General features: G+C 43.5%; 1 protein-coding gene across 1 annotated transcript; it reads left to right on the top strand.

Moving 5' to 3' along the window:
• Positions 1–27868: 27868 nt before the first annotated feature.
• On the top strand, positions 27869–41760 carry NPTX2 (neuronal pentraxin 2). The gene is made up of 5 exons (XM_050966749.1): positions 27869–28418; positions 31254–31470; positions 36867–37111; positions 38685–38864; positions 41036–41760. Exons 1-5 carry the CDS (start codon positions 27957–27959, stop codon positions 41261–41263), a joined length of 1332 nt encoding a protein of 443 aa, XP_050822706.1. The 5' UTR covers positions 27869–27956; the 3' UTR covers positions 41264–41760.
• The last annotated feature ends 30329 nt before the right edge of the window (positions 41761–72089 follow it).

Genomic DNA, 72089 nt, shown 5'->3' with positions numbered 1-72089 from the left:
TATTCAGGGTGTGGGTGTACCATGGATTTATATAGAGGCAATATGGTATTTCTGTCTTTTCCCTTTCTTGATGATTCCCAACATTCTGGTCGCTTTTTTGACTGCCGATGTACATTGAGTGGATGATTTCAGAGAACTATCCACAATGCCTCCAAGATCTCTTTCTTGAGTGGTAACAGCTAATTTAGACTCCATGATTATATACGTATAATTAGGATTATGTTTTCCAATGTGCATTACTTTGCATTTATCATCATTAAATTTCATCTACCATTTTGTTGCCCAGTCACCCAATTTTGTGAGATCCTTTTGTAGCTCTTCACAGTCTGCCTGGGACTTAAATATCCTGAGTAGTTTTGTATCATCTGCAAATTTTGCCACCTCATTGTTTACCCCTTTTTCCAGATCACTTATGAATATGTTGAATAGTACTGGTCCCAGAACAGACCCCTTGGGGACACCACTATTTACCTCTCTCCATTCTGAAAACTGACCATTTATTCCTACCCTTTGTTTCCTATCTTTTAACCAGTTACTAATTCATGAGAGAACCTTCCCTCTTATCCCGTGACTGCTTATTTTGCTTAAGAGCCTTTGGTGAGGGACCTTGTCAAAGGCTTTCTGAAAATCTAAATATACTATATCCACTAGATCTCCTTTGTCCGCATGCTTGTTGACCCCCTCAAAGAATTCTAGTAGATTGGTGAGGCATGATTTCCCTTTACAAAAACCATGTTGACTATTTCCCAACAAATTATGTTCATCTATGTATCTGAAAATTTTGTTCTTTACGACAGTTTCAACCAATTTGCCTGGTACTGAAGTGAAGCTTACTGGCTTGTAGCTGCCAGGGTCAGCTCTGGAGTCCTTTTTAAAAATTGGCGTCACATTAGCTATCCTCCAGTCATTTGGTACAGAAGCTGATTTAAATAATAGGTTACAGCTGACAGATAGTAGTCCTGCAATTTCACATTTCAGTTCCTTCAGAACTCTTGGATGAATACCATCAGGTCCTGGAGACTTATTACTGTTTAGTTTATCAATTTGTTCCAAAACCTCCTCTATTGACCTCAGTCTGGGACAGTTTCTCAGATTTGTCACCTTAAAAGAATGGCTCGGGTTTGGGAATCTCCCTCACACATCCTCTGCAGTGAAGACTAATGCAGAGAATTAATTTAGTTTCTCCGCAATTGTTTTATCTTTTCTGAGTGCTCTTTTAGCATCTCGATCGTCCAGTGGCCCAACTGGTTGTTTAGCAGGCTTTCTGCTTCTGATGTATTGAAAAAATTTTTTGCTATTACTTTTGGAGTCTTTGGCTAGTTGATCTTCAATTTTTTTTGGGGCTTTCTAATTATATTTTTACACTTCATTTGCCAGAGTTTATGCTCTTTTCTATTTTCCTTATTAGCATTTATCTTCTACTTTTTAAAGGATGCCTTTTTGTCTCTCACTGCTTCTTTTACTTTTTTGTTTAACCACTGTGGCTCTCTCTTGATTCTCTTACTATGTTTTTTAATTTGGGGTATACATTTAAGTTGAGCCTCTATTATGGTGTCTTTAAAAAGTTTCTACACAGCTTGCAGGGATTTTACTTTTGGTGCTGTACCTTTTAATTTCTGTTTCACTAACCTCCTCATTTTTGTGTAGCTCCCCTTCCTGAAATTAAATGCTATCGTGTTGGGCCACTGTGGAGTTTTCCCCACCACAGGGATGTTAGATTTAATTATATTATAGTCACTATTACCAAGCAGTCCAGCTATATTCACCTCTTGGACCTGATCCTGTGCTCCACTTAGGACTAAATCAAGAATTGCCTCTCTTCTTGTGGGTTCCAGGACCAGCTGCTGCAAGAAGCAGACATTTAAGGTGTCAAGAAACTTTATCTCAGCATCCTTTCCTGAGGTGATATGTACCCAGTCAATATGGGGATAGTTGAAATCCCTCAGTATTATTATTGAGTTTATTTTAATAGCCCCTCTAATCTCCCTGAGCATTTCAGAGTCACTAATACCATCCTGGTCAGGTGGTCTGTAATATAGCCTACTGCTATGTTCTTATTTTTCAAGCATGGAATTACTATCCATAGTGATTCTATAGTATAATTTAGTTCATTTAAGATTTTTACTTCATTTGATTCTGTGCTTTCTTTCACATATAGTGCCACCCCCACCCCATGACCTGTTCTGTCCTTCCAATATATTTTGTACCCTGGTATTACTGTGTTCCATTGATTATCCTCATTCCACCAGGTTTCTGCAATGCCTATTATATCAATATGCTCATTTAATACGAGGCACTCTAGTTCACCCATCTTATTATTTAGACTTCTCACATTGGTGTATAAGCATTTTAAAAACTTGTCATTTTTTGGCTGTCCCCTATTGCATGATGTAACTGAATGGGGCTTTTTTTCATTTGACTATTTCTCATCCGATCCTCCCTGTAATTTATCATTTTCCATCCTCTCCTCCTTATTAGGACATATGGAATCTCCATTTATAGATCCTCCCCTAAGGGATGTCCAAACCACATGTTCTTCTGCACCTGTCAGCTTTCCTCCAGTGCTGACTTTAAAAACTGTTCTATGACCTTTTTAATTTTAAATGCCAGCAATCTGGCTCCATTTTCGTTTAGGTGGAGCCCATCCTTCCTGTATAGGCTCTCCTCTCCCAAAAGCTTCCCCAGTTCTTAATAAATCTAAACCCCTCCTCCCTACACCATTGTCTCATGCATTATTTCCGCCCTCTGAAATTTAGCATGAAGTATGATTTCATTCCATACCAAAATGGTTTGGGATAGCTCAGTGGTTTGAGCGTTGGCCTGCTAAACCCAGGGCTGTGAGTTCAATCCGTGAGGGGGCTGTTTGGGAAGTGGGGATTGGTCCTGCTTTGAGCAGGGGGTTGGACTAGATGATCTCCTGAGGTCCCTTCCAACTCTAATAATCTGTGATTTCAGTGGAGTTGCTTTTCACTGACACCAGTATAACTGGGAGGAGGACCAGGTCTATTACAGTGATTATCATCTTAAATGCAGTTCATTCTACTGCTTGTAAATGACCAGAAATGTTTAAACATTCAGTCAATTTTGTTTTCTTCACTTGACATAGGGCTGGACTCAGAAAGCAACATGTTTCTGAAATCTGGAGTGTCACCTCGCTGAACTAGTGTCTCTAAGGACTTTCACGTTCCATTGAAGTTGCAAGAAAAAAATAATTTACCTAACCGTCATGTTCTACTAGTATCGAAGTACAGCTTAAGGTTAGTGCGGAGGAAATGTATGTGCCTCTTAATATGCGTGTCAAAAAAATGATACATTTTTGCTGCAGCCTTTACTGCTCGTTTGGATTAAATGGATGTAATTCCCTGCATGTATGTTAACATTACAACAATGTAATCAAGAATTAATGTCTAGGCAGAATTGGATTTCTTCAGCCAAATATATTTATTACAACTAGTTTAGACAGCTCAATTATACCTTATTTGGCTCCTTTGAGACTAGATCTTTGGAGCAGAGACAGTAAAATGAGCAGAGACTGGTACTATACAAACAATGAGTCTTAATACATTTAATGCTTGATCGAACACATAGTAACACAGGGAGTGCTGTTAAAACCTTAAAAGATAGGCTAGTTAGGTTGCTGAAAAACAGCATTCACACAGACGATGCTGCCATTACACCTTAACTTAGAAGCACATAAATATGGATGCATCCAAATTTGAAAAACTTCAGAACTCTGCAACTGGCTAATTAGCTAAAATGAAATAGTGGAGCTGGGCAAACCAACAACAAAAGTAGGGCTACTGTAAAAACTATCCCGTGATTATTTGTTTGAATTTTGAAATGAATTTACTTGAGCGGTGTTGGTGCCCCTTACATTTGCTTTCTAGAATTATTCTAGCCAACAACTTCACTGATGGGAATGTTCACAGAAAATACCGGAGGATATTTTGGAAAGCAGATGTTGCAATTGCAAACAATATCCACATTGGATAGACCTGGTTGTACAAGTTCTGGTCCTGCAATCTTGTATAAAAAACATACCATGTGACCCATGTGGCTAATCTAACCTAAGCAATCCATGTCAAACTTCAAACACCCAATGCCTGCAACAAAAATCTCACAAAAGAATTTACAGATCAAGAATTTTTTGCAGAAATTATTTGGCAAATGCAGTGGAAAAACACATTTGAAAAAATCTTGATCTTATGAGGTATGTCTACACTGCATCTGGAAACATGCCTCCCAGACAGCAGATGGACACGTGCTAGCTCTGCTTGAGCTAATAAACTAAAAATAGCAATGTGGCTGTTGCGGCATGGGCCAGCCACTCAAGTATATGCCCACCTGAGCCGTTGGGTCCACATTCAGGTGGCTAAGCCCATCCTGTAATGTCCACACTGCTGTTTTTAGCACCCTTGTTCAAGCAAATCTAGTGTGTGTCTGTCTACCCAGGCTGGGAGTCATGCTCCAAGCTGCAACGTAGATATACCCGTAATGCGAAATTCATGAACAAAAAGAGCCACAATATGTTGAATAAATTAATCATAACTTATTAATGTGGTTGTAGAAAAGAAATTAAATAGCTGCATATGAAGGGCTCTCTCTCAAACCATTAAAGAAACTGGTGCGATCAGCTGTCATGGGGCCAGTACACCATCACCCTAGCGTGGGGCAAGGGCATGGTAGCCCCACAGTTAAGTTAATAGAGTTGCGCTCAGCCTCAGAGCTGCATGGTCCAATGGCCTGAACCACTGGGGCTCCCCTCATCCGCAGGGAAATGCAGCTACCGGCCAGATTCAATAGGGCTCCCCTTGGCGGCAGGGAAGTGTGCCCCAAGGGCCAGAGTCAATAGAAGGGGATGTTTGGTGGGGAGGGGCTCCCTGCTCCACCAGGTCCCAGCTCAGGGCCCTGGAAGTGGTGAGAGGGTTTACCAAAAAGTCAGTGGGAAATCTGCTGGCAACACACCAACTGCTGCAGGGACACTGGCTAGTCCCTCCCTGGGCTGCTTCCTACTGTGACTCTTGTAGCTGAAGTTAAGGTGTCTGTGGAGTCTCAGGGTGCCTCCGGTGGTGACTGCAATATTCCTAGGGCATCCGTGGGTGCTTGGGTGCTTGCCTGGGTCTCAGCATCTCCTGCTCCCTCTGTACAGGATCCTGGCTGCTACTTGGCTGGAGCTGGCGAGGTGTATCCTTCCTCCTCAGCAGTCCGCCCACGTTGAACTAGGCTGCTCTTTTATGCTGCAGCAGCAGTTGGAGCATGCCCAGCAGGATCGAGGGGACCTGGCTTCTGCTGCTAAGAGCACTGCCTTAACCCCTTCTGCTCCAATGCGGGGCCAATACACACCAATCACACCAGCTCAGTGTAATCTCCGCATATTTATATTCCAAAATGTTTTATTATTATTATTATTATTTATTTTATTACCATACTGCCTAGGTGCCCTAGTCATGGATCCCATTGTATTAGCAGCTGTACAAAGACAGAACAAAAAGCTTAGAATCTAAGTATAAGTCACAAAACAGACGGATACAGACAGATGGCTGAAGTACAAGGAAACAATCATGCAATATTGGTCAACATGATAGCCAGTGGTCTCAGCATGCTAAAAGTCTAATGGTTCTCAAGTTTTTTTTCGCAGGAATCATGGCAAAGGAGAAGATGGGGTTTGAAGGAGAATAATGATGTGGCTTTGGAAATTTTATAGGGAGCTACTCATAAGCATGAGGGCTGGGGGTTGGCAGGGCAGACCATGCAATGGGAGACTGGGGACAAAGAGTTAAGCATGGAGGAGGGTGAAGCATGGAGAGAACAAATCAACAATCATATCAATGGAAAACAGGGAAAAGAAGGCAGACAGCAGACAAGATATCATCAGTACTGATGACTGGATGTCAAAGAGAAGCTGAGTGACAGAGTTATGTTAAAAGAGACTAGATGAAGGTTGGAGAAGAAAAAAACTCAGCAACAGAGGATGAATGACTGATAAGCATTTTGTTTGAAAGAGTTAACTAGGTTAAAAACGTGAAAAAGAAATGTCTTCCAAAATGTTTCCAGGCAAAGTATATAATACATTAATATGACAAATATTTGTTTTTAAATCTAAATGTTATGCCCTTTTAAGATAATGCCAGACATCTCATTCAATCCCATTTTTATGCTTATCTCCATGTATGGGGATGCTGACATCTCATAAAACATTTGTAATTACAGTATTATTAGCATTATAAACTCTAAAGGTCCCTGGAGTCATAAAGGCACTGACAGCAATTATCATGAAAGATTGCTTTGACAGCTAGTTTTCTGGTCTCAGCGAAGGGCCCAATCCTGAAAACACATCTTACAAGCATAGGGCTTGCTACTGAAGCTGGTTGGGAAATAACTAAACATTTTGTCATTGGAAAATGGCTTCTTGCTGAAAACAACTGGTCACAGGAAAGGGTCAGTTTTGACTAGTCCCCCGATTTGAAAAAAAAATTGAAAAAAGTTTTGAAATACTCAAAATATCCCATTTTGACAAATTTAGACTGAAAAAATCTCATTTTTTGGTTCAAAAGGACTTTTTTTTCAAAATTTTAGTTAATTTATACTTAAAAGGTCAAAAAGGTCAAGATCAAAATGAAATGTTTTGATTTCACCTGATCAAAAAAGTTTTTCAGATTATAGGTTCATGAAATTTTGAATTTTTTGTCCTGATCTGATGCCAGGAAATGTTTTTGAAATCTCAGATTCTGATGGGGGAATATCATTTTCCTCCCAGCTCAATTCTTACTATGCCTTAAGTCAATGAGACTACTCACAGTAGTAAGCATTATGCATGATAGGGTTTTAGGATTGGTTCCTATATGCAGAGATCATTTGGTGCCTCAATAGATTTCTCACACTCTTTCAGGAATAGCCCTTTCACTGGAAAACTTCTCCAGTCACTGCTTAGTTTGGCTAAGGAAACTTGGTCTGTTTTTTTTGTGTTTTACATAAATATACATCAGAGTTCCTATGGTACATCCTTACCATTGCAGCACATGACTGTTTCTGTGGCAAGGTTTCAGATGCTAGGGCTCAGCAGAGACACAGAACTATTCTGCTGATTTGCCCTGGAAGGCAGATCAAGTGAGTTGTGTTAAATCAGATCTAGGAGAATAAGGGGTTGAGAGTGTTTCTAAGGGAAGGGAGAAACAGGGATGAGGGCTAGAAGCAGCCAAGCTCAGTAGGAGGTTTGGGCTGAGATCTGTTTATTGAAGTTAATATTGAGGTCCAAGTCCAGGAAGGAGTATGTTTGGACCTGATGCAGTGCCCGAACTGCTTACAGTTTCCATTTCTCTTTGTGGTAGCTTTTTACATATTTGGGGGGGTGGCAGGGGACAGGGAGATTTTATTAAGTAGGGAGAGGTACAAACCAAAATCTTGTGCAACTCTCTGCACCCCTTTCCAATTTGGTGGGATCAAATGAAAACCATCTCCACATCACCCCTGGGTTTGAAAACCTGTGGAGATTTGCCATATCCATCACTTAATGTTGGGGTGCAACAGGGGGGTGAGAAAGTGAAGGGTGTGGAGTACGAGCATGTTTCCATGGTGCGGTTCAGAGACAGACTGGCTGCATGCAGCCAGCTTGGGTGAGGCCCACAGGGCCAGGGGTGGATGGGGAGCACCCTGCCGCAGGACCTGCTTGAGGAAAGCCTGAGAGGTGGATGGTAAGACTGCCCTCACCACCTGGAATATAAACTGGAGGATACGAGGGGTGGAGTGCCCCAGGTGCCAGCTGAGCACCAGGGGACTACCCTGTCCCTCAAGTTGTAGTCCAGAAAGTCTCCGATCCAGGTGGTACCAGCTAGGACCAACCTCTGGCATATTGAGTGGGACTGCACCACCTGTACAGATCGAGGTTTTGTAGCATGGGCTCCATGAGGAGATCTTCCCTCTCGGTGGCTGCTATGGACCTGGTCGCCGAGACCAGCTTCCAGGTTCTGAGGAGATCCTGGAAGAAGACCAGCAGCTTGAAGAGGTCTCATTGAAGATCCCTCAGATGGAGGTAGAAGAACTGCTAGTTGTATTGGAGCTCTCGGAGGTGGCAGAGGAAGGTGTGCACCAGCACGTTCCAGGCTGGCTACCTGCACTATGAAGGAGACTCTGCAGGGCCTGGAGGTGGAAGACATGGACCTGACTGCAGAGGCAAAGCAGGTTGGAGCACTTCCAAGGGACTGAAAGACACAGAGTTGGTGATTCAGTCATTGGCATTATGGTCTTTGAATCCCTTTTGACCCAATGTCTCAGCCTGGAAGTAGGGAGCATAATTCTGCTAGAGAGGGAGTTAAAAAAGAGCTCCTAGTTACCTATATTAATGATTCCATGGCACTTTTCATAAGAGTGTAAGTTTTTTAACTCCTATGCCCTGACCAAATTCCAACACGGGGAACTATATTCTGCCTACCTATCATCCCCTTTCTCTGCCGTTGTGCTTAGATGCTTTGGATGAAGTCCTGGCCCCAGTGACATCAATGAAAGTTTTGCCATTCTCTTCAATAGGCCCAGGATTTCATCTTTTATTTTTTTTCTTTTTCTTTCCTAAATTATTATGCAGCATGTTAAACAACATGCTACCCTAAAAACAGCTGCATTTCAGTGGTTGATGGAGTGAACTATATGGGATTCTGTCTTTAACTTAGAAGAGTAAGAGGAAGCTAAATTAATATTTGCAAAGCACTTTCAGAGTCTCTGGTGTGAAGTGCAAAGTGTGATTACTAATTTATTATTTAAGAAAACAATCCCTGCCAAAGGAAAAAGCCGGTGGGTATCACTGAAAAGAGGTAAAATTAGGTCAGCTTTCTGACTTCTTGGAAATGCTTTTGGAAAGAATATATTTTGAAAACGAATGCTCTGTCCTTGTTTCCAGCTTTTGAAATTTCAGATCTTTTCAGTCAACACCACCAGAGAGAGAGATTTGGACAGTCTGGTCAAGATTCTCCTCTGTTCTATGCTTATGAAAATTAGGGTTAGCGTCATTAAAGTCAATGGTGTTGTGTGGTATAAAATCCCACGTCAGAAAAGAATTTTTGTGATTGAAAAGATGAAAGGTGCTACCTCCAAATTATTGGTTAGATGAGCAATTCACACTGACATCTGTATTAATGGTGCTCAATGGATTAATTAGGGTCTGTCACTGCTGTACCTTCAGTACTTTCTTGCACATACTGAAATTGTTCTGGGCTCCATCAGCGTGCATCCCATAGAACACACTATTCCTAATTCATTTTCCCATGTGTGAGTTAAAAGAACACTTGAATTTTATAGCCCCTATTGGCAAAATGCTTTAAGACACTCCTGATGGCTCCAGACTAATTAGAGACCTCTTCCCTTGCCTAATTGAGCATGGAGCCATCCTTGTTTTCTTAGGATGCATATTTAAGTCCACTGAGTGCCTGGCAACAAATGTATGAGATGTATTGAATTATCATTGGGAGATATGAATACCTTTTGAACAAGAGGTAGCAGGGGAGAAATAAATATTGCGCTCATGCCCTGCTCAAGTGTGTCTACCCCTGAAAAAAACTGAACTTAAGATTTGCATCTTAAAATAGTTTCAGATATTACAGCTGGGAAGTGCACAAAAATTGTAATTGTCTGGTTATCTTAAAAAACAATGACAAGAAAATGAAAGGAAATTGATGGGGGAGGAGGGGGAAGGGGAGAGGACCTTGTAAAGTTGGCCTGAGACTTGCCAGGTGAAATGATAAATGGTTGTCAGCCAGCTCGCTATAACCATAGAGAAAAGCGTAGGCCCTTGCTATCGCAACTTATCCCACAGTCATATTAAGTTTTATAAATCGAGGTGGTTGTTCATGAGCATGCATGCTGAAAGAAAGAAACCATCATAGTATATGTCCCCTTAGAAGGTGGTCACTTGATGCAGTGTATATGAACTCCTTTTATTGTTTACACAGGATTTAATTTCACTACCCCCAAACCACCATGGCATTACCCATGTCCTTCTATCAAGTGTGTGTGAAATATCCTGTAAAAAAAACAATTCTGCATTGGCCAAGAGGTTACTTAATGGGTCCGTTCCATTTCTAGGATACCATAAATGAGAAAGCCAATCCAGCACCTCTGAGAGTCATTCAACTGGGAGTCACAGAAAAATGGCAATATTTATATATTAAAAAGGATAATGCTTATTAAAAGGAAGACTTACATTTAAACATTACCGTAACTTAGCTTTTTACATTAAGACTCTAAATATTTAGATGCTGTATTTGATGTGAAGAATTAGAGGGGGGAACAGTTATAATAATGGTTGACAGAAGAACTGTAAATAATGAGTTGGAGCAAGTGAAAGCTAATGGAAGATAAACACAGTTCAGAGATAACTACTTCTATTCCTCTCATTTTCATGATGTGCCTTGGGTACTCTAAGAATTAATGCCACAACTGGCAGTACTCAGGGATTTTCTCCATATTTATAATACTCTGCACATATCTACAAGAACTCTTAGATCAAGGAAAAAAATAACACAACAAAGTTCAAAACAAATAACTGCAGAATAATAAGGTCCAGTCAATGTCATGAAACATGAGAAAAGGAAGGAGTGACAGAAGTCCTAAGGAAAGCAGAGCCACAGCATTGCTGAAGGATGCACATTGGAAAGTTGGAAAATGAATCTCAGTACATGGAATGGTGACTGTGAGAGTCTGAAAATAACTGGCCCTGAAACTCACAAGCTTCGAGAAAACAATGGTAACTTTTGTCAGACTGAAGCTGGTGCAGCCAGAGGAAACATAAAAGATGTAAGTAAATCAAAACACAATTTAACTGAAAGGAGAGCAGGAAATGCAGCCAACAGCAGTATAAGTCATAACAGCACTATCAACAGCCTGGGCAGCAGATCTGGTTAACATTAAGGGAAGTGTAAGTAACACTTATTAAATGAAGACCTGTTTCAGAGGATGCTTACTTCCTCTGGACATCGTGTTCTTTTTCAATATACGTGTCCCTTTTTATGGCTAAGACTGCTTCTAGTCCCCTATGACACCAACATAAAATGATCCACCACTCCCAAGTGGCTAGCAGCAAAATCTTCTACCAAAAATGAGAGAGATCCACAGCAAAAAAGGCGCTGTGGCTCTCATCACCCTGTTATAAGGATATAGATTGATTGTGCAAGCTAGACAGATTCACAGGAAGATTCCTGAATCACTAGTGAAACTTGCCAAATGTGCCTTTTCACTTACGGAGGGCCCATTCTGGCAAAGTGCTGAGAACCCTCAAAGCCCACTAGAGCCAATCAGAGTTAAAGGTACCACACATGTCAAAGAATGGGACCACTCCCTACTGAGCAATTAGGTCCCTGACTATGCCAAGAATGAAACTCAGCCACTCTCACATATGGACCAATGTTTGTAGTTATAAGTTCCCAGGTGTGATTCTCCTCTCTCAGCACTGCATATCAAAAGTAACTATCACAGTGAATCAGTATGAATGGAGAATCAGGCCCCTAATGTTTAAGAGACTTTAAAACTTAGACTAAATTTTTAATGCTGTACCGTATTTTTCTTTTCTTTTTTTTTAGACAGTCACACAACTGTATCCACTTTCCTCAGCAGCCACAACCAGTTGTGCCATAAAGAAGACAAAGTACCAGCATGATGTCCTCAGAAGAATCCTTAGGGGCTAAAATGGCCTTTCAGCTGACGCTTATTAGCCCGCTCATTGTAATTTTGAGGATTTCTTGCTGCTTCCTTCAGCGTTTCCTGATTGCACTGATTACCTTTCATTTACAATGACTACAGTGACTTTTCTTTTCCTTCTTTTCTAAAGCACTGCAGTCAGTACTGATGAGCCCATATGGATCCTGCCATTTAATGACAGAAATCAGATGGAAGCTGTGAAAAAGATCAGAATGTGTCGTGAGCCTCATTAACAGCCGCTGAAGCTTAGGAGTTCCCAGTATTTGTGCCCCATGCAGTAGGGGCACTTGGACTTATTCTCATCCTTTGTTGCTTTTTCTCTCTTTAATCCTGAGCATTGTATTTATCAGTCATCAGATATCAGTTATCTTTACCAAGAGTTAATATCTGATTAAACTATATGTGCAAGCAAAAAACTTGGGACAGTGCCAAGAGCTGACTAGCCTTTTTGTCCCTTGAACTGCCTCACTCTTAAATCTCTGTGCTATTGCTAACAACATCTTTTTTTTTTTAATCAACAGGAGGGGTGACTGAGCCTTTTCCAGCTGTTAAATATGATACCTCTGAATCACTCTGTGCCTTCCAACCTGGAACATGAAAGAGCAGGTTTGGCAATTAAACCCCTTGTAATGCATTGTAGAGCACTACACAAAGTTCTTGCATAATGGCAATTATATAAGATTTTGAGACCTTACCCTACATAACTAGGACTTCTTACCCTCACACAATTGCTTTTGTGTAACTGTGACAAAAGAACATAAAATTTAAACTTTGCTCCCAAGTTAATAAATCTTACAACCGCCTAATTTTTCTGGTACAAATTGATCTTGAGCAATGCCTGCTGTCCCACAAAGGAAAACGTTTTAATATTATTGGTGAAAAAACCCAAAAACTATTTACTCTCTCTCCCTGAAAGATTCCAAGTCCTCATTCTGATTCTAAAAAGCTGAATTCCTTATCCAATCAGGGCACAAACCCAATACCATGTGACTTACGTGACCAATTGCAACTAACCAACATAGCTCATTTGAAGTCGTGAATAGTCCTACTGAATTATTTGTGATCAGTCCATAGAGTAAGGAAACAAACTTCCCCGCCCCACACACATACATACGCATGTTCCTTGAGTAAATTCAAGTAATAAAAAATTTGGAGGAAATCATGATCTGCTTCCAAGTAGGAAAAGGCTAAGAACATAAGAACGGCCGTACCGGGTCAGACCAAAGCTCCATCTAGCCCAGTATCTGTCTACCGACAGTGGCCAATGCCAGATGCCCCAGAGGGAGTGAACCTAACAGGCAATCATCAAGTGATCTCTCTCCTGCCATCCATCTCCATCCTCTGATGAACAGAGGCTAGGGACACCATTCTTTACCCTTCCTGGCTAATAGCCATTTATGGACTTAGCCACCATGAATTTATCCAGTTCCCTTTTAAACATTGTTATAGTCCCAGCCTTCACAACCTCCTCAGGTAAGGAGTTCCACAAGTTGACTGTGCGCTGTGTGAAGGAGAACTTCCTTTTATTTGTTTTAAACCTGCTACCGATAAATTTCATTTGGTGACCCCTAGTTCTTGTATTATGGGAATAAGTAAATAACTTTTCCTTATCCACTTTCTCCACATCACTCATGATTTTATATACCTCTATCATATCCCCCCTTAGTGTCCTCTTTTCCAAGCTGAAGAGGCCTGGCCTCTTTAATCTTTCCTCATATGGGACCCTCTCCAAACCCCTAATCATTTTAGTTGCCCTTTTCTGAACCTTTTCTAGTGCTAGAATATCTTTATAGTGCTACATTAATTAAATCAGGGGTAGGCAACCTATGGCACACGTGCCGAAGGCGGCACTTGAGCTGATTTTCAGTGGCACTCACACTGCCTAGGTCAGGGCCAGGGCCGGCTCCAGGGGTTTTGCTGCCCCAAGCAGCCAAACAAACAAACAAAAAAAAGCCACAATCACGATCTGTGGCAATTCAGCAGGAGGTCCTTTGCTCCGAGTGGGAGTGAGGGACCCTCCGTTGAATTGCCACTGAAAACCTAGATGTGCTGCCCCGCTCCGGAGTGGCCGCCCCAAGCACCTGCTTGCTAAGCTGGTGCCCGGAGCCGGCCCTGGTCCTGGCCAGCAGTCCGGGGGGCTCTGCATTTTAACTTAATTTTAAATGAAGCTTCTTAAACATTTTAAAAACCTTATTTACTTTCATACAACAATAGTTTAGTTATATATTATAGACTCAAAAAGAGACCTTCTAAAAATGTTAAAATGTATTACTGGCATGCGAAACCTTAAATTACAGTGAATAAATGAAGACTTGGCACACCACTTCTGAAAGGTTGCTGACCCCTGAATTAAATGATTCAGTCCCCCTCCTTACAACTTTAACTATAGAATCACTATGGTAGCTCCATAATCCCAGATGACAATGGGACTGGGTCACATTTAAACTCTCCAGTGCTAGTGAAATAAATAGATGACTAAGGATCTTTGCATTGTACAAACAGATCAAATTAATTGGATTTTAATGTACCGACATCTACTCAACTTAAAATTTCATAGCTAAGTGAACTGCCTTATCTCTATGCATCATTACTATAAATCTTTCAGATAGTTTTATGGGGGTTTAGACTTTGATTCTTTAATCCTGAGTTGTTATTAATTACTTCATTTGCCTTTGTCAGAACTGCTGTTAAATCTGAGAACTGTGAAAAGCATTCGTCAAAGCAGAGGTACAACATGTCTACTGTTAATATCTCCTTGGCCTTTAATCCTGTTTCTCTGGTTTGTGTGAGCACTGGTGGTTAACTCAGGTTTCAATCAAACCTAGCCAAGTAAGATTTTTTTTTTCTGCCCTCCAGACAGCTAGTCAGACAAACGATGATTTTTTTTTTCACACTCCTCACAAACTCATTTAGACCTTTGTCCAGACTGGATGAGGCACAGCAAGGACCAGAACATGCTGTTTCATAGTGCAAGATATTTTTCACAGACTGAAATGTGTGGATTGAGACATTATTTTTCAGTTCATTTGGAAATTGCATCAGATTAGTTTTCTGCACAATTTTATTGCTTTAAGAAATGAAAATATTCAACTCTGGTCTATTGAACAAATGAATATGCTAATATTTCATAATATTTAGAGTGGCATCAACCAATTTCAATCAAACACAAAACACCAAAAATTTGCAAGTTTAATTACTACAGGTCTATGTGTTCCTCCAGCAAATCTACATTAATCTAAGGAATAAATGTATTATCTGTTATGTCACTGTGTGTGCAAGGTACCTAAGAAACAACTGAAGCTGAATAGAACAATTAGTGATAGGATCAGATCTCATTGACCAGGAGCAAATCTAGAGTAATTCTATTATACAAATTATTAATTATCTATTTGTATTGCAGTCGTGCCTAGAGGACTCAATCAGGAATCGGGGCCTCATTGTGCTAGACATTGTACAAACCTAGTAAAAAGACAGTCATTTCCCCAAAGAGCTGACAATCTTGATAAATGACAAGACACAAGGGATGGATGAAACGTGGGTGGAGAGGAGGCGGCGGTAATGGTATTATGAGCATTGAGAAGTTCTTCTGGAGTCAAACCAGTGGAAATGAGATCACAATCTGTCCACCAGAGTGCAATCAAATACTTTTTGACAAATCTGATCTGAAAAAGGACAGACCATTTAACCCTTTGTCACACAGATGAGCATGTACTAGCTCAAATAGCCTGATGGAAGCTAATGAGTGAAATGCTGGCCCCATGGAAATCAATGGCAAAACTCCCATTGACATCAAGGGAACCAGGATTTCACCCAGCATGACTACTTGCATGAGTAAATATTCACCAGGGTAAGGGCTCCACCATCTGGCCTCAAGAAATTTAACTATAAAGTAGAACAAATCTTACGTACAGAATCCTTAGCTAAAATGTAAGAAATCCACTATCTGTAATTCTCCATTAATTTCTCTCCCTCATAAACCTGCTTCAATGTAGGTGCATCCTGGCAAGACTAGTGTCTCTTAAAAGGGCCTTCAACTGATGTGGACAATGACTTTTTCTCCCCTGCAAACTAAAAGACTCTTTTGTTGCACTCATTAGAAATAGAGATGAAGTCTATCGAGTCACTCTAACATCATTGCAGGATACCTGATGCTTTGGCATTTCAAATGTCATATGGGTCAAGACGTAATTTCTAATTGTTAGTCACAGAATGAGACATGGAAATAGTAAAAGGAGGAGAAAACCCTGCAGAGATAACTCAAGGTTATCATTGCACTTCTGAAAGAATGGAAAACCTAACTTCCCTACATGAAAGCTTCAGCTTCCATAGTAATGTTCTATAACTGAAAGGCATAAGAGGTTTTTTCTGCCTTTTCTCCTAGATTTCTAATTCTCATGTATTCTCTCCTTTCATCCTTTATATGACAGGATGGGGGCATAGTTTGAATAGCATTCTCATTTGTGGCTCCTAGACATAAATTCAACTGTATAGTTACGGAGGGAGGGGGATTTCAGTCATGAGTTTTTGGAGGTTTTTTTTAAACATGAACATGAGACCTGACAATGATTTAATGATCTATTTGTATTTGTCTGTCTGCACCCCCTGTACCCCAAATCCTTTGTCAATATGACAGTCCTAGTGCACGATCTACTCTGAGGACAAAATTCCACCATCTACAAAAGGGGAAACCTCAGAGGCTGCTTTAAGGCAGCTTTAAGTTGGGGGTAGCGAAAAGGACTTACCAAGGGTCAAGGCTCAGGGATTCTAGGGATGCCACTAAGGCAAGGCCACTGTGTGAGTCATAATAATTATACAGATGATAGTTAAATGTACTTGTAGCTGTAGTAGCCCAAGGCAATCCATTCTGTTCTCAGGCAAAGCAATGAGGCCCCTGAAATTAAAAGCAGATTTAATAATTATGTATCTATACACATATCACAGCTTCTACACTGCAAGCTATAATCCTTGCTATAATTCTGCTGCTGATGTTAACAATGAGAAGTAGATAAGAAGAGAGGAAGGAATTTTTCAATCTTGCAGTTGCATCTCAGCTGTAGTTATATACAGACTGAGAGCCATTAGGTCTTTTCCCAAAGGGAAATGCTTCACAGGACATATCTGTCTTGCTGTGAGTGGAGTAATAGGGACTGGGAGCTTTGAAAAAGGATTTATACAATATATGTCAAATTCTGAACTAATGAAGATGTGTGGCATGTTGCAGTATTTCATAATCTGTGTTTGAAGATTTTAAATGTATGTCACAAGATGGATTTTTCTACATCATGTGCCAAATCTTGAGTTTCATACTCCCTTTGGACTTAGGACTCCACTGACTACATGGGAATTTGCCTGACTAAGTGCCTCAGGATTTGGTCCCCATGAAAACTGGCCTAGTTCCCTACTGTATTTTGTAGATGTGGTATTTTTGGTTAAATATTTGGGCTGCATTAGGAAGGCAACAAGGTCTTGAATTGGCTGACCCAATCGTTCTCTGTTTCAGTGGCTTTCAGACTGCAGGTCACGACCCAGTACTGCGTCGTGGGATTAAAGCACGGGGTCATGGCAGCTCTGGTCAGCACTGCCGACTGGGCCTTTAAAAGTTTCTGGCCAGTGGGAGCTGGGGGGCAGTGCCTGCGGGCAAGAACTGCATGGACCCGCTTGGCAACTTCCAAGGCGCAGCGCGGTCCGCAGTGCCAGGACAAGCAGGAAGTCTTAGCATTGACTGGGAGCCACCTGAGTTAAGCCTGAGCCTCAGCCCTGAGCCCCCCTACATCCGTAGCCCCTTCCTGCAGCCCAAATCCTTCATCCCCGGCCCCAACCAAGAGCCTGCACTCTCAGCCCAGAGCCCTGACCCCCTCCTTCACCCAAATCCCCTGCCCCAGCCCTGCCCCCCAACACATAGCACCCTCCTGCACCAAAACCCCCTCATCCCCGGCTCCACCCCAGAGCCTGCACCCCCAGCCCAGAGCCCTGACCCCCTCCCACACCCCAACAGCCTGCCCCAGCCCTGAGCCCCGCTCACACCCCTAACCCCTCATCCCCAGCTCTGCTGGATCGTGGGCACCAACAAGTTTCTTCAACTGGGTAGCCAGAAAAAAAGTTTGAAAACCACTGGTCTATTTGGTGATTTGTGTTACTAGGTGTAAAAGCTGCTTTGAGTTCCAGACACAGTCTCTTGTTCCTATCAAGAGTCAATGGTAGGGTATAGGAACACTATAGGCAGCCAGATCATTTGTTGAATGTCTCATAGCCTTTGAATATGACCAACAGGATTCACATTGATTACACTGATTAGCTCTAAAGGAAGTCACATTTTGCCCTCCTTTGCTGGAAGAAAGTTCACTGTGATTCTGGGTCTTGAATGGTGAGATTCATTAACCAGGAAAAATGAGAGAAAAGTAATATGTATCCATGGATATCAGAAGAAATCCTGACCCTATTAAAATCAATGGCAAAACTCCCATTAATTTGAGTGGGACCAGGATTTTACCCACAGTTTTACAGATTAGACCAGTACTGGAAACAGAAATAATGAGAGATTCTCTCCCTTCTCTATTAGTCTCTTCTAATAATTCATCTTTATATTATCAATTAAAAAAAATCTAAAATAGAGATGGGCTGAAACCAAAGCCCATGTTTGAACATCCCTACATTTTGTGAATTTCAGACTCTGAACCCAAATCCAAGCTTCAGGGCAGGCGCCCTATCCGTAATAGAATGAACCAAAACCCTGGATCTGAAACACCTTCTCCATATGCTGCATGTAATTTGCAAGGTTCGAAATCCAGATTCTGAATTGAATTTTGTGGCTCAGGCACATCTCTAATCAGAAACCAAAGTCTTTTATTCAGTCTGAGGAATATATTCAAATTTAAGCAAGGATGCTGTTTATAGCTTTGATCATTTTAGTAAGCACATTATCAAGGACACTGAACTAAGTTCATATGTTAAGACTTTATCACTGGTGTGACTCCATTGACTTTGCTGGAGTTCCAACAGGGATGAATTTGGTCCTTGTCTTTTGTTGAAAAAAGAAATGCAAGAACTAAAGGAAAGATTTTGTTGTTTGTATTTTTCTTCCTGAGATTACTGGCTGCAACATGCAGAACTTTGCAATAAATATATCTTTACAATAATAACCTAAATTCTGCTTTTCTTTCCAATAAACGCATTGCAGCACTGTGGCTAACAATGTGGCTGTTTTAGAGAGAAAGGGCCAGATTTTCCAAAAAAATTCATCTCTCTTTCAGGGAGAAGTGAAATGGCTAGTTTTTCAAAAGCGTTCAACATTTAGCAGCAACCATGTCTGCTGGGATGCTGAGCAGTTTTGAAAATCTGTCCAATTGACAGAAATTCCTGAATCATTTTTGTGAAAAATACTCTTTTTCTAGCCATACGTTTCCAAACTCTGTGCCATTTATGATTCTAATAGTCTCTCCTTGCTTTGGACAAATTAAGATTCAATATCAAGCTTTCCTCTCTGTAAATCTTGACACTGAACTCAGGAGAATTCAATTTCTCATGATAATTATGTACGTGCTTTGGTTTGGCTAATCACATTCTAAAGATAGGTCTGGATTACATTAATTCTTAATAATAAACTGTCACTGGGGTCATCAGAAACCAAAGAGAAGGACATTTTGTATGCATAACCTCTAGCAGTTATCATCATTGGCCCAAGTAGGACCTTCTCAGATTCATATATTAAAGAACATAATAATTATTTATTTTAGAGTAGTGCCTAAAGGCATCAAATGAGATCAGGTCCCATTATGCTAGGTGATGTACAAATATATAGTAAGAGATAATCCCTGCCTAGGAGGGTTTACAATTTAAATAGGCAAGACAGACAAAGGGTTTTGTCACAGGATGACACTGGCCCTTTAAGGGTACATCTTCCTAGCTAGTGGCAGCCCGTGGCAATGAGTCTCACAGGCCGGGTCAACAGGCTCAGGCTATGGCTCTAAAAATAGCTATGTAGACTTTGCGCCTTGGGTTGGCGCTCAGGCTTTGAAGCCTCCACCTCCATAGGCTTTGGACCCTAAGCTTCACAGTCTGCACAGCTATTTTTATTGCTGGAGTGTGAGCCCCATGAGCGTGAGTCTATCAATCTAGCCCCTCAGACTCGCTGCCATGGGCTCCCACTCCCTGTGTGGATGTATCCTAAGAGGAAGCAGGGTCAGTGCACCAGTGATCATCAGCTGCCTCCCAACAGGGCTTAAAACAAGGATCTGGGCCATCAAGAGAGAGGCACCTGGTGAGAGAGGGTTACCTTTAGAGCATAGGCAGTCAGGACAGGTGAGAGCTGCCAGAGACCAGAGGAATGGTGGAAAGCCCTGGAAGGAAGCTGTGGTTGGTTCCTAGAAGAAGGCTGAAGACCAAAGAGCAGCAAGAGGGGCTTGTTGGCTGACTTCCCTGAGCCAGAGGGCCAGGTCTAGAGGGCTGAAGGCCAGAGAGCAGCAGAGGGCGTTCCTTGCTGACATCTAAGCTGGAGAGCCAAAGCCATGGGTCAAAAAAGGCAGAAAGCAGGGGAACAGCCTAGGGGCTTACCCATGAACACCTCCACACGGGAGAGTTGGAATGAGGGGAATAGGGAGAAGGCCAGGGGGACTGAGGGATGCTCCCCTTGTGAGGATGATCTTCCAGAAGAGAGGCTGTGGGAGTTTCTGCTGAGAAGATTGGAGTTCCTCTCTAGCTGGAATGGCTGGAGTGTCTGTCCTGGCAGAGGTACAGAAGAGGAGCAAACAGGAGCGTAGGTGTAGTGGAAGACATCAGAGTATGGTATGGAAGGACTCCCAGCAGTGAGGCTGCTGTGAGTGTCTGCAGAGAAGAGCAGAGTTCTCAATAAGGTCTGTTCTAGTGTAAGAAGAGCAGTGCCTAACTGGTGGGCTGTGGGAAATGGACTATGGTGGGGACTTCTTGTTGGGGATTATTTGATCTACATTTTGGTAATTAACAGGCCCCAGTGAAGGGCATCATTAAGGCAAGAGAGTTGTTGTGCGGTTACTGATGAATCTGGAAGGGAAAACTGAGGTGCCTACTGCAGGAGCTTCAGGTAGGGCTGCTCTATTCCAGCCCTCCGATCTCACAGGGCTTCTAGCACCGTAAGCCTGAGTCAACTGGCACGAGACATCCAGAGATTTTTAACTGCAGTGTAGACACACCGTAAGTACCTAAATCACTTTTGAAAATGGGACTTAGGCCTTGCAGTACTGAGCTCAGCAATGCTTAAATACCTTTAAAAATGTGGACCTAAATCTCATTGAAAGGCAATTGGACTTAGACTTCTAAGTGCCTAAATCACCTTTGAAAATGCTCATTTTGAAAATGTTACCTTTAGTGACTTGCCCAGGGTCACACAGGGAATCAATGCAAGAACGAGGAGTTGCAGCCACAGCTCCTGAATCTGAGTCCAATACCATAACCACAAAACCATCCTAATTCTTTTTAGAGTCCAACAGCATTTTAAAAACTTGTTAAAGTTCTGGTCCTAGATATTTTAAATTGTGTATCAAAGATAAAGAATGATAGCAGCCAGAATGCAAATGCTGTCCTGTATCTGAAGAGAATAAAGCCCTTTTGAAGGCAGGAGAAATGTCAAAGTTAAATAAAAAATTAAGAAGCCATTCGGTGGGCTGCAGAGAAGTTAGACTGTGAGACAGTCTTTAGGGTCAAGAAGTTTTAGAATAATTTTGACTGAAATAGTAATTTCTGCTTCCCCAGACAACACTTATCCGGTGGTGAAACATATAGCCATTGTGGTATGAACACCTGTACCTCTCATTTAAGAGCAGAAAAATATTTTTCCTCTCAACTGTCCTTAATAAAACAACTCCAGTGATTAACTATTGAACTTTCTTAAGCCTTATCATCTAATTACAAATCGGCAGCAAAGGCAGCAGATTATCTCTGTTTGGTTTTGCTTGTTTCCACGCCAATAAACAATTGATGTATATTAGTGACTCAAAATGAAGATTTATGTGCTCTTAAACATCAAAACAACCACTGTAGTTGCAAGTAGTGCATTTAATACATATTTATCTCACTTAAGGCCTTGGAATCTAGAAGATATGGGGTTATTTTAGTACTGAAATGCAAAACAGAAATATGGATAACATTAATGGAAGAATATGACTATTACTAGACTCCCTCTCTGCCTTCACCCTGCCTCCCTCCATGCTTGCATTCATGGAGCATGGTATCTGCCATTTCTCATTTTCTCTCTGTTAGGATTCTTTGCTATCTTATTGACCTTGCCTGTCAAAATGAAAGATACAGTACAGTTCTGTAATATGGGACAATGCTTTTGTTCTCATAACCAATCTACTGCCATATACTGTACAGTACTCTGGAAGTCAGACATGCAGTGCTTACTACTGTTGGTGGTATTATATCCCAACCTGCCTGATGAGCGATTATCTCTGTGCCAAAATCCAGTTACAATTAAAGAAGAACTGGAAACAAACCCCTACATCCAAACACTGCTGGACTTTTAGGAGGATTCAGTATTGCTATCTCTATCCCTGTCATGAGTCAAGCATAACCCTGGATGCAAACACCTGTCATCTTCAGAGCTGGGATTCAAAATCTGGATCTGAAATTTGAAAAGTTGGCCTATCATTAGTTGCAATGAAGTCATTCCATAAAGTACCACCAGCATTCCTATTAAGGAGTGAGGAACCAGTTGTAAAAAAGAAACCTGTACCTATCCTACAAAGCTCAGATTTAGTCAAACTCAAACTTACTTTCAGAGTGAAAAAGTTTGGTAAATTGTGTATGTATTGCTACACTTCTTTACTTTAGCTGGTCAAAAAAGATACAGATGAATGACATGATGATTTCAGGGTACTTATATGGCCCTCATCATCATAATATCTAAATGCTTATTCCGATCCCAGTCCAAACCAGGACAGCATGAGAGTCTATGTCCCCAGAAAAAAGGGATATTTTGAACAAGCATCTGAACTTTTGGATGTTACTTAGATAAATCCTGCAAACTTTCTCCTTGAATAAATAAGCTCAGAATCATATCTTTGTTGCATGACTTAAGGATGACCCTGGTTAGCTTTGACTAATGTAATTCTCAGTCAAATAAGATATTGCTAGAGGAATTCCTGACTTGGTTAATAACAGCAAGCAATTCTTCTGGACTTCATTCAGAAGTCAGATACAATCATATCGTTGTTCATGCACACTTCTTGAAACTCCATAACACATTCTAAAAACTCTAGCAATTCACACATTAATAAAACAGAACTAAAGATCTTTCACAGTACCTAGGCATTATCAAACATTTATTAGTTACACTGTTTACTGTAAACAAATGTTATTTTTTGTTCTGTGACAATGTCTTTTATTTTATATTTAAATATTTTAAAAATGAAATTGCTTTACAGTATGCATGTTAGAGGTACATTCTTACCTTGTGTTACAGAGCCAGGTAGAATAACCTGTATTCAGGCATAAAAATCTCTTTCTCAGTTTCACCATCTGCAAAATGAGGATAATATTTATCTATAACAGAACCACAGGAGATTTGCAATGATTAATTATTTGATGTTTGTACATGGCTTTGAAAATGTAAAATACTTTATCAATAAAAGTGCTAAGTATTGATGTAAATATTTTAAAAAATAGGCATCTAAATATACAGTCATCTTCCATTAGGCACCCAAGTTTAAAAATTTTGCCCAGTTAGATCATTTTAATATTATTTTAGTGAAAACGTTCTTGTACGTCTTCCCTCCTCCTCCCTCCCACCCCCAAATTGCTTGCAAATGTCAGTGCTAACATTGTGATAAAGTTATTAAAGTCATAACAGCATTTATGGGCCAAAATCATCTGTGGTGTATCTCCCCTTAACTCGTGGGTTGGGGGGGGAGGGCTAGCTCAGCGTGAAGGGAAGGATAGCTAAGTGGTTTGAGCATTGGTCTGCTAAACCCAAAGTTGTGAGCTCAATCCTTGAGGGGGCCACTTAGGGATCTGGGGCTAGAGCCGGCTCCAGACCCTAGCATGCCAAGCGCATGCTTGGGGCGGCATGCCAGGTGGGGGTTGCTCTGCCGGTTGCAGGGAGGGCGGCAGGGCTCTGATGGATCTCCCGCAGGCATCCCTGAGGAGGGTCCACTGGTCCCGCGGTTCTGGTGGAGCATCCAAAGGCATGCCTGCAGGAGGTCCGCGGGACTGGCGAGAGGCAGAGTGCCCCCCGCGGTGTGCCGCCGTGCTTGGGGCGGCAAAATGGCTAGAGCTGCCCCTGTCTGGGGCAAAAATCTGTCTGGGGATTAGTCCTCCTTTGAGCAGGAGGTTGGACTAGATGACCTCCTGAGGTCTCTTCCAACCCTGATATTCTGTGAAATCAGGGATAAATTTAGCTTGGTATAATTCAACATATAAGAGAAACTAACTTAAAGTTCAATAGGAAGGCACCACAAGACAGCTTAATACCACTGTCCAGAATTGCTGGCCACCTCCTACTGGTAGGTGGGTCACACACGTGACATCTCTGGAAGAACTTTGTTTTTGGAGGGCATTCAGGGAAGGATAAAAAAGGGTTATAGATGATCCTTGGGGCCCCCTTTGGGTGTGGACTGTTCATTCTCCATCATTGTACAACATTGTTTTCTCTCTTCAGGCTGATGATCTCCAACAGGGTTCCACAGTCTTGTGAATGTACTGAATGTTGTAGTTGTTTTTCAGATGATACTTCTTGGGTTTGTAGATGGAAAGGATATTCAGAGAATGAAGTGGATAGCTAGTCCCTGTTCCCAGATGGGAGAATGAGAAATTCTATGGATATAAGACTTTGCTATCATGCTTTATTTCTGTATAAACTGAGAATCTCTGTACCCAGTCCTTCAAGTTCTCACTAAAGAGAATGGTCCATTAAAACCAATGCAACTACTGTTTATGGTGCATTTGCAGGACCATTTCCTATGGTTGAAATTCATGGTCTTCTGCAAATCAGATAAATTCCCTCTTTCTTTTCTTAACATTTCAAAGATGAAGCTGTTTCCAATTTCAAGGACAAAATAATGTGAACAGTACGCACCTGTCAAGCTGCATAAGCAACTGTAGGAGGATAGATTGTGTATGTTGTGAAAGGACCATAAATGTTAAGATAGCTCTGCTACCTAATATGATACACTTTTTTTCCACAGACAATCTCATTTTAAGGCATAAATGGCTAGTCAGTTTTGAACAAATAAAATGAAACACTAATTTAAAGAGCTATGTTCAAACTGCAAAATTTGCTGCTGGGTGTTGGATCTGTTCCTGCATCTATGAAGTCAATGGGAGTTTTGCCATTCACTTCAATGGCAGCCAGATTAGGGCCATGGTGAAAAATGCTCTGACTTGAGATTGCCATTTGATAATGATAGCAGACTTAAATTTTGGACAACACATTCAGATGAAATGTGGCAATTTTGGTCTTGGATAAATATTCATTAAAGCTGCAATTGGAACTTAATAGTCAAATAATAGGAAAAATTTAACATTTCAGCTAATTATATTTGAGATATTTCTTTGATTGTCTGAATTTCATTTAACATGATTTTTTCTAGAGACTTCTGAATCAATTATTTTAAGGATATTGTATCCTATTTCTCTTTGCATGAGATATCTACTTATTTAAATTGCTCAGAAATTATTCAACTTGATCTTGCTAAATCATAAAAGAATTAAATGCAATCTACATCACTTGGATATAGTTATGAAGCACCATCCTTGCACATCACAGAATTAATATAATAAGCAGGCTGTCCAATCAATTGTATGTGCATTCAGTTTTATATCCTCATAATAATTTCATTTAACGTTAATGAAATTCTTTGCCAAAATAAATTTTTGTTTGCTGGCTTTGTCATAGAACTGTCAAATCTATTTATACAAAGTATTAGAGATAACAAGACTTATTGCTCTTGAACAGTATTCCTTAAAAATAAGGGGCAAATAAGTGTGTATCTGGTATAATGCACTGCAATGGTTGTGAATGTTGTGTCTGTGTTGTGATGCCAACTTAAAGCTCACTGAAATACCAAACATTCCTCTGTCCTGTGCCATTGCACTTACAGATGCATAGTACCTCACAAACATCCTTCAGATCCTTAGTATGTATTTTTATATTCATGCATTTAAATAAATGAATATAAAATGAATACTCCTTAATAGTTTACATCTTCAAAGTATAATACGGACATTAACCAATTACTCTTTATCTAGTCTGACAATATGACATTATTGACTAAAACAGTGGTTCTCAACCAGGGGTATGTGTATCCCTGGGGGTATGCAGATGTGTTCCGGGGGTTACATCAACTGATCTATATATTTGCCTCGTTTTACAGCAGGCTACATAAAAAGCACTAGTGAAGCCAGTACAAATGAAAATTTCATATAGTGATTTGTTTATCCTGCTTTGTATACTATACACTGAAATGTAAGTACAGTATTCATATTCCAATTGATTTCTTTTATAATTATATGGTAAAAAGGAGAAAGTAAGCAATATTTCAGTAATAGTGTGCTGTGACAATTTTGTATTTTTATGTCTAATTTTGGAAACAAGTAGTTTTCAAGTGAGATGAAACTTGGGGTACACAACACAAATCAGATTCCTGAAAGGGGTACAGTACTGTGGAAAGGTTGAGAGCCATTGCCTCAGAAATCTTAATATTCTGTATGAAATACCTGATCTGAAGCCCACTGAAGTCAGGGGAAAGACTTAGGATACGTCTTCACTACTGGCCGTATCGGAGGGTAGCAATTGATTTCTCGGGGATCAATATATTGCGTCTCATATAGACACGATATATTGATCCCCGAATACCATCCTGTCAACTCCGGAACTCCACCAATGCGAACGGCGGTAGCGGAGTTGACAGGGGGAGCCGCGGACGTCGATCCCGCGCCGTGAGGACGGTAGGTAACTCGATCTAAGATACTTCGACTTCAGCTACGTTATTCACGTAGCTGAAGTTGCGTATCTTAGATCGGTCCCCTCCGCTAGTGTAGACCAGCCCTTAGTTTTTATGGACTTTGGATCAGGCCTAAGACATTGATTCAGGAGAGACTCCCAATTCAGGAAGGGCACTTAAGCATGTCCTACTGAAGCCAATGCTTTCCTGAATGGGATTATCTTAAGTAAGTGCTTTTCTGAATTGGGTCCTAAGGTTTCCTTCCACCTTGAAGAAGAGATACTTAAGAAATGCCTCCCTAGGCAGTGGGTGATCGATAGTCCTGAACTGAGGATGGGGAGTAGATAGCTGATGCCTACACACACTGAAATGCAAGTAGTTGCATGCTTGAATTCAGTTCTGTCTGAAAATGCACTGCACTGAACACAAACACAACACAAAATTGACTGGAGAAAGGGGCAGTATCACTTCAAAGTTATAGTGTCTTTCTATTTGGAATATCTCAACACAGGCTTTAGCACTGAATACCTACCACCTCCTCGGGGGTTATGAGCCTTTTAGCACTTCTGAAAAACCAAAAATCAAAAATCAAAGGCTGAGCAACCCTAAATCAAAATTGTGGCCTCAGTAATTTACCCCCACCAGATAGATGGCATAAAGTAGGGAAGTAGCAGGATGTCCATGGTAGCAATGGTAAACTGAGGCAGATCGAGACAGTGACTTGGAGACAGGACAAGAACCCAGTTGTGGATCCGGTGCTTTCACCATGTGGCTGTCTTTTCCCCAGCAGGTTATTGCTGTAGAGTCCAGCATGGATCCAGCTGAGGCTCTGCCAGCCCCCACGCCGTCCGGTACTCATCACCGCAACTCGCCCCCCGAACTACCGTCAGCTGTGCCGCCTGCGTGTCCCCGGCCGCGGGCTAATGACTCAGGCGGCGAGGCTCCCCCCTGACTTGCCTGGGGCCCGGCTGAACTGGCTCACGCGTCTCCCCGTCCTGACGAGCAGCCAATGGGAAGTCTCCCTGGCCTCCCACACCCACTCCAGCGCCTCAGTGCGCTGGGGACCGCGTGGCGTCAGCCCGGGCCCCAACCAACCAGCGCCCGCCGCACCCAGCGCCCGCCGCCCGCTCCCCCACCGCCCTGCCTTTAAAAACCCGCGAGCCGGAGCCGAGCGCAGCAGCTAGGGCGGCGTAGCTACTGGAGCGGGCTCTGCTCCGAGCTGTCCGGGGCCGCCAATCGGGAGTGGGCAGCGCCGGGTCCCTTGTCCCAGCCGCACCACGGTCCCCCAAGCAATCTCCCCATCCCCTTCCTAGCAGCGTTAAGGGCTCGTTCCCCGTTGCCCTCGGGGCTCCGTGAGCCGGCATGCTGGCTCTCCTGGCTGGGCTGCTGTTCTCCCTCGCCTCCGGGGCCAGCTGGCGGGGAGTGAGGGGCCAGGAGAGCCCCTCGGGGAGCCGTTTCGTGTGCACCTCCCTGCCGCTGGACGCTGCCCCCTCGGGCTGCCCGCTACCCCCGGTCCCCATGCAGGGGGGCGCCCTCCCTTCCGAGGAGGAGCTGAAAGCCACCGTGCTGCAGCTGCGGGAGACCATCCTGCAGCAGAAGGAGACCATCGGCAACCAGCGGGAGACCATCCGGGAGCTGACCAGCAAGCTGAGCCGCTGCGAAAACTCCCCCGGCCCCGACGGCAAGCCCGGGCCTGGAGGGTGGAGAAAAGAGTTGCCCAAAGGCAAAGACACCATGGGGGACCTGCCCCGGGACCCCACTCGGGTCATCGACCAGCTGAGCCGGACCATGCAGACGCTGAAGGACCGGCTGGAGAACCTGGAGGTAGGAGATGTTCAGAGACCGGCTGGATGGGGAGCTGTCCCTGGTGCTGCAAACAGGGCGGCTGTTGCTGTGTATGTCTGTACAGCACTTTTAATCCGAGGTGCCACGTCCACGGCAGCTGCAGGCGCCAGGCTGTAACGAGTAGCCTTGGGGGGGCTGAGGGCTGATGTCTGTCACTGAAAATACACGGGTCTCTTTCAGGAGGGCATCTGAGGAAGTTCCTCCCAGTCACAGACTGAAGGGAACAGGCATGGCTTCCCAGCAGCTACAGATGGTTCATCCAGCAGCTGGGGCCCGCCAGGAGCCTTTGTTTTGTCAGCTTCTGGGTCAGCCAGCGATATAATCTCCTACCTCTCTTTCTTAGGGGTGACTCTAGGGATATGCCATAGTGTAGTGAGAGCTAGGGCCCACGTTTCCTTTGAGGCATAGGAGGGGAGGTTTGAGAAGAGAACTGGGTGTAGGTACTGTAATTTCTGAATAAATGGGTGCTTTAGACAGGCAATCTGTGGTGCACACCCTTGTGCTGGGTGCATGTTCAACTGTTAATGAATTCCTTATATATTTAAAGGGGGGGGGGAAACACAAGTGACCCAGCAAGAGAGGCTGCAGAGAATTGATTTGTTTGCTGTTTTGGTTAATGGATAACAGAGTATCCTTCTTAATATGTCCCTGCCCTTCAAATGAATGGGAAGAGATTTGTGGGTTTTATTTTCCTGCTGTTATGAGCTTAGTATCTGTTTTTTAATATTTCAAAATCTCTGCTAGTGATGAGAAGTTGCCTGCTCAGGGCTTGGAATGTGATGCTGACATGTCTGACCAAAGCCACCATATGACCTTGGCATAGGGTGCTGAACAAAACAGCAAGGTCCTTGAGAAAGTTGTGAAGTGTGGGTCATAAAGACAACGGCATGCTTTAGTGAGAGCTGGTCTAGAGTGAAAGCGAGTCATTCAAAAAACTGTACAAATACAAATGCTGATCCAAAGCCCACTGAAATCAGTGTGAGGGCTCTCATTGACTTCAGTAAGCTTTGGATCAGGCTCACAGTTAGACAACACTTGTGACAATGTTTGCTAGGATGGAAACTTTTTTTTTTTTTCCACGCAGTGTTGGTTAGCGCCCCCCTCTCCCCCGACCGTAGCAGAATTCTAGATATAGTCTCCCTGACCCCATTCTGATATATGTGATTCCCAAGAGGGCTTAAAATGTTTTAAGTTTATATCTAGTCAATTATTACTAGCTAGTGTTTAACCAGAATGGCTGTTGAATCAGTTTTAATAATAGATCAATACAGGTCTGTCGCATCTTAGGTGCATTTAACATGTGCGATTTCAGCTTTACACAGTCGGCAAAAATGAAAGAGAAATAACCATTTAAATATTGTTTCTGTAGTGCGGGTGATTCCGCCTGCCATTACACTCAATATAATTTTGACTATACATGATTTTCACTTTACATGCTGACTGCGGAACGTAACCCCAGTGTAAGATGAGACCTGTAGTAGAGGTTTTTAACCTTTTTTTCAAAGCACGTCCTCATAGGTTACAGTGCTTGGGCCTTGTCTGCTGCTGGAGATGAGGGTCTTCTGGAGTCACACTAACATTTATGGGACTGTCCCAGAATATGATCCATTTGGCTAGAAGTAGGCAGGATTGATATAGTAATGGATACCTCATTAAAAATTTGATCCCAAAACACAGTTCTGGGAAGTAACACACCAGATGGCTTACTCTCCAATTCATGGAAAGCTTGGTTCTCTAGAGCAGTGTTTGTAGCCAAACCTCTTGAATTGCTTGGAGGGTGAGCAAATTGCTTCCAGGGATAGAAGCTTGGCACAGTGACTCGGCTGACCTGGCAGCTAGAGAGCAGGTAATCCTTCAGAAAAGATGGACCTCAGGTAAATCTGAAAAGATTTGGTCTGACTTTTTAGAAATCCTTGATTAATTCCTAGCAGATGAAAACTGAGATGTCCTTCTTCTCTCTCCTCTGCCCTATTTCTTCCTTTCTTTACCCTCCCTTTCCATTTCTTTGCTTTTATTCTCTTTTGTTCTCCTCTTCTCTTTGGAAGAGAATATTCAGTACAAATTAAATACAATTTTTAAAAGGGCTGCTTCTCAAGGACAGCTTTTCCTGTTCAGTGTAACGTTCAGTCTCATATTATGATATTTATTGAAGCACCTCATGATAGCATTATAATTTTGATGGGGGAGGGAAAGGAAAGCTTTGGCAATAAAATGCCTGTAGACGATAAAACTTGGTTTTTAGCTGTAATTTAAGTAAACCAGTGTCATTTGGGATAAAGGCTATCCCACTTAAACAAATTTTCATAATGGGTCACTTTTGGAGTTGATTTGATGAAATATCTGAACTCTTGTTCGTTGGTAAATCGTTCACTATTTACCAAATTAAAATACCCAGAATGTCTATTTTGATTTTTAAAGTAATCAAAACATTTTCTTGGTTTAATTAACTCCGGTTTAGTGTCTGGTTAATGTCACTTTTAATTAGTTGAATTGATTGTTTTTTAAATGTGCAACATGTAGCTATTTGAAATACATCAAACTTGGCTTCTTGAACGTATTTATTGAACTTTCAGTGATATGAAACAAGGGAAGCATTAAACAAATACATTGGTATTAAAGAAATGAATGTTTCTTTTGTTAGCCTGATGAAAGGTTTGAACATGATGTTGCTTTTTAGCATTTCTATTATACTTTTCAGGAGAGCTTAGTGTTCTGGGTTTGAAAACTGCTTTCTTCTTTGGTCGTGAGCAGACCCACATTTCACAAGTTTTGCTTTTTCAGATATGGCATAAAATCTCTTCTTTTTCCTTGAAGCACCAACTTCGAGCCAATGTGTCATATGCAGCCCTTCCTAATGAGCTTCGAGAGATGCTTCAAAGGAGGCTTGGAGATCTAGAGCGCCAACTTTTAAGCAAAGTGGCTGAACTTGAGGATGAGAAATCCCTGCTTCATAATGAAACTTCAGCCCATCGGCAAAAGACAGAAACAGCCCTGAGTGCATTGCTGGAAAGAGTTTCTGAATTAGAAAAAGGTAATTTAGAAACAGAATTTAAAGCCTTCCCTGCATGTTGCTGTTTAGTTTTCCTCCTCTTCTGCTGCAGTACTAGAACTGTACCTCTTAAGAGACAGAGCATGATCTTGTGCTGAGGGACTGGACTATGTATTTGGAGATCTGGGTTCAATTCCTGCCTCTGTCACAGACTTATTGGACAAGTGACTTTGTCCATACAGTTTCTCATCTCTAAACTGGAAAAATACTAGGTGTGTTCCCTTAAAATTTGTTCTATGCTAAGAAATCTATAGATATGGGGGCCATGTAAGTGGAGAAGGGGTGGGGGAAGGCAATTCTCCTAAGAAGTGCTTTTGACACTGTTAGCTCACAACTTTCAGTGCAGATAAAATTAGTAAACACAAGTTGCCTATTGGCATAGGCTGGTGCAGCTAACTTCATCCTCTAGATCTGCAACCAGTAGACCTTCTCCACTTTTTTGTTGACTACACCATTGAGACAAAACTTTTTGGTTTTCCTTAGTGGTGAATATTGCCTCTGAGATTCAGCAGACCTTGAAGCATGTGTCCTATCCCAAATGTGCAACCTTCAGGTTTTACAGTGGATTACAATGGTGCCACTGGGAGACACTTAATCCTAATCATTTAATCAGATGTTTAGATTAATTATTACTGGGGAACTGCATGTGTGAGTAGAGTCCATTTATTTAACTTACAAATGCATGTGGCAATGAACTACAAAATGAAACTGTCTGCAGGGACAATATACCTACAGAGAGAAAAGCATAGCATTAGATTATCCTTAAATAATGGTTATAAAAACAGCAGATTTGAACAAGGACTTGCTTGGATGAATGGGCTGTCCGCTTAAAAACAAATTGCAGTGGGTATACTTTCAGAAACGTGCAAACATACACATCTCATGAATTTTAAACTACAGACTAATGGATCCATTTGTTTAGTGCTGGGCATATTCTTTTCATTTTAAAAAGAATGTGCAAAAAGAGATGTCTGGTCAGCTTAACAGTTTCCCAATATCAAAGCTAAGTCTCAGCTGCAGTGAAAATGTCTGAGATGCAATAGACTTGGAGCAATGAACTCTTCCAAATTAACAAGTTTCTCTTGAATCTTTTTGATGAAGATTATGACTATAAAAGTGCCTTGAATTGCAAACTCGCTGACACTTGTAATATTGGGCCAGAAATAGTGTGTCCCTGTAGGACACAGTCTTCCGAGAGAGAAGTAAGAGTCAATTTCCAGTGCTTATAACTCTCTGGGGGACTAAAAACAGCTGAGAGCTTTTTTAAAAAGCTGATCTCCAAAGATTTCTAAGGAGTTGAAGTGTTTGGGGCCAGGAATTGGGAGATGTGGGTTCTTATCCTGGCATTGTTGCTTTTCTCTGCAATTTTGAGGCAACTCACTTAGTTTTTCCTGTGCCTCACTTTTCTCCTTCTGTAAAGTGGAGGATAATACTTGCTATGTTTAATTCTTGAGACTGTTGAGAAATTCAGCCCATTAATGTCTGTGAAGCCCTATGGGATGTTGTAATGAAAGAAGCAGTACAAGTGCCAAGTATTAATAATTTCATTTCAAATGCTGATCTGTTTGTAATCTTTCTGGGCAATAGACTCAGCCATCCACAGTGCCATAAGCTCTCACTGGACCTTACATTTGTCCTGGCAAAAAAATATCTTTTGTAAAGGATAGTAGTAGGCTATGGAAGAGTTCTGACACCTGATTTTGGTATGGAGATGTTAGATGACTATGGTCTCCAAGGACTTGCCTACCTGATGAGGTAATGAGCACTCTGGGGTGTGATTTCTAAAGCACACTGTGTGGCTCATTAATTGGCCTGTATAGACCCTGCTGGTGCACACCAAAGGCTCCTTAGGGCATTTTAACATAGTGCTATGTTAAAAAGCACCAGGGAACATTTAGTTAGACTGAAAGCCACTGTCTCTAACCATGTGTATGTAACCTAGCACCTACCCTTACAGTTGCAAATGTCTGTTTCTTTGTTAGTTATTATAGTGAGGGCTGGTAGCACCGCCTATATGAAAGGCTGCCTGACACTCCCCTGGATAAGACCCTGTTTTTAGTGGCTTTTGGCTTTGCCAAACAACAACTGTTTGGGGTTTGCAATTTTCCAGGTCTTCCTGAATGGCTTTGGCCAAAGTTCTCTTAAAAAAAAAAAAATAAAAAAAAAAATTCAAAGATCAAGGGTAGGGGAAAATACAGTGATTTGGCCATGTTAAATTCTAACTTTAGTTCCCCATGCTTTGGAGAAGGGGCTTGAAATCTGTCAGGAGCATGGCCTTTGTCAAAGATGTGCTGTTTGATATCCCCCTGAAAATCTGGCCAAGTTATACATCTTTGAAAAATCAGTTTGCACATGTTTAGTGGAGAATTCTTTGATTTGTAGCAGTTACATTTTTTTTTTTTGAAGATACCATCCTCACTGAGCATGCTTGAGCCTTGGCGCACCTGCTGACCAGGCTGTGCATGCACTATCCTCTGAGACAAACTGAGCATGCTCCCTCCAGCCCATAGCTACAGGGGTGAAGCTGGACTTTCCCTGTAATCATTGCTCCAAGCTGCCCTGGGCATGGCTGGGGCCAGGCACTGGAACCTAGAGCAGGGGGCCTATCTCTCCTGTGCTATTGGTGACCTTTCCACCTTTGCCTGGCTGCTAGCAAGGGGAAGGTGGATCTGCATGCAGTGGGGAAAGAAACCAGGACTGGTTGGATCAAGAGTGGGACTAGGAGGCAGTGAGAAATGGTGTGAAGCAGAACAAGAACTGAGGGTGGGGGAACAGAAGAGAAGAATGAGGGGGATTTGATAGCTGCTCTCAACTACCTGAAAGGGGGTTCCAAAGAGGATGGATCTAGACTGTTCTCAGTGGTACCTGATGACAGAACAAGTAGTAATGGTCTCAAGTTGCAGTGGGGGAGGTTTAGGTTGGATATTAGGAAAAACTTTTTCACTTGCAGAGTGGTGAAGCACTGGAATGGGTTACCTAGGGAAGTGGTGGAATCTCCTTCCTTAGAGATTTTTAAGGTCAGGCTTGACAGAGCCCTGGGCTGGGATGATTTAGTTGGGAATTCATCCTGCTTTGAGCAGGGAGTTGGACTAGATGACCTCCTGAGGTCCCTTCCAACCCTGATAGTCTATGATTCTATGACACAGACTGAGTCTGGCTGGACAAGGAGACTGGGACTGAGAACCAATGTGTCAGGGAACTGGAAGGAACAAGGGAAGAGGGCAGGGGAAATATCCCCAGCTCCTTCTTGTGTGCGTATGTGAACTGGGATTGGCTGGCCAAGAGACGGTAAGAAGCTGTGGAGGATTATGGATAGGGGGAAGACTGAGATTGGATGAGGAACCTGAAGAGGGAGCCTGGGCCTGGGAGGAGAGCTCAGAAGAGGAATTGGGAGGGGGGGAACTAGGCTGGGCAAGGAGACTAGCACTAAGTGTGGGGTGAGGAAGCAAGTGTGTGTGTGACTGAGACCTAGGACTGCCTGGACAAGAAGATTAGGGCTGAGATGAAAATCTTGAGTAATGGAGACTGGGAATGGTAGGCAAGGAGAATGAGCCACAGGTGGGGAAGGGTAGGACAGGGGAGGGGATCAAGCTTCTGGGGGAAAGGCACAGAAGAGTCTGTGACCACTAGAGCACCCCCCACCCCTCCAGAGCCTGGAATGGAACCCAACATTCCGAGTCTCACCATTCCTCTGCTGGCAGCAAATATCTGAAGTGCTCCAGCAAAGTGTGTCTCAACCCTCTCCAGTGCTGGTCCACATCACAGATAGTTCCTACTATTGCTATCAGTTACTCTGTTAGTACAAGTGGCAGAGGTCTGTGTGGTGGATCTAAAAGTTCCCTGATTATGATGCCAGGTAGTAGCACTTCTGAGTTTTATTCCAGTTTGCTTTTTTAAAAACCTAGGAAATTACAAAAACCCATGTTAGAAGTCAAGCACACATGTTAGGAAATACCAGAATTAAGATTGCACAGGCAACCCTAATTTGGCCCCCTTGTGCATAATGTGCTAGGATACAGTCTTAAATTGCATGCTCACATATTGTTTCCACATGATCCTTTCCTTGTTCAGTGCACAGACTAGACTTTCTCTGGGGATGAACTGGGGTTGTGTAGTGACGGAGGCTGTTGCAGAAATTGGAAGGTGTGAGTAAATAAAGCAGAGGACTTTAGGAAGAATAAAGAGTCTCATGGATAAGGCAATTGTATATTGCCCTGGAGAACTGGATTCGATTCCTGCTTCCTACATATGTGATACTGAGCAAGTCGAACCACACTTCAGAGGGTGTCATGAATTGTTTTCCTCCTTTGTCTGAGTGCCCAACTGGACCCTGGGGTCTAATTAGCAGAATTGCACTCATGGCTGTAACTGAAGGCAATGGGAGCTAGGCTTTTAACGTGCTATATAATGCAAAGTATTAGAACTCATCAAACATTTTTAATTCTCCACTGGACAATGCCATTTAGTCAAAATCAAAATGTATTGTAGTAATATGTTGATTTTGATGAAACTTTCAACAGGAAATAGTTGAAATAATTCAATGTCAATTTTGTTTTCTCTTCTATTACATTAATATACATTATATTATATGAATTTTAATAATTATACAATAAAAGATGAAATAAACTAACATTATCAAAGAGGAGTGTCTTGATGGTGCCAATTTTTGTGAATTTTCATTCTGCAGTAAGCTTCAAACTTTTAATTCCAGTTCAGGATGGTTTTTTGTTTTTTTTAAAAAGATTCAGCTTCCCACAGAATGGAACTAGTAGGCCTGATTGGAAACCATGTACTCTGAGATATCTGGACCTAGTCATTTCAAACTGGTTTCCCAGACCTAGTGAATACTTCCCTCATCTCCATTTAGAGATGAGGACCAAAAGCACAGATTATGATACCACCTCATCTTGCAGAGGGTTTGTAAAGATAAAATGTTTGAAGCGCTCAGATACTACAGTAGTGAGTGCCATAGAAAAGGCTGTGGCGGGAGCGGAATAATTTAGTTTTTGGAGCTGACTTTGAATAATGGGGAGTAATAAGGCCTAGGCCACACATTGGACAACAAGGAGAATTCAAAATATTGAACAGCTGCTTATTGAGCACTGTCCATTCTGTGCACTGGATGAGGCAGGAATCCTATGGAAAAATAGTATGTGATCATATAATTAAAGACTGTATTATAACAGACACACAAGGGGGGGCAGATTGTGCAACCTTAATGTAGGTCTGTGGAACCTTAATGTACTTTGAATGTAGTTTGCATGTAATTCCTTAAATCAGTCAGTTAGAAAATAACATGTCTGAACACGAGTTCAGCTTTAGCTAAGACACTTACATTTTAAGCACACGTAAAGCTTTTTCTCTTTCTATAACCATAGGAAGCAGTGCATTTAAATCACCAGATGAATTCAAAGTCGGTCTCCCTCTTCGCACAAATTATTTATATGGGAAGATCAAGAAGACCTTACCAGAGTTGTATGCATTCACTGTGTGCTTGTGGCTGAGGTCGAGTGCTTCTCCTGGAATTGGAACACCATTCTCCTACGCTGTCCCTGGGCAGGCTAACGAAATTGTTCTGATAGAGTGGGGCAATAATCCAATCGAATTGCTAATTAATGACAAGGTGAGAACTAGCTACTCTTCTTTCTATGATATACAGCCCAGGTAAAAGGAGATGTGTTAAGGCCTGATTCTGCACTCTAAAAAATATCCAGTAACTTTTTTCCATTGACTTCAATGGCAGCAAGATCAGGGCACTAAAGTTTAAAATAAAAAATGCATATACTTTCATTGAATGGCTTTGAATAAAATTAGGTGATGCTTTTGTTCATGAGAATAAGCAATATGGTATGGATATGCTTCACCTATGCTTGTACATTACAATTAGAAACATTTAGGTATCCTGGGTCTGAGTCTCCTCTCATTCACACCATTTTAAATCCGGAGTAACCTCTTTGAAGTTAAACCAGTTTAGAGCCTGTATAAAAGATTATAGTCAAGCCAATGATATTCTTTTAAAATTAATAGGAATTTAATATATCAGACTGAACCTGGCATAAAATTAACCTGAGAGCGAAGACTAAGGCATATGTCAACATTATTAATTCTAATTACATCATCTTCAAATTATGTCAAACTTTTCCAACTGTTACCTTTGTCTATAAGAAGTTTAATTATCAGGGACCTCTTCTACAAAGTGTCAAACATGCACTAATGGTGCTCAGCACACTGCAGAATCAGGCCTGAGAAGAAGAGATACTAAAACCCAACGTTTCAAAATTAAGTATCCTGAACATCTCCCCACCACCCCCAGTTTGGGCTGGATGTCAAAAGAAATTGATTTAGAACTTGTACACCTCAGATTAAGTCCTTACACTACTTACCTGAGCAAATATTAGATTGTTGAATGGCTGAAGTGGAGTTTATCAAAACTTAGCATCAGGCACTGTTCTTTGTGTGTGTTTTTTAAGTTTCAAACACCTAAACCCTGGGAGTGTAGTGATAGGGTTGCTAAGATACCTACAGTACAACTCAATGGTTCATGGTCATGCAGTGAGTTAAGTATTGCTTATTAAAAATATATACAATTTTGGCGTGTGGGGGGGGAGGGGGAAGGGAGATTAGAACTTGCTTATCTCAAATAGTAAAATGTTCTTGTTACCCTACGCTGTTAACTGCTTGTGTAAGGCTAAAAATATTCTCCTGCCCTAAGGGTTGATCCAAAGTCCACTGAAGCCAGTGAGTCTTTCTATTGACTTCAGTGTTGGATTATGCTGATAAAGGGGCCTAATCCTGTGCCCTTTGAAGCCCATAGTAAAGTTTCCATAGACAGCTAGAGTAAGAAGGGCTCAAGATTTTTCTCAGCAAATAGAGTGCAGCAGTATTTTCTACAAATGCCCCGGGCAAGCCCCAGGATTGAAGACAGACAATCCTAGCATGAAAACTGAATGGAAGATTAGGGCTAAGCATGAAGGAATTTAAACAACAACAAAATGTTATGGACTAACATGCAGCATCAGCAGGAATAGTGGTAGCCCAGGCTCTCATACCTGTGGTATTTAGCCATAGATGGAGCAGAAGACATGTCCTTCTCGCTGAATTTCCAGTACAAGGAATGTACTTCCACTCCTCCTTTTATTGAGATGATTGTCTTTTTAGCCATTTGCAGTATAGCATTCATTGTTATCTACATGCAGGTTGCCCAGCTTCCTCTGTTCGTTAGTGATGGAAAATGGCATCATATCTGCGTCACGTGGACCACTAGAGATGGAATGTGGGAGGCTTTTCAGGATGGAGAGAAACTTGGCACTGGGGAAAACTTAGCCCCTTGGCACCCAATTAAACCCGGAGGGATTCTGATTTTGGGTCAGGAGCAGGTGAGTTGAGAAATTTTTCTAGTAAAAACAACCAAATCTCCCACCCTTCTCTAAAAGCAGAAAGTAAAGAAAAACCTACTGTTCATAAATAAAGGGAATTTGGAATTCATAGGACTGCTATTGTCCGGTTATAAAATACCATTCCCCTTTCTCCGTGTGTAGCATCTGAGATGCATGATTAAGCAACTGATGTTTGGGGGAATCAGTACCTATTACCATGCTGTATTTATCTTCATTAATATATAATGAAATATTTCCTATTGCAAGTCTTAACTTAATGCTAAAATAGGACGCATTGTCTGTGTTACTTTTGCCAGTGATCTGACCTAATGCTTGAATAGGAATCCTTTGAAACTGATTGCTGGTAGCTATATGGATACTAGATAGTCTATGGAAATAGGCTGATTTGGTCCAGTTATGATGCATCTGAACATAGTGATGGGCAGCTGCCTGAAATGGTAGTTACTGTGCCTCCAGTTTTAGGGCCAGACACAATTTGGCCCTCTTTAGGGGGAGAGTGCAGGGAGCCCCTTCCTTCTCTTTCCACCCCCTTCTTCATGGCTAAAATATTGGCACTGTTTCTCTGCGAATGCCTAGAGGAATCCAACTGTTAGTGCAACTGAGCACTAAGCCCCAACAGGGCATAATGGAGAGGCTTGTGGCTTGTGTCCAGGTTCCCTTCCTGCCCCAGCCCAGAGGTGAGCCCACTGGAAGCTGAAGCACATGCTATGCCTTCGTAAAGGGGCAGAATAGGCCACTTCTCTGTAATATTTACAGCTCTCCAGTCATGCTTTGACTAGTGACATAAGTCATCCAACCACTAGCTATACCAGGGATCTCCAACTCAAATCATTACGAGGGCCCCATGAGGACTAGTACATTGGCCCAAGGGCCACATCATTGACACCTTTTCATATGAAGGTACAAAAGCCCCCTGCCATTACACCCCTTCCATGAGGCCCTGCCCTTCTTCTTCCCACCCTTATTCCAACCCCTTTCACCAAATCCCCCCCCTCTTATCTACCTCCTCCCAAGCGCGCGGCTCCCCACTCCTTCCCCTCCCTCCTGGAAAGCGCTAAGCTGTTTAGCAGTGGGGAGCACCTGGAGGTAGGCAGAGGAGCAGAAACATGGCATACTAGGTGGGTGGGAGGGCAGCAGGTGAGGGGAGCTTGGCAGCTGCAGGAAATAACTACACAGGCCACATGTTTGAGACCCCTGAGCTGTACAGTGACTTATGTAACTAACCAACACACTGCAAATTGTGATATTTGAATATTGGCAATGGCCTTTACTAACTTTTTTGTAAAACAAGGTATCTCGCTATGAAATTTGCAAATATTACCTAAGGAATAAATTGACAGATTTTTGTGATCTGCTTATGAATTGAAAGGGAAGTGAGATTCAATGAAATTATTGGCTGTAACCGAATTGCTCCTTGACCATGTCAGATTCGTTGCATAGTAGAGGCGCAAGTTCAGCATTAAAGAACTATCAGAGCTCTTCTGTGAAGCTTTCCCTCTGCCTGCTCATACTATACTTGGCTCCAATCTGTACAATCAACTTGCTGTATAGTCATGCTAAGTCAGTGTAGCTCTTCACCTCTTCCTAGTGGCTGGACCATTTAAGGAGTGAGACTGCTATTACCTCCAGTGTGATGGTGTTAGTCCTGTAACACAGGCAATAGACTGTTTCTTTTGAAACCCAGAGGTCCTGGTTTAATCCCTGCAGATGACTGGTCCAGGGGCATGTTATATTTACTACTATAATTGCTTCAGAGCTCAAAGCACCCTTTACACATGCACAGTTATCACTGAAGTTAACAAAATCTAGTCCCTAAATCAGCTCTTACTTTTTTTTCAAAGCCACATATGTATGCCTTGCTCCAAAAGGTGAGCATGAGTAGCTCCTGATTTACAATGTGGCCCTTTTGCTATTGGAAATGGCATTCGCACTCTTGTGATACCACACTCCAATTCTTTGAGACATGAGCTTCTGAATCTTTGAAAGAGGAATATTTAGTGAAAAGTATAACAGCCCATTTAGAAATCTTGGTGACTAGCATTTTGCATTTGCATTTCTCCTATTGTGGGTAGTGTGGGTGGCTTTTTTAATTTTAAAGAAGCACATGGAAAAACCTATTCAATTAATTCTTTTTTTTAATATGCATAAAGGACACGGTTGGAGGAAGATTTGATGCAACTCAAGCCTTTGTTGGGGAGATGAGCCAGTTCAATATATGGGACAGGGTCTTAAAAGCAGAAGATATCATGAATATTGCTAACTGCTCTACCAACATGCCTGGAAACATCATACCCTGGGTTGATAACAATGTTGATGTATTTGGAGGTGCAACTAAATGGCCCGTGGAGACATGTGAAGAGCGTTTGCTAGATTTATAGCTACAATCATTTTTTCTATTTAAGTGCCCCCATTTTATTAGGACAATTTCTTGTAAGGTCTGTCACACTTATTTCCTCACCAAATAATAAAGTTGGTAGTTCTTGGCATGAATCCTGAAGATGAAAGAGGCACCTGTTGGCTCAAATAGCAGTTGTCTTAAGGCAGATCCAAAGACACCTATTGAGTTCAATAGGCTTTGGATCTGGTTCTTGCTTGGTACACTAATATCTTCTGCAAATGTTTCCTATATCGAGTGGCAGAATTTCTCCTGCCTGATACCATATGATAAAAAGCTTTGTGCTTTGTAAGAGGCAAAACATACATCTTGATATTGCATCTTCCCCCACCTCTATTCAATACTTTCTTTTACAACCTTTTTAAAGAAATGAGGTAATCCTTATATTACATTTGCCACATCTTAATTCAACACACCTGAGACCTGCAGATAGTAGCAGAATAGCCACTACCTGCATTACGGAAGGTAACTGCTTTACAATTTAGACAAGTTAGAATTCTTGTCTTGTGGTGTGTCATGACCTAAACACTCTGCTTCCTTCCCCAGACCTGAAGAAGAGCTCTGTGTAGCTCACAGGTTTGTACCTTCTACCAACAGAAGTTGGTCCAATAAAAGATGAGCCCCACCCTCCCCATCTTGTTGCCTCTCTTAGGTCATGAAAGACTATAATATGATGCAAATGCTATTCCACTCCAAATTCAGAGACAGAGCTAGATACTCAGCTGATGTAAATCAGCATAGCTCCATTGATTTCATGGAGCCACATCAATTTATTCCAGCTGAGGTTCTGGCCACCAGTCTGTGTTCCCTCTGCCCCTTTCTGCTCCCATGAGTAATGTGATGGTTGAACAACTATACTCATATTCCATGTAGGTTGATGAGTGTGCTGCATTTTTCTCTCTGAATTCTATCACTCTAATCTGTTTTTCTTTTCTAAATACATATAAAATGTTTCTAAGTGAATTTCAGTTTTGTTTTGCTCTGAAAGGCCTTTTTATAAGCAAGTGCCAAAGTTCAGTTTCCATTTGCTAAGAATCATATATTTTTCCAACAAGTCTCTATTGCAGACACTTCCTGTGTTGTTATGGTCCTATGTGCTATGACTAATGTGCTGGCTTTCAATTCTTGTTAATCGTCTTGACTTCTGTAAGCATTGAGCTGACTTTATAAAGTGTATTTTATTATGCTTTTTATTCTTTCTCAATACTCTGGAGACAGTTGTATTTTCTTGGTATTGGTGACTCTTTGGTTTGTGGCTTGCAGATAGCATATGTACTGTACCAGAAAAAGAGTTAATACTCTCTTATTGATTTAAAGAAAAGTGATTTTTAAAAGAGGAAATTTATAAAGTTAAATATCATATATTTTATTTTTCATGTTTTGAATTGTAAGAATCTCTATAGTGACAGTTCCATTTGTTGGATAAAGTTACATAATCCCACTAATATGTAGTATGTTCTTAAAGGAAAAATTCTTAATTTTTAATTAAAAAATGCACTGTAAAATCAGTTCATTTCCTTTATATTCTTGCAAAGTACTACCTGACACTTCACAGTTCTATGATTTTATTCATATTTTTTAGACATAACTTGAAAAGACCAATGTTTTATATTTCTATTATATACTTCCTTTATTCCAGAATGACATACAAACTACAGCCCCAGTCTTGCACTGACTGAAGTGTGTATTACACTACACACCCAGGTGGCATGTAAAGTCCCTTGTAAAAAGACACTTTCTTTCACTACTGTGGCACAGGAAGCCAGACCTAAATATCAGTACTGGCATTCACTTTCTCCCACCCTCTCCATGTTCCCATCCATGGCTAGGAGGTCTTGTCTAGGCTTGGGGAGGGAGGAGTGTCATTTCCTCCCCCCCTTCCCCGCACTTACGGTATAAATTATCATGTAATTTGCTTTATATTGAGCACGAGTCGCAACCCTTCTGTGGTTGTACCAGTCCACACTGCAGCAAGATTTCAGAGGGGAAAGCAATGGACGCACCAGAGGGCAGGTAGGCCAAGCTCCAGCAGAAATTATTTTGTCCCTGGAGAGGCAGGTAAATGCCAGGGGAGCATGTGGCCATAGATACTACCCTTACCCTGAGAGAGTAAGTGGCAAATGAGGCGTGAAGAGTGTGCTGCACAGTATGCTGAGGACGGTAGGCTAATCCCCTATAAAAGGGAGAGGCCTCACAGGACATAAAAGATCTGACACTTTTTAAAGTCTCATGAGAGAGAGTGAACTAATCAGGAGCAAATGTTACCTACCTCAGAAGGAAGGGCTCAGCATGTTATCCTGTAGCACCCAGGACTGTGCAGCCTTCAATATAAGCCTTAAAACAGGTGCCATGCCTGACATTTCAACCTCCTGTCTCCATGTATATTCTAAAGAATCTGAGTATATAATGTGCAGCAAATTTTGAAATCTATAGCTAGTAGTTACATGGATCAGAACTGAATGAAATGATTTGGTGCCCCATGCACAAACTGGTCATCAAATTTTTAGAGACACAGTAGATTTAAAGTTGGAGGATCTGGACATTGGCACACTTCTCTATACAGGAGAAGCCTCAACTGGTGTAGAACTGCTATTGCAGTTCTGACACACGCTCCTCATACACCCAGAGCAGGATTCTGGCTCAGGTATCTCTACATCTCAATTTTTCTCAGCTGCCAGAACAGCATTAGGGGTCTGGGAGTAGCCTGGTATAAATTAGAGCAACCCTGAACAAAACAGGATTGCCTAACTCTGGAGTGTGGTCAATATTTAAAAAATTCCAACTGCAGTTATCAAACAAGACAGCAGGACATTGAGCGGAGGGGCTCACATTCTTCCTTCATCTTATTGGGATGATAAACAACTGGATCCATCACTCAGGCCATCTGTCTCTATCCTTTTGCTCTTTTTCCTTCCTTTTCCTAATCAAACTGGTAGTTACCTCAGGTCTACTCTGAGACCCAGCCTCTCTCCAAGAAGAGGCTTTCAGGAGTAATGGGTGGTGCTCTGATTCAGATACTCCCCCATATAACTGGGCCTCTGCCCTAAAGAGTAAGCTTAGCAATTCACAGCTAGAACCGTTGGATCCTTTCCATATCTGAGGTAAGCAAAAGTTTGAGTTTCAGTTGGTCCTGTGGGTCCTTATTCAGAAAGGTGCTTTAGCACAGGCCTAACTTTAGTCATGGGAGTAATCACATTAACTTCAGTGGGACTAGTCATGTGCTTAAAGTTCAGCACATGCATAAGTAACTTGCTAAACTGGGGCCTAAATCAGGATATAACACAACTGTGCAATCTACTCCACTAAGCCTCCCAGCTCCACCATTCCAAAGTTTGTGGAGCCCTACTGTATGGGGAGGACTTCCTGGAGCATGGGGACAGTGTGGGGAGATAACCAGTTCTCCTCAGCTCTCTCTGCCTTTTCCATACTTAATGGTTTGATTTTTTTTCAGTGGCATCGTACTCAGTGGGAGCTGGTGCAGATAAGCAGCTCTGAAAATCAGGCCCTTACTTGTTGACTGTTTTTTTGCACATGTTCCATCTCAGCTGTGCAGTGGAGGGAATGAACAGATTCCAAAACTACTAAGAAGGGGTTGGATCTCATCTCCAGTGCAGAAATCTAAGAACAAAGTGTTAGCATTTTAAAGGAGATGGCTCAATACTCAGGTAAGGGTGCATTCAGGGCCCAAACTCTTCTCTAGGATAAATTGACTGCAATGGAATTATAGCAGAGATGGATATGTCTCTGCTTGCCTAAGATAAACAACTGATATTCTGCTGTGTTTTGACTGATTACATAACTAAAATGGTGTTATTTTATATAATGGTTCTTTTCAGCAAAGGGATGACACTGAACAGCATATTATCCACTGAGAGTGGTTTTACATTGTTTGATATATTTTCCTCTAAATTGGTGCAATACTACATTGTTTTATTAAAAGGAAGAAAGTATATTTATTGCATTTTTAACATTTTTCTTCCATCTAGAAGTGATGGATATTAATCTGCAGCTCCATATTCCTGGGAGTCACAAATTTTATGTGCATATATAAGCAGATGGCAAAACGGGAGTAAATATTACCATATTCCGGCGTTTATATTGTTTATGGAGTGTGAAAGTGACATAATAAACTTCATTTCTCAAAAAGCTTTGAATACATGGAAGTAATGACTTATGGGGAGCTGAGTGACAGCTACAGCACTTGGAACATGCAATAATGCAGATTTCTATAAAATCTGTTCCACTCTAAAACACATGAAGCTGTAACTTGCTGTGAGCAAAGAAATGAAAGTACTCATGAGCCAGCCTCTCTCCCTCATATGGCCCTTTTGGGGCTGTAAACTGGCTAGGTATCTCCAGCTGAAGATCTCCTTGAGTTGGAACAGTCCTCAGTTGGTTCCTACACCATGTCCATCTCAGCCATGGTGTAAAGTGCACACAGGAGACATGGGTATGGGGCAGGAATGGTGGGCCAGTAAGAGTATGCTGCTGGGCTCCATTGATACCCACCTGGCAAATGACCTTTCTGGTGACATCACTCTCTGTATGCTCTAGAGCAGCCTCGAGGCTGCTCTAGGGTATGCCAGGACTGCAGCCAGTGTAGAACCAACCCTTGGATCAGGGACTATCTTGTTTGTGGCTCCTCACACTTGGTTTGTCTAGTGGATATTGGGCACAGCAGAGAATCTAGCCCTCAGTGTGTGTCTCTAAATGATGTCACTTAATGCTGTGTGGGTTTTTGACTAATGTGCACGGCATCAGTAAGCACAGATCATGTAGGTCGGTTTTTATTTTTTATTTATAAGGGAATTCACTGTCTAGCCAGAAAAGGTCTTTCTGTTCAAAAGATGCAGCCAACTATTGTTACATAGGCAGGGTACTGTTCAAAGGCCCATGTCTGCACAGGTCTTATTGTGAAAGAGAGACATGCTTTCCCACTTAAATTACTGTATGCTCTGTGAATTTTTCTGTCTGGTAATCCATGCACAGCTTGAGCTCACTGCATGCAGCATTAGAGTAGGTGTGGGAGACAGAAATAACTTGAAAGAAAGATGATTAATTTCTGTAATAAATATTGGATTCTATTCATTTTAACAAAAGCTTTAAAATTGCTGACTTCTTTAACTTTTGATTTAAAAAAAAACAAGAATGAAATAAAATTAACATGGCACACATTAAATGGCTTTAAAACTGGCCTACTGATGGGTCTCAAGTGTAATTGTAAATGGAGAATCGGCACTGAGTGGGTCTGTTTTCAGTGGAGTCCTACAGGAATCAGTTCTTGTCCCTTCGCTATTTAATCTTTTTATCAATTACCTGGAAAAAACATAAAATCATCACTGAAAAGTTTTGCAGGTGTCCCAAAAATTGGTTGAGTGGTAAATAATGAAGAGGACAAGTCACTGCTTTAGAGCAATCTGAATCAGTCAGTAAACTGGGCACAAGCAAACACTTTGCATTTTCATATGGCTAAATGTAAAAGTATACATCTAGGTACAAAGAATGTAGGCCCTACTTGCAGGATGGCGAACTCAATCCTGGAAAGCAGTGACTATGAAAAAGATTTGGGGTTCATAAGCTCCCAGTGTGATGCTGTGGCCAAAAGACCAAATGCGATCCTGGGATGCATAAACAGGGGAATCTTGAATAGGAGTGGAAAGGTTATTTTACCTCTATTTTTTGTATTGATAAATTGCATAGTCGATTACTCAACCACTTTGGTTTGTTATGACATATATCCAAGAGACCAAATAACCAATATCAGGTGTATTTCTATATGCCAATAATAATATAGTCCAGGAATACAACACCAGTCTCTGTGAAGCCGTCTTGTGCAGTGGTGTTACATTCACCTTACACACCAGGTGTGCTCCCAGCGTTACACCCCTAGAGCCCTCTTTTTATGCCCAACCTGTTTACAATTCCAGTGTGAGGTGGAAAACCTCGCATGCCACAGAGCTTAAGACACAGCTCAGTTTTTTCCTATTCAAAATCAGACACTAATAGGGACAGAAAAGTGGCTGTTTCCAAATCATTCCAGAAGGTTGGAAGCAGAAGGCCGGGTGCAAGCATTTCAGTGCCTAGAGTCCTGAAGGAGGCTTGGGTGAATTCATGTGAGTATCAGGTCTTCATTTGATGCTATGTATTATGTCTTCTAGCCAGAGAAGCAGGTAGTGAAGTTTCTGGTTAACAAAGTGGAGCAGGGCTGGAGTCACTTCAAAATAACACTCTCACTAGCAGGCAGGACACTGGGGGGCTTGGAGTTTATTTTTGGCTTTTGTTTTAAGCAAGGAGTCAGGTTCTTTATGGCCAATTATAGGCGGTAGGGAAAAACAGACTATATAATCATCCTTTTTTCCATTGAAGATACTGTTAGTTACAGTTTAGAGAGTGCACATAATCCTAAGAGATCAAATTATTTATGGTAGTACATTAATTAGGGTTTCTCAAGGGTCATCAGGTCGTGGAACTGGTTTCAGCTTCAGTGGTAATTATGATAGGTAAATACTTGCGGAACAACGATACAGTCTAGATGGACAAAGTCACCCATGTACTGGTACATCCAGGATTGTTTTTGGCTGGGTACGGTATCCTTGTCACACCTAGGAAAATAGCTATTCATGGGGGTGGTGAAAGGAGCAATCAGGACTTGCCTTCAGAATTGAGAATGGGCAGATCAAACAACTTTGTGTTGGTCATTGTCCATCAAAACAATTCTGGAGGAGTTCCAAGATCAGAGTCCACTACCAGTTACACTGGTGTAAATCTGAATTATCTCCAGTGACACCAGGCCTTTACTATCACTCCCATTTTCTCACTCACCTGTGACTTCTGATTTACACCACCACTGAACTTGGCCCAGTAGGCATAATTTATAGTGGGACTTGAATATGCCGAGTACATCTTAAATGCAGTGTTCAAATATTTTATTTCAGTCTCCTGGAAACAAAGCAGGCCCTATTCCCCTCCCACTTACCTGGGTCTCACAGCCGTTTAATTCCAGGGACCTCAATGGCATTCTTCCTTGTTTACATCAGAGTCAGCTCCATGTTTTGTATATTTCACTCCCTGGACTTCTTTCTCACACTTTACAAGCATTTGGCATTGTTCAAATATGCTGCCATGGTTACCCAGGCATCACTGACTCTACGGGTCAGCTAGGAACAGGGCTTTATACTTTGGATTCAGGATCGATGGTAAAGACTGTGTGCAGTTCTCCTTTTTTAAGTTATGCCCTGGTCTCTAATACATTATACAGAAGATGCTGTCTTTTGTCTACATTGGGGGTTTAAAAAAGAACCAGGACAATATTTCCTTCGGCTCAACCCAATGTAATTAGTGATTTGGGGTGCCTTGATGTTTGGGTGCTCAACTTGAGACATCTAAGAGTGAGATTTTAGCCTCCCAATGCTGGACTGCTGTGGAGAAGCCTGCAGCCTAACTTAGACAGCCCTGGGTGTCCGACTAAGCGTTTGTCTACACTGTGAGTTCGGGGTGTCATTCCCAGCTCCAGGAGCCATACCTGTGCTAGCTCTGATTGAGCTAGTGCGCTGAAAACAGAGTGTAGCCGTGGGGTAGTCATACCCTAAGTTAATGTAGCCCCTATGGGGATGTGTCCTGCAGCAGAGCTTGAAAGCGGCCCTTGAAAGACAACTTTATAGGTTTCTTCCCAGTTTCTGCACTGGGAACCCCCTTTACATGGCGCTGGTCGATTTGCTCAGTTGTAACGGGGGTGAGAATCACACTCTGACTCAATGGCAGAATTCCCACTGAGTTAAATGTGAATGAGATCAGACACTAGGCTTGCTGTTGTTTGTTATGGTAAGTCTAGGCATACTGGTAAAAATAATTTACAAGGATGAAATGAAAAATATACTGTGACGTTAAATCACAGGGGAGAATGGGTTACGCTGAATCACCCAGGCTCTGTTATGTTCTTTGTTTTTTGCTTTTTTTTATTCTGACACCTGGTAATTTTGAAGACTGCATGATGCTGGAGTGGCGATTCTTTAAAGATAAGTTACACACGTTAAAGGGGGAATATGCCAGTGTTGTTGAGTACAATAATTATCCCTGCAAAGGATCAGAAAGAGGCCAAATGCATTACAAATAGGAATTTATATAAATTCACTACAGAAATAAAAAAGAAGGCAATTAATTTTTACCAAAATGTTTAGTTTCCATCTAATTTTTTTCTCTTCTGGTTGTTTTGTGGTGAAAAGGACGGCAATTTGCCTTTGATCTGCATTCTGGGTGCCAGAGAGCTTTTCTGATTCCTTGGTTTGTTTGCTTTTTTGGTTTTGCTGAATGCTGTGAAGTTGCTGAGCTCACTTTCAGGCCTGGAGGAGGAAGCCTGCTGGTAATTCATTTGTTAAACGCTTTCTATGCAAGGTTTTGTTTTTTGTGAGCATTTTGAGAGCCTGAATTTGCAGTCATTTGGAGTGGGAAAGTAAAATAAAAGCAAAGGCCCTGTAATTAGTAATGGGAACGTGGCCATTAACATTTAGTGGGAGCAGGATTGGGCCCCAGAGTCCTGTTCTGTGTCAGTATGCATAGGAGAAACCCCACACAAATGTGAGGGATGTTAATTTTAGTAGCAGCTATTGATCTGAGAGGTGGCAGTTTTCTTTACATAATAATTTTCCCAGTTTATAGTAGCCATATTGTCACAACTGGAAAAAAAAATTAAAATCCAAACCATCCAAAATGAAATAACATCCATCATATTAAGAACGGAAAAAAATTATGAAGAGAACCAGTGACTGTGACAATATTAAAAATGTAATAAGGGAAAAAGCTGTCTCTGAACTCAACAGTAGAAGTCAGAAATAATGGCTGTTTGACTGGCTTTTCAGGACACATCTAAATCATTCTGATCTTCATGGGTACAGAAAGAACTGTCTCTAACTTAGATTTTGCCTGAAGGTCAGGTTCATGTTTTGGGAAACAATACTGCAGCAGCTGGCTTCAGACACATTTGTTTTCATTATACTATCCCATGGGCTGGGGAAAAAATATCTTGTAATTACTGGAAATATGATCATTTGCTTTTCCAGAGACAGACCAGAGCTCTGCAGAGCCATCTGAATTGAATAAAGGCCAAGGTGAAAACAGGTTGTTGTAGAAATCTGTGTCAGACTTGCAAATGCTATTTGTACTGTCTGAGGGTTGTGTCACTGGTAAAATCCTTCTTCAGCTATTTCTATGTTCAATGATACAAGGAAAAGGTTTTGACTGCAAAAGACTGACACGTCTACCATTAAAATGTAAATCAGCGTAGCTCTATCACTCAGAGATGTGAAAAACCCTGGTGTAGACACAGCTAGGATGACAGAAGTCTGCTCCCATCTACCTACCTACCACCAATCGGGAAGGTGCAGCAGGGCTGGCCTTACCATGTGGCAAACTGAGGTGGCCGCCTCAGGTGCCAGATTGTGGTCAGGGTGCCACTAGGACCCAGAGTCCAGAAAATTGTGTCTGCTGCTGGTGCATATGTATTCTCTCTGCTCTAGATGCACAGAGATGTTGGAGTGCTGTGCTGGAGGAAGGAGGGCACAAGAGACATAACAGGCAGGCAGGAGAAAAGGTGAGAGGGAATAACAGAAAGTAGCAGGAGCTGCAGGGAGAGAGAGGAGGAGGAGGAGCCTCTTATGTACCTCTCTAGCAGCCCTAGGAGCCTGGACTGATTAACACCAGCTTCTCAGGTAGCTTCCTGTTTCCTGCTGCTTCCCTGAACCCACTTGAGGAGAACAGGCAGTCAACTGAAGTAGTAGGAGCCAATTAGGCTCTTAAGACACAGATATCTTCCCTCACTCAGGTCCTGCTACCAGCCTGCTTATTTGTCCCTTGCAATTGAGTGTTGAGAGCCACTCTAGCTGGCACAGAACAGCAGTCATGAGTGAAAGAAGAAAACGCCCCTCTGGGGCAGCATTCAGAGAAAGAAAGAAAGCAAAGGAAACTTTTCTATCTAAGCAGGAAGGAGCTCTCCTGAGATACATAGACACAAATGTTCACGGTGAGCCTTCCGGCCCCAGTGAGGATGTGAATGGTGAGGAGATGCCTATCTTCCAGTTAGTCAGAGTGCAGGTGACCTGGCAGTACTGCAGCATCCATCTCTCCATTTCAAATGGATGTAACCGTGCACATTCCTAAAGAAAAGTTTAGATCAGAGTAGAGTGTGGTGGAGGCACAAGAAACAGCTGCTGCTCAGTTTAGTTCCTTAAGCAGTAGACTGAGGGACTTCCTTGTACTGCATGGGCCACAGCAAGTGAAAAACTTCATGTTCCCCAAAGACAATGAAAACGGATGTTTCCATCCAACACATTACTGGCATGAAACCCCCAATGGTGACAAAGTGGAGAGGCCATGGCTTATGTACTCAAAAACCCAGAATGCTGCATACTATTTTTGTTGCAAATTCTTCCAGTCTAATGTTCCAGCCATACTGGGTTCCAGAGGAATAAAGGACTGGAAAAATCTGGCTAGAAATCTGGCATGCCATGAGAATCAGCAAATCACCAGAGAACATTCCACAGATGGAAAGAGCTTGAGATGTGGATAAGGTTAAAGGCCGCCATAGATGATCAGCATTTGATGGATCTTTAAATATAGGATAAAATAGGATTTTTTTGCTATCAAATTAACTCTTATTGTAATTGCTTAAGCTTACCCAGAGCTAAGAGTGACTTCTTGGATTCTTAGATAATGATGACTGTCATGCTTCAAAGATGGTCACATTGGCCTGTACTTCACCTGCCATCCCCCTTCTTTCCCCCTGGATATTATTATTTTCAGTTTTAACAAAAACAGGGAGTGAGAGAAGAATTATTTACAGACTGAGACTAGATAAGAGCTGAGCTACTAAAATAGGAAAGGAGAATGGAAATGGACTTGAAATATAACAGACAGGGCCGGTGCAACCATTTAGGCGAACTAGGCTAGGCGCCGAGATTTGGGGACACCAAAAAGCGCCCCCCCATTTTTTTTTAAATGGTTGACTGGCCGCTGCTGCTGGGACAGAGAGGGAGTCTGAACTGCCAGAGGCAGCTGGCAGACCAGGGGATCCCCTGGGTCAGGGCACCGCCGCGGCAGCCGGCAGCCCACGGGGTCCCCCTGGTCAGCGCGCCGTTGCCGGCAGCCCTGGGTGTTCCCTGGGTCAGGGCACTGCAGCGGCAGCCCGCAGTCCAGGGTGTCCTCTGGGTCAGCGAGCCGCTGTGGCAGCCGGCAACCCAGGGGGTTCCCTGGGTCAGGGCGCCGCCGCGGCAGCCCGCAGCCCAGGGGATCCCCTGGGTCAGGGCGCCGCCGCGGCAGCCCGCAGCCCAGGGGATCCCCTGGGTCAGGGCGCCGCCGCGGCAGCCCGCAGCCCAGGGGATCCCCCGGGTCAGGGCGCCGCCGCGGCAGCTGGCAGCCCAGGGGGTCCCTCTGGTCAGCACGCCGTTGCCGGCAGCCCAGGGTGTTCCTCAGGTCAGGGCGCTGCCATGGCAGCCCACAGTCCAGGGTGTCCCCTGGGTCAGCGAGCCGCTGCGGCAGCCGGCAACCCAGGGGGTCCCCCGGGTCAAGGCGCTGCCGCGGCAGCCGGCAACCCAGGGGGTCCCCCTGGTCAGCGCGCCGTTGCCAGCAGCCCAGGGCTTCCCCTGGGTCAGTGCGCAGCCATGGCAGCCAGCAGCCCACTGTGTCCCCTGGGTCAGTGCGCAGCCGCGGCAGCCAGCAGCCCACTGTGTCCCCTGGGTCAGTGCGCAGCCGCGGCAGCCGGCAGCCCACGGGGTCCCCCTGGTCAGCGCGCCGTTGCCGGCAGCCCTGGGTGTTCCCTGGGTCAGGGCACTGCAGCGGCAGCCCGCAGTCCAGGGTGTCCTCTGGGTCAGCGAGCCGCTGTGGCAGCCGGCAACCCAGGGGGTTCCCTGGGTCAGGGCGCCGCCGCGGACAGGGTCCCCCCCAGGGTGTTCCTCAGGTCAGGGCGTGCCATGGCAGCCCACAGTCCAGGGTGTCCCCTGGGTCAGCGAGCCGCTGCGGCAGCCGGCAACCCAGGGGGTCCCCTGGGTCAAGGTGCTGCCGCGGCAGCCGGCAACCCAGGGGGTCCCCCTGGTCAGCGCGTCATTGCCAGCAGCCCAGGGCTTCCCCTGGGTCAGTGCGCAGCCGTGGCAGCCAGCAGCCCACTGTGTCCCCTGGGTCAGTGCGCAGCCGCGGCAGCTGGCAGCCCAGGGGGTCCCCCAGGTCAGGGCGCCGCCGAGGCAGCCAGCAGCCCAGGGCTTCCTCTGGGTCAGCACACCAGCAGGGCCACCCAGAGAGGGGGACAAGAGGGGCAATTTGCCCCAGGGGCCCCCACAAGAGTTTTTTGAGGCCCCTGGAGCGGGGTCCTTCACTCGCTCCGGGAGCCCCAGAAAACACTCGTGGGGCCCGGGCCCCTGGAGATTCTTCTGCTCCTGGTCCTCGCTGGCGGGGGGTCCTTCCGCTCCGGGGCGGAAGGACCCCCGGCCGGTGAATTACCGCCGAAGCGGGACCCGCTGCCGACATGCAGCCTGGTCTTTGGCAGTAATTCGGCGGCAGGGGGCCCTTCCACTCTGGGACCAGTTGCCGAAGTGCTCCGGAGACCCGCGGCGGGGGCCCTCCACCACAGAATTACCGCTGAAGACCCGGCTGCACTTCGGCAGCTGGTCCCGCTTCGGCAGCAATTCGGCGGTGGGGGGGCCCCGTGGCAGGTCTCCGGGGCACTTCGGCGGCGGGTCCCGGAGCGGAAGGGCCTCCCTGCCGCCGAATTTCTGCCAAAGCGGGGGCCCCCTGCCGCTGAAGACCCCAGGCCCCCGGAATCCTCTGGGCTGCCTTGGCGCCCCGTTGGAAACCCAGGGAGGTCCCCTGGGTCAGCACGCCGCTGCCGGCAGCCGCCAGCCCAGGGGTTCCACTGCGCAGTCCTGCTTGGAGAGGACACGGAGCAGAGGTGAGCTGGGGTGGGGAGGTACCGCAGGGGTCCTCAGGCCAGGGGGTGGGGAGCTGCCACGGGAACGGGCGGCACAGTTCAGGGGGACGGGGGGGCGGGGAGCTGCTGCAGGGCTGGGGGGGGGTGCAAGGTGGAAGTTTCGCCTAGGGCCCGAAACTTCCTTGCACCAGCCCTGATAACAGAATCCAAATTATTAAAGAGACCAACCAAAGCAAAACTAGGCTGAAATATAATGATAACCAAGGGCCTGATCCAAAGATCATTAAAGCCAATTGGAATCTTTCTGTTCATTGTCTCTCTATTTGAGAAGCAGAGAAACTGGCCTGAAGCACTGCTTCAGCAGTCAGACCCACAGCTTGAACTATTGTTCACACTCTGAGGGGGACAACAGAGGCTGTCTCTGTAGCACACTAGTACTTTTGTCGGTAAAGCTTTTGTCGGCCAGGGGTGTGGAAAAAACACACCCTAAGCAACAGACATTTCACTGACAAAAGCGCAGAAGGTCTGTAGTGTAGATATAGCCTGAGCCTTTTAATCTAAGCGCTAGCCCATCAGTCCACTCACCAGACAAACCTGGGACTTTGCTGCTGCTTCAAAGCAAAGGATACATGCAGACACCCTTAAATGATGCTCTTTCCTTCCCAGGCAACCTTCATAAATTGGCATCTTGCTACCTTCCTTGGCAACTAGTGTGCAATCTGTGTACCATTCCATTAAACTTCAAGTTGCCTCAGTTCATCGCTATTGTCTGTTATTTTTAATGATCCAAATTTCCTAGGTGTGGCCTGAGTGAATGCTGTGCTCTCATACAGGTCTGAGCGGCTTTAGCACCGACTTCATCATCTTCACAGAATTATTTTCCGCTTACGGCCCACTGGTGCATATCAATATATTAATTAGTCCAAACAATTGAGTGCCCAGATGCCTGACCATCACTATGTATGGTGGATTAAAATGAACCAGAAGAAATATTCAAATGTCACTCAGGATGCTCTGCCGCATAAAACAAGGGGATTAGATATGGTGAATTTCTGGTATTGAAAGCAGGCAATCACGTTCCCATCACATAATCCGCTTAAAAGGCCCTAAATTCCAGAGAGTGGAACTAAAATAACTTGACCTACCTTGGTCCTGTAATCTTTAAATACTGCTTAACATCTGGTGTTCCGCACTTGGCACTAATATTTATTATGAGTTTTTAATAACATGCACTGTATCCAGGATTTATATTAATTAACAATACACATGTACACACACAGAAAAAAAGACTTCATTATACGAGAGTTCAGACTGAAACGAGGCATTTGTGATTTGAGGGAACCAATCACAGAAGAAAGCTGCAGCTGAAAAAATCCAAAGACAACAGGGAAGCCATGAAATACATAGGGCTTGCGGCTTGCACGGCAGCTCAGAGCAGGGAGGAGATGCAAGGTGTCCGCTTTCTTCCCTTCAGGGACTAAACTCATTTTATGTAGCAGCACCAAGGAAGGGCCCCATTATGTCCCCTCCTGCTCATGTGGGTACATGGGATCATGGGACAGAGCAATTAACACCACTCAGCTCCAACACCGGCTGAACAAGTATCCATTGCAATTCAGGCCACATAAACTTCCCTGAAATGATAGTTAAATGAGGGGAAAGCAATTAGACAGGGAAAGCTAAAACCCAGCTGAAATGTAAACAAGGTCATTTATGAATCGGTTGATGAACAGCCCTGTCCTTTTCCTATTGACAGGAAACATTCAACTACTAGGGTGTGGAATTCATAGATTCATAGCATTTACATAAGAACGGCCGTACCGGGTCAGACCAAAGGTCCATCTAGCCCAATATCTCTCTGCCGACAGTGGCCAATGCCAGGTGCCCCAGAGGGAGTGAACCTAACAGGCAATCGTCAAGTGATCTCTCTCCTGCCATCCAGCTCCACCCTCTGACAAACAGAGGCTGAGGACACCATTCCTTACCCATCCTGGCTAATAGCCATTAATGGACTCAGCCTCCATGAATTTATCCAGTTCTCTTTTAAACGCTGTTATAGTCCTAGCCTTCAAAACCTCCTCAGGCAAGGAGTTCCACAAGTTGACACTGCGCTGCATGAAGAAGAACTTCCTTTTATTTGTTTTAAACCAGCTGCCTATTAATTTCATTTGGTGACCCCTAGTTCTTGTATTATGAAAATAAGTAAATAACTTTTCCTTATCCACTTTCTCCACATCACTCATGATTTTATGTACCTCTATCATATCCCCCCCTTAGTCTCCTCTTTTCCAAGCTGAAAAATCCTAGCCTCTTTAATCTCTCCTCATATGAGACCCATTCCAAAACCCCTAATCATTTCAGTTGCCCTTCTCTGAACCTTTTATGGCTAGCAGGGACCATTAGATCATCTAGTCTGATCTTCTGTATAACAAGGCCCATTAAATTTCATCCAGTTACTCTGTACTGAGCCCAATAACTTGCATTTGTCTAAAATATACCTTCTAGAATTTGAAGACAATGAGAGATGGAAAATTTAACACTTCCCGGAGTAATTTATTTCCATGTTTCATCACCCTCATGATTAAAAATATGTGCTTAATTTCTAATTTGAATTTGTCTGGTCTCAGCTTCCAGCTGTTGGTTCTGGTTCTGCCTTTCTCTGTTAGATTAAAGAGCCCTTTATTATTTGGTATTTGCTGTAATCAAGTCACCTCTCAATTCTTGTTTTTGATAAGCTAACCAGATTCAGCTCTTTAAGACTCTCACTGTAAGGCAAGGGTCTTAAACTCAATTTACCTTAGGGCCAGGGCCAGTCCTCAAATCCTCCCAGCACGCCAGTAATGTTACTGAAGATGGTGTTCATAAAAGAAAACATTTATATTGCCTTTTTTATTTCAAAATAATAAAACTCTCATACAACTTTGTACAATTCTTTGCCTGCCAGAGAGTTTTTAGTGTTTGCCAGACACCTGGCAACACTTCAGTTCTATCAGATTGTTGATATAATAATAATTGGAGATATATCTATCTCCTAGAACTGGAAGGGACCTTGAAAAGTCATTGAGTCCATCCCCCTGCCTTCACTAGCAGGACCAAGTACTGATTTTGCCCCAGATCCCTAAGTGGCCCCCTCAAGGATTGAGCTCACAACCCTGGGTTTAGCAGGCCAATGCTTGATGTTTGGCCTCAGTGACGGAGCCATTGAAACCTTCAGGATTGCAGCAAGATATGCATTAGATAGTTGTGTTCGGTCCACTTTCCCACACTCCATGCTTTGCTGACTAGAGGACCTTGCTGGGCCAGGGTCTCTTTGGGCACAGAAGCAGCTGAGGAGGAGGCACAGTCATGGTCTGCCCACAGGTCAGATGCCAGGGGTGAGGAGCATGGCTACTACCCTAAAGAGATGGGGCAGTGGGTGGTTCTAACCCTCCCTGTGTGCCTGGGATTATGCTCCCATCAGGTTCAGTGCCTCCTGGTGCTCCTGCTGAGATGGCCACCTTGCAGCCCATTTTCCTACCCTACCCTTTTCCCTCTCTCCCTTGGCCTCATGCCACCCTGGCTGACTCTGGCCGGTGACTAGTGGCACTGCCTCCATGGCTGACTCTGTCTGGCGACTCTGTCCTTCTCCTCCAGCCAATGGGAGCTGAGGCGGGCGATGCCTGCAGCAGACAGAGCTGGCAATGTGGCTGCATTTCTCCCATCCCCTCCCTTCCTGCCGCTCCCCGGGCCGGCAGCCACAAGGGCTGGATAAAAGAACTTTTAAAAAAGTTTCTGTGGGCCGCAGTGGGGAGGTTCTCGGGCTGCAGATGGCCCATGGTCAGGGACTTTGAGATCCCTGCTGTAAGGCATTTTCTCCAGCCCTAAAATAATTGTTTTGGCTCTTTTCTGCACACTGTCTAGTATTTCAATATTGGTTTTAAAATGTGAACACCAGAACTGTGCACAGTATTCCATATTGGTCTCGCCTGTGCCATACACATAGGTAAAATCATCTCCCTGCTCCTACTCACTATTCCCCAGTTGCTACATCCAAGAATCGCATTAATGCTTTTTGTGACAGCATTGCCCTGGGACTAATATTCATTTGCTTGTCCACTATGGTCCCTAAATACTTTTCAGAGTCACTGATTTCCAAGATACAGTTTCCCTCATTCTGTAGGTGTTGCCTGCATGCCTTGTTCCTAGATATATAACTGCATTTGGCTGTAATACTAAAATCAGCTTACTAAGTGATCCAAATCTCTCTGTATGACTGTCTTATACTCATTATTTACCCTTTCACCAATCTTTGTGTCATCTACATATTTTTATATTTACTTCCAGATCATTGATGACAATATTGAATAGTATTGGGCCTAATTCTGATCCCCGAGGAACCCCACAAGAAATACTGCTCATTCGATGATGATTTTGCATTGATGACTACTTTTTGAGACATATCAGTTAGCCAATTCTTAATTCATTTACAGGTGCCTTATTTGAAACTACAATAAATACACTAAAAGTTAAAATCTCAATTTTTTTTAGCAGCAGCAGCAGCAGCAAGTTTTTCCTCTCAGCATTTCTCTGAGAGCAGATCAATACCTATTCCCTTTTATTTTGTCATTTTTCAGTAGCTGGATAGCTTAGGTAACCCGATCAATAAAGTGTATACTGTTTCTCCCCTCCAACTGGTAGGTCTCCAAATTGACCTTCTGCGCGGGAGTTCTATAGGGAACTCAGGTTTCTGTATGGAATATCAACTCAATATTTCTCTTTGAAGTCTTTTAGCCATCATTCTTTCTTTTCCTCTTCAGCTATATGTGTCCTTAGCTCTTTCTTTCATGGGGATTTGAATGCATGTAGCATCTTGCATCTTTATTAAATTCCATGGGCCTCATTCTGATCTCAGGTGGGCCCTGGTTTAGGAATGCACTTAAGCAATGCCTAGCTTTAAGCACATGGATAAGTGCTTTCCTGAACTGGGGACTTAGACTGGCTTTGCACCAATAATTTCCAGGACTTTATTCCTGTTTTATTCGGGTGGCAGAAGGAGAATCAAACCTTATGCTTTTTAAGGAACCCCCCAGCCTGCAAATTGTGCAATTTCCATGTAAAGGTTCAAATTCTGCAGAATAACTTCACTGAAGTCAATAATGCTTTTTGTAAGTTTGCTGCTGCATGCCATCCCAGAAGCAACTAAATGTAAGTGATGTCATATGTTTCCAGTTTCAAAGTGCTTTAGGTACTATGTATGTATACATATGCATAAACTAGCAGTTTATGTTAATATACCCTGGATTTTTAAGTATCTAATGTATTAATTAAGAAACACTATTGGCCTGATTTCCTTTTCTCTGACACTGGTGTAAATCAGGAGTGACTCCAGTGTAAAACTGGTGCAAGTCAGAAGACAATTGGGCCCTCTATATGGTAAAAATGTGTAAACCAAAGTTTCAAATCAGTTTGTGTCATATGACAATGGTAAAGAATCACTGAAAATCACTTCCTTCTAAATGGTGAAGAAAGAGCTTTCTCTGAATAAGGAAAACAGAATTGTTCCTAAAACTATTGTCTCCTGCAGGTTTCTGCCTAGAACAGGAGTTTCATGCTGTTTCACACCCTGAACTACTTCTAATTAGAGTGATTATTGCATTTAAAATTGTGTGGGATGCTCTCCTCGCCATTTACAATCCCACAGCATCCCTGTGGAAAAGGCATGAATTACGGATATGGGAAAGTTACACTAGGAAAGTATTTAGTGTCTGTTTAGCTGTCTGTTAATGAAATGCAGCAGCTAAAGACAAGGAGGAGAACCAGAATTACTAGCCAGCTGACAGCACATCCCCAGCAAGTGCTCAGCACAGTCTCTGTGGTTCTGAGAACACAGTTTGGGAAGTCCTAGTTCTACTGTTAGGGTCCTCATTACTGTAGAATCTGAGCACCTCACAGTTCTAATGCACTTATCCCCACAACACCCCTGTGAGGTAGGTGAGTTGAGGTTCTGGTAGCTTAAATTAATTGCCCCAGCTCACAAAGGAAGTCTGTGGCAGCAAAGGGAATTGAATCCATGTCTTCCAAGGGTGGAAAACTGCTTTAGCATTATATGCTATCACTTTAAATTCTGTGGGGGTTTCCTGGTCCTGTGTGTAGAATAGTGGGTTCTGTAGGGAGGCATGCAAGTTGGGGTCTTCAGCAGAAAGTCTGCAAAGAGCCAGCCTAAAGCAAGATAGTGAATTGAGCCTCCCTTAGGGAGCAGCCTGCTTTGTCTCTCTCTTTCTTTTTGGTTCCTGGCTGTTATTGTGCTGGGGTTCTGAGAAAAATTAGTGTTATATTTCAGCTTCCAGAAAGAGTATTTTATACTTCCATGTGTGTATGCCATAACATAACACCAAATCTCAGGCCAGTTCTCCAACTGTTGGGTGTTCCTTGCACTTGATGAGAGACACGAGCATGCACATGAAGGAAAAGTTAGCCTTAAACCTGTCAAGTGAAAATCAACATCAATTCCTCCGATCAGTGCTAGGCATGTGGCCCCCAATGATTTGCAAGAAGATATTTGACAAATGAACTTCATGACTGTGTGATCCGCCTATCTTAATTTGTATGCCTTGATAAGTATTATTTTGTCATTCTAGTTAAAGATGAATGCTGTGTGAGATAGTGCAATCTTCCTGGACTTCATCCCTCTGTGCACAGCATTCTTTGTTGTTACTCGGAAGTCTTTTATAAATTCCAAATCAATAACACTTTCAAAAATAAAGAAGGATCCAATAGCAATAAGTCCAGTTGCAGACTTAATCAGATCATCTTTATTTGAGTTGTAGACTTTATCTCCTCAAGATGTTGCCCAACAAAATCAATATGGACACAAGTAAAGTCAATTCATTTTCAGGCCCCAAGCACTGCAAAAGTGGTGACTGGAATTTGGGAGGGAATTGAGGGATTCTGCCATCTACATTAGCTGTGTGAGTGAAATCGCAGAGATAGGATCAGACCACAAAACACTGAGGCAGATTTCAAACACTTGAATGTTTGGATTGGGATTGTCAGTTCTTCCTCTCACAGAGACAAAGCCATTTAGAACTGAGGCTCTAGATACAGGTTTCAGAGCCAGCATTTTGAGCTGATTTCTCACTGTTAAGACATAGAAGAGTTCCTGGTCTTGAGGAAACAGTTAGCTCTGAAGAGGTGGGATGGAGACGGGGGAAAGAGAGAATATGGTCTGATTTTTTAAAAAAAAATTCTCCTATAAGTATTTACCTGTTTGAGGGGCTAACTCTGATCTCACTTACCTGGGCTTTATACCTTTGATTTCAATGGAATTACTCCTGATGTACGTTGGGGGAAATCAGAATCAAGCTTGATTCTTGCCAAACCAGCATCTGCACACCTTCTTTTGTATATAGGTGAACCCTACTCTCTCCACCGAAGCTCAGAGTGAGTGTGACACTTCACGGGAGTACAGGGTCTGTGAAGCACCTCACCACTATAAGTGTAGGAACTAGAGGAACCGAGGTGGGGGGCTTGAGCACACCTGGATTTTACATGGGGCTCTGCTTCCAGTCCTGCACATGGGGGCCCGGCTGCTGGCCCCATGCCCAGGGCTCTGTACCCACGCCCAGCTATGGCCCTAGCTTCAGCCCACTTACCTCTGTCTGTGTCCCCCCCCTCATCCCAGAACCATGGCCCTGCTCCCAGGCCAGCTCTAGAGGCAGATGAGCATGGATAGGAGTAAGGGGAGGGGGGGCATGAGGTAAAAAGCTAGGGACCACTGGCTTTCAGCACTCCCACTACAAAGTGTTCCAGTATCACTGCTCACCACCATCTGCCCTTAGCATGAGAGTCTTATCCACACCTGCTGTACATCAGCTCCCTAACTCCACCAGCCTTTGGCAACACAAGCCCTGCCTTGCAGTCCTTGTTTTCTCTGTATAGGTTAGGGATAGGCACACACTGCCCCCCGTGTCCTCTGAATGTCCTCTTGAGTGCTCAGCCTTTGATCCACTGAACACACATGGGTCCTTTACTCCCAAGGGAATAGAAATTATAAGATTCAGTTCAGGGTCACCACTCCACTTAACACACAATACTTAGAAATATTTATAGTGAATCCAAGATAATACAAGTTCATTATAAAAAAACCCAAAATTCAGATGATGTAAGATTATTGGACACAGATGGTTACATATAAAACAACATCATATCATGCTTTCAAGAGATAAAACTTAACTCAGAAGGCATTCCCTGTTTCCCAGAGAATAGTTTATCACAAGTCCTGGCCTCAGCATTTTCAACCCTGAGAACCCCCTTTCATAAGTGTGATGAGATATCCACACCACATAAGGCAGAGCCCTAGGTGCTGGAACCAGGGGTGCTACTGCACCCCCTGGCTTGGTTTCCATCATGCACAGGGTTTATAGTTTGGCTCAATGGCTCTCAGCACCTCCACTATACAAATTGTTCCAGCACCCTTGGGCAGAACACGTTGTTAGGATGATTAATCTGATAGCCTGCACCTGGGTGATAGCCAGAGCCTGAAACACTAATTGATGATGAAGCCTAGCTGGGTATGGGTTTGTAGAAAGCCAGCAAGCTAAGACTGGAAGGGAGCTGCAGATAGTCTGTAGTCACTCCTGGGAAGAAGAGAGGTATGTTTGGAGCTATGGAGGCTGTCAAGAAGCCAGAGATAGTGTAGTCTGTAGCTTCTTCCTGAGAGCAGAGAGTTTGGGCTTGTAAACTCAGAGGAGGTCCAGAAGATAAAGAGGGAAGTAGGAAGAGGTCTAGGGAAGTAGCCACAGGATCTGGGAGCTAGCAGACTATAGTTGTCAAATATAAGGTCCCTGGCCTGGAACCCAGAGTAGAGGGTGAGCCTAGGTTCCCCTATTAGCTGCTGGGAAAGCAGCACTGGACCTGGCCTTGGGCTGGAAGGTTGACTGGAATGGCCAATGGGACTTTGATACCCTGGAAGGGGAGAGGTATAGTGATCTGGCTGGAGGGCTGAGTCATGAAGAAGGAGCACCCTGAATCCCAGAGAAAGATTGAGACCACAGGGTGAGGAACTGGCAGATGGAGGCATCAGACTGGTGGAGAGTTAATTCCAAGGTTGGCCAGAAGGAGGTGCCCTAGTGGTAAGTATCCTGTGGAAATAAGATCAAGCCTGCTGGCAGCTTGTCTTCACAGACTGAAGGATGCCAGAGTGTCCCTGTGCACCTTCAGATATACCAGACTGTGCTTTGAAAATAGGGTTCCTCCCATTCTCCCCTGCCCCACCTCTTCCTTCAGAAGTCTCTGAAAGCTCTATATTGGCATGTGAGTCTGTATCCTAATAGACTTCCATTGTAAGGTATGGAATGTTCTGCCAGGAAGATAGATTTTTTCCAGGCAGGAGACCCTATTCTCAAGGTGTGCTACCTCTGAGTGATGTGTCCTTAACTACAAGGCCTAGAGAAAGTACATGTGTGTGTATATAATAAAAATCTCAGAATGATTATGGTGAGCAGTGTGACACAGGCTTTCATTAGAGACCCTAAATGGCACGCTTGTGGTGAACCCAGGCTATCCCTGTGCCCCTATCTATCCTTGTTTCCTCTGCCAGTATTGCTACACCTTGATTGCTATTCAAGGATCTTTTAAGCCTAACAAAAAGCTGTACGCAACTCTGTTGAACATACTGTTCTTTTATGCAGCTCACATTAAGCAGTAAATAATATAACTAAGCCTTCACTGTACGGTCTTATTAATATTCACTTGAAAAGAATGAAGACTTATGTTGAGAGATGGATTAATAGATTCAATAGAGGTGGCTGAAAAACTTCACATTTTTTATGAGAAAAAAGGGATACTTTTCATTAATGCTTTTTGCAAACTTTTGACCTAGGACTAGCGTGTGTGTGTGGGGGGGGGGGGCTTGTGAGTGTTCTGGGTTTTGACTTTTTTCCTGGGGTAAGGAGGGCAAAGGCAATTGCTTATCTTCTCTTTTGGTCTGCCTAGATATTTAAGGCATTGGGTCCTGATTCTTAAGCACCTGCCTAAATTTAAGCACATGAGGACTCTTCGTGAGTGAAACTACACATATGATTTCAGGGGAACTGTGCACCTTGCTCAATCATGGTCTTTGTTATGCATCCATCACTCTAGTGCCTGGGTTCTTAGAGTGATGCTGTATATGTTAGACAGTGGCTTTAAATTTAAAAAAAAAAAAATTCTGTCCTTCCTTCCTAGCTAAGTACTCAGCCCATCCTCTGGAAGTTGCAATCAATGGTCTGAAAACACTACTGTTGCTTAACAAATAATTAAACTTGAGAGACAGTAAGCTGGAGTTAATTAGGACACAGTGTCACCTTTTTACTAGGCCTTTTACAAGTGTTCCAGGAAAACTCCTTCAAAATATATAGGGCAAGACTCACCAGAACATTCTGGCTGCTTTGAGCCACTCTGCAATGTAAACCAGCCATGAACCTATCTGAACAGTCTGGTTAAGCTGGGTTTATGGCCACTTTGAGTCACAGGAACAGTGCACAGCCGTTATGGGCAATCTGGTCTGCCTGATGCTCTAGAAGAACAATTCTCAGCTGGAGTCTGGGGCCAGCTGAGGGGCTGCGAGCAGGTATCAGGGTATCCACCAAGCAGGGTTGGGATTAGATTTGCTGGAGCCCAGGGTGGAAAGCTGAAGCCTCACTGTGTGGGGTAGAAGCCTGGGGCCCTGAGTCCCACCACCCAGGGCTGAAGCCGGAGCAACTTAGCTGTGTGGGGTCCCGGGCAGTTGCCCTGCTTGCTACCCCTTAAAGCTTGTCTTGGCTTTTAGTCTACTGGAGATGCAGAAAAACAGTTGTTGTGGCATGAGTGGGCCATGAAGTTGTTATAGCATATTGAGGGGGCCTCAGGAAAAAAAAGGTTGAGAACCCCTGCTCTAGATCATGGAGGTCCTGGGTCACTGCCCCCATCTTTCTTTCAAGGTCATATTTTTCCCATTTATGTGAATTGACATTAAGAGCTCTTGTTCAATATTATCCCACCCTCTTCTCCTTGGTCAGCCCTGAGGCCCAACACCATAAGGATGCTCTTCTAAGAGATGCTTAGCTGGTCTGTCCCCCTAACTACATGCTCTAACCACTGGAGGTGTTTGGATTTTACTATGTTTACTATGCATGGTTCACCATACCATACAACTTTCTTTCTCTTAATGATTATATAACTAATATGTGATCCTGCAAGATAACATCCTCTGGCTGAAACTCTGTGCACAGGTGGAGCCACAGGGGCTTAGATGGATCTGTGAAGTCAAACACTTGCAGGATCAGAGATATAATACATAGAATATATTATATCCGCTGCTACTGAAGGGAAAAACACTGCTCCTGAGAGAAGCAAAATAAAAGTGAATCTCAAATGAGAGAGTGAATCTTTGATTAGAACATTCAAAGGCTTCTAGTAGTTGGAATAGAGAACTAGAACTTTAGCAGACTGTAACACTTAAATTGCAGGGTTTCTTTTTCCATATGTTCTATCTTCCCACCAGCCATTTCAAGTACAGGACATGAGGAGCACAAAGCAGGGTTAATTTTGTGTAACATAAATTAGTAAAAGCTGTGCAAAAGAATTTTTCAAAGACTTGCTTGCTAAATAAATTACTGTTCATGTTTTATTCAAAGTCTCGTGCTGCCAGCAGTGAACACGGAAAAACTAGCACACGTTCAATTAAAGTAGCAGCCAGGATTTTCCTTCTGGCACCTATGTGACTTTTTTTCCCTCCTCATCCTCAGTGGTATTGTGTGTTGCAATTTGCACCGTATCGTCACGTGTGCATGCTTGCATACACACCGCGTGAGCCTATATCTTAGAGCTTGTAACTTGCAGTACTCCTTTCAGAAAACATTTCCAGGCAATCAGGCAAACCTCCTTGCAAATGCATCTGGAGTTATAGTAGTGGTGTCAGGAAGGGGTTATATTACTGGTATCAGGCTTTACACAGTGTGACCTTGGTCCCTCTTTGGAGGTGACTGCTGTGATACTGGGGTGAGGCTTTAAACCCCCTAGGACAGAGAGTGGGCTGCTGCCAGGCTGGAGAACGGTTGGAGTGGGGCCATCAGGAATTTACGTTTCTAATGGGACAGATGTCCTTTGCGTCTCCCGAACATCTGCTTACAAATTCTATTTTAGGAAACCCTGAAAACAGTTTTAAGGGCAAGGCTGATGTTACAGCAGGTTATTGGTGTTGTGCCACAAAGGCTGCGTCAACACGCAATTTCTAGCAATTCCCCCACTGCTGGCTTAGCTCTAATGGCAGTGCCAGGGGAGACTGGTGTCATAAACAGATAGCTAAGGGTTAACGTCTCTTTCACCTGGAAAGAAGTAATCTAACACCTGACCAGAGGACCAATCAGGAAAGAATAGACTTTTTCAAATCTGGGTGGAGGGAAGTTTGTGTGTGAGTCCTTTGTTCTTTGGTCTTCTGCCTGTACTCTCTTGGCTATGAGAAGTGATTTTTTTCTGTCTCCTGCCTTTCTAATCTTCTGTTTCCCAGCTGTAAGTACAAAAGATCAGATAGTGATTTATATGTTTTTTTTGTATTTACATGTCTATAGTTGCTGGAGTGCTTTGAATTGTATTCTTTTTGAATAAGGCTGTTAATTCAATATTCTTTTAAGCAATTGACCCTGTATTTGTCACCTTAATACAGAGAGACCATTTTTATGTATTTTTCTTTCTTTTTATATAAAGCTTTCTTTTTAAGACCTGTTGGAGTTTTTCTTTAGTGGGGAACTCCAGGGAATTGAGTCTGTGCTCACCAGGGAATTGGTGGGAGGAAGAAGTCAGGGGGAAATCTGTGTGTGTTAGATTTACTAGCCTGACTTTGCATTCCCTCTGGGTGAGGGGGAAAGAGAGATTAGCTCTCGGTAATTCTGTTTTCCAGGACTGGGAACGGGGAGGGTGGAGTCCCTCTGTTTAGATTCACGGAGCTTGCTTCTGTGTCTCTCTCCAGGAACACCTGGAGGGGGGAAGGGAAAAGATTTATTTCCCTTTGTTGTGAGACTCAAGGGATTTGGGTCTTGGGGTCCCCAGGGAAGGTTTGGGGGGACCAGAGTGCCCCAAAACACTCTAATTTTTTGGGTGGTGGCAGCTTTACCAGGACCAGCTTGGACCCAAAAATTACCAGGTCCAAGCTGGTAATTAAGCTTGGAGGTTTTCATGCTAACCCCCATATTTTGGACTCTAAGGTCCAAATCTGGGACTAGGTTTATGATAGCATCCAGAAGCCAGTAGGAATATTATATTTTTCTTTTCTCTGTTAGGGGCTTTTAAGCAGAGAGGAACGGTTTGCTTTTAAAAGGAACCAGAAAGAATTTTTTTTTTCTGCTCTCTCTGGCAGTTTTTGGCTTGCATATTAAGCAAGGAACCATTAAGTAACTATTACAGGTCTTTTGTCAGACAATAGCACTCCCATTAGGAGGCAAATACCAGCACTATACACATGCAAATAAAGTGGTTTTTCTGGTTTACTTTACATTTAAAAGATTAGCTAGAGGAAGAAAGGGAAATAGGCACTGTTGCTAGGCAGACCCCAGGAGGCAACGGAGAACCTGCAGTTCAGACAACAAACACTGGAGGGCACCCCAACACAAGAAAACAAGATGTCACGAAAACCAGAGGCAGTACAGCCCGAAGCAATGAAAAAACAGATGGCCAGAGATGAGGCAACTCACAAACAAGAGATGGAAAGGCTACAAAAACAAGAAGAAGCCAACAATGCAGCCCACCAACCAGAGTTGGAAAAAGAAAGTGAAGAGAAGGAAAAACAGAGAAAACATGAACTGGACTTAGCGCAAGCTGGGCTGAATACTCCAGCCAATCCTAACAACCCTTCGCCAATTATGGTTCCACATCACAGGAAATTTCCCACCTACAAGGCAGGTGATGACACTGAGGCCTTCTTGGAAAATTTTGAAAGAGCCTGTCTTGGGTACAACATCCCTGAAGACCAGTACATGGTTGAATTGAGGCCACAGCTCAGTGGACCTTTAGCAGAGGTGGCAGCTGAAATGCCTAAGGAGAACATGAACGACTATAAGCTTTTTCAAACCAAGGCCAGATACAGAATGGGGATAACCCCGGATCATGCCCGTCGGCGTTTCAGAACCCAAAAGTGGAAACCAGATGTGTCATTTCCCAAACACGCCTACTATGTTGGGAAAAATTATGAGGCCTGGATATCGGAACACAATGTTAAATCCTTGGAAGAACTGCACCTCCTCATACAAATGGAGCAGTTCTTGGATGGTGTTCCTGAGGACATAACACGGTACATACAAGATGGAAAACCCAAAAATCTCTCTGAGGCGGGGGAGATTGGAGCCAGATGGATGGAAGTGGCAGAAAGCAAGAAAGCTACTGTCAAGGGGAACGAATACCCCAGAGGGCACACCGACCATAAACCCTACAACCGAGGACAGCCAAGGACCCCACCTACAACCCAAGTAAAGCCACAGACACACTATTCTTCCACCTCACCAGTCTCCAGTAACTCACCTCGACCCAGTAACCCATCAGATGGAAGATGCTTTAAGTGTAATGAACTGGGACATATCAAGGCCAACTGTCCAAAGAACGCCATCCGAGTGCAGTTCATTACACCACCATCACCCAAAAGATCCCCAGGCCCAGATGCCTCTCAAATACCCTTGGAGCGAAGGGAAAATTTGAGAGTGGGTGGAAAGAAGGTTACTGCGTGGAGAGACACGGGGGCACAAGTGTCAGCTATCCACCAATCCTTCGTAGACCCCAAATTCATCAACCCAAAGGCCCAAGTGACAATTTACCCCTTCATGTCACAAGCTGTAGACTTGCCTACAGCTGAACTGCCTGTCCAGTACAAAGGCTGGTCAGGAATGTGGACTTTTGCAGTCTATGACAATTATCCTATCCCCATGCTACTGCGGGAAGACTTGGCCAACCAGGTGAAGCGAGCCAAGAGAGTGGGAATGGTTACACATAGCCAAACCAGGCAAGCTTCCAGACCCATTCCTGTTCCTGAGCCGCCCACAGGCGCCCCGTCTATGTTACCAGAGACCCAGACAGAGGTAGTGGACCTGGATTCCATGCCAACCACTGAAACAGCCACAGCACCTCCAGTCCCAGCAATTGCAACCACATCTTCAAACTCAACGCCAGTGGGCTCCAGTGAGACAAAACTGGCAGAAGCAACAGACAGCCATACCCAAAAGGCTCAGCCAGAGCCTGAAATACCCTCAGGTGCACCAGCGGAGAGCGGTTCACCAGCAACGGAAACAACCCCATCACCTACATCGCTTCCAGAGGGACCAAGCCCAAGTCCACAGTCTGAGGAAGAACTGGTGACCCCAGCCTCAAGGGAACAGTTGCTGTTTGCCTACAGGGCTGTACCACATCCTAGTTTAGGGTTTTCACCGTTTGAACTTGTGTATGGTCACGAGGTTAAGAGGCCATTACAGTTGGTGAAGCAGCAATGGGAGGGGTTTACGCCTTCTCCAGGAACTAACATTCTGGACTTTGTAAGCAACCTACAAAGCACCCTCTGACACTCCTTAGCCCTTGCTAAAGAGAACCTAAAGGATGCTCAGGAAGAGCAGAAGGCCTGGTATGACAGACATGCCAGAGAACGTTCCTTCAAGGTAGGAGACCAGATTATGGTCTTGAAGGCGCAACAGGCCCATAAGATGGAAGCATCATGGGAAGGGCCATTCACGGTCCAAGAGCGCCTGGGAACTGTGAACTACCTCATAGCATTTCCCAATTCCTCACTAAAACCCAGAGTGTACCATGTTAATTCTCTCAAGCCTTTCTATTCCAGAGACTTACAGGTTTGTCAGTTTACAGTCCAGGGAGATGATGCTGAGTGGCCTGATGGTGTCTACTACGAAGGGAAAAAAGATGGTGGCGTGGAAGAGGTGAACCTCTCAACCACTCTGGAACGTCTGCAGCGGCAACAAATCAAGGAGCTGTGCACTAGCTTCGCCCCATTGTTCTCAGCCACCCCAGGACGGACTGAACGGGCATACCACTTCATTGATGCAGGTAATGCTCAACCCATTAGAACCCCATCCTACCGGGTGTCTCCTCATGCCCAAGCTGCTATAGAACGGGAGATCCAGAACATGCTACAGATGGGTATAATCCGCTCATCTACCAGTGCATGGGCATCTCCAGTGGTTCTGGTACCCAAACCAGATGGGGAAATACGCTTTTGCGTGGACTACCGTAAGCTAAATGCGGTAACTCATCCGGACAACTATCCAATGCCACGCACCGATAAGCTATTGGAGAAGTTGGGACGTGCTCAGTTCATCTCTACAATAGACTTAACCAAGGGGTACTGGCAAGTACCGCTAGAGGAACCTGCCAAGGAGAGGTCAGCATTGGTCACCCATGCGGGGGTATATGAATTTAATGTCCTTCCTTTCGGCCTTTGAAATGCACCCGCCACCTTCCAGAGGCTGGTAGATGGTCTACTAGCAGGACTGGGAGAATATGCAGTTGCCTACCTCGATGATGTGGCCATTTTTTCAGACTCTTGGCCCGAACACCTACTACACCTGGAAAAGGTCTTTGAGCGCATCAGGCAGGCCGGACTAACAGTTAAGGCCAAGAAGTGTCAAATAGGCCAAAACAGAGTGACTTACCTGGGGCACCAGGTGGGTCGAGGAACCATAAACCCCCTACAGGCCAAGGTGGATGCTATCCAAAAGTGGCCTGTCCCAAGGTCAAAGAAACAGGTCCAATCCTTCTTAGGCTTGGCCGGGTACTACAGGCGATTTGTACCACACTACAGCCAAATCGCTGCCCCACTGACTGACCTGACCAAAAAGACCCAGCCAAATGCAGTTAAGTGGACTGATGAGTGTCAAAAGGCCTTTACCCAACTTAAGGCAACGCTCATGACTGACCCTGTGCTCAGGGCCCCGGACTTTAACAAGCCATTCCTAGTAACCACGGATGCATCTGAGCGTGGTATAGGAGCAGTACTCATGCAGGAAGCAACGGATCACAACTTCCATCCTGTCGTGTTTCTCAGCAAGAAACTGTCTGAGAGGGAAAGTCACTGGTCAGTCAGTGAAAAGGAATGCTATGCCATTGTGTACGCCCTGGAAAAGCTACGCCCATATGTTTGGGGACGGCGGTTCCAGCTACAAACTGACCATGCTGCGCTAAAGTGGCTTCATACTGCCAAGGGGAACAACAAGAAACTTCTTCGTTGGAGTTTAGCTCTCCAAAATTTTGATTTTGAAATTCAGCACATCTCAGGAGCTTCTAACAAAGTAGCGGATGCACTCTCCCGTGAGAGTTTCCCAGAATCCAGTAGTTAAAAAGTGTTCTTAAAATGTAAAAGTCTGTTAGTTATATACTTAATGGTATATGTAAAGGTGCATTTGTTGTATTAATCTGTTTATTTTAAAGTTCTAGGAGGAAATCGCCGCCAGTGAGCTTCCCTACTGTCTGCAATTTGGGGGGTGTGTCATAAACAGATAGCTAAGGGTTAACGTCTCTTTCACCTGGAAAGAAGTAATCTGAAACACCTGACCAGAGGACCAATCAGGAAACAATAGACTTTTTCAAATCTGGGTGGAGGGAAGTTTGTGTGTGAGTCCTTTGTTCTTTGGTCTTCTGCCTGTACTCTCTCGGGGGTGAGGCTTTAAACCCCCTAGGACAGAGAGTGGGCTGCTGCCAGGCTGGAGAACGGTTGGAGTGGGGCCATCAGGAATTTACATTTCTAATGGGACAGATGTCCTTTGCGTCTCCCGAACATCTGCTTACAAATTCTATTTTAGGAAACTCTGAGAACAGTTTTAAGGGTAAGGCTGAGGTTACAGCAGGTTATTGGTGTTGTGCCACAAAGGCTGCGTCAACACGCAATTTCTAGCAATTCCCCCACTGCTGGCTTAGC

The sequence above is a fragment of the Gopherus flavomarginatus genome, chromosome 9 (assembly GCF_025201925.1).
Source record: "Gopherus flavomarginatus isolate rGopFla2 chromosome 9, rGopFla2.mat.asm, whole genome shotgun sequence".
Classification (NCBI taxonomy): Eukaryota; Metazoa; Chordata; order Testudines; family Testudinidae; genus Gopherus; species Gopherus flavomarginatus.
Note: the sequence above shows the minus strand (reverse complement) of the source record. Positions and strands in the feature narration are given on the sequence as shown.

Excerpts from the sequence above, each read along its gene's own strand:
- NPTX2 (XM_050966749.1), top strand. The coding sequence starts at position 27,957 with ATGCTGGCTCTCCTGGCTGGGCTGCTGTTCTCCCTCGCCTCCGGGGCC. Across the intron at positions 31,471-36,866 it reads AGTTTCTGAATTAGAAAAAG|GAAGCAGTGCATTTAAATCA; the intron begins GTAATTTAGAAA and ends CTATAACCATAG. Across the intron at positions 37,112-38,684 it reads AATTGCTAATTAATGACAAG|GTTGCCCAGCTTCCTCTGTT; the intron begins GTGAGAACTAGC and ends ATCTACATGCAG.